The following is a 72,089-nucleotide window of genomic DNA, read 5'->3' as shown; positions in this document are numbered from 1 at the left end:
TAAGAGGGAGAGCGCTATAAAATATACAGGATACACCTTACATCTGACATCAGCGATCATGTGCACATACGAAACACAGCAGTAGTGTTGAGTCTCGGTGGGAAGCTGGCACACACAGTCGCCACAAAAGCACGTTGAAGCGAAAGTGTGCGCCACCTCGCACCCTATTTAATGTCCACACGCAGGTTGCTAATCGCAGATGGAGCTTTAAAGTGAATGTTGGCCTACTGCTGAATGATCTGCCACCATTAGAAGCACTTCTCTGTGCTGACAACCTTACAGTGAAAATGGCCTCCTATTAGCTGTATAGGGCTCCAATAAAATGGGTTGCACTAGTATAGCTATGGGGCCTGCAGCCCAATTTGGTTACGTTGTACATTCAGGCCCGATCTTTTTGTTTCTGGGCGGGTGTTGGGAAACAATTTCACGAGCACACGGTACAACACAACACCCGCGTCGGCAATGAAAAAGGCAAGCCGCTCTGTACCTGGTATGTTGTAAGCTGCGAAGTGTGCCTCGAGCTGAGCGATGTATTTTGGCCAGCGTTCCACGTCAGGATTGAAGGCACGAAGTGGCGGCGCCGTCGATAGAGGCGGCGGCGTCGGAGGCACCGAAGTAGCTGCATTTTGTAGCGAGATCAGTCCACTTACGGCAGCAAGCAGCTGCGTCGTTTGCTGAGCCTGAAAACGTACAAGATCGGACAGCGAAGCCCGTTCCTGTGGCGAAACCACGGTTTACACAAATGAAAGGCTTATCCTGAGGCTAGCACGAAAAGAAAGCAGTACCGAGCAAAGAAAGTAAATGTTAGGCGAAACCTCGTCGCCAGCTTTTGTATCCCGCCTGGAAGGCGGCGCGTGGGTAGGAGCAGTAAAAGGCAAAACACGTCGGTACTGCTTGTCAAATATAAATCACCTTTACTCTAGCAAGAAGAATACATAACTTTGCAATGTGGTGCGAAGTGTCCCGGCCGTCTGCTCTCCATCAAATGGGCAGAATGTGGAGCGGAGCTCGTAGGTCTGCACAGCTCCGACTAGAGGGCGCTGTCGTCGGTGTCAGTCGCCGTGCCGACCTAATAACTCTAATACGCGCTGGCATCGTTGCTATCGATACCACAAAAAGAGCGGGCCTGAATGTACAATGTAACCAAAGTGGACTGCAGGCCCCATAGCTATACTAGTGCAACCCATTTTATTGGATCCCTATACAGCTAATAGGAGGCCATTTTCACTGTAAGGTTGTCAGCACAGAGAAGTGCTTCTAATGGTGGCAGATCATTCAGCAGTAGGCCAACATTCACTTTAACACTCCATCTGCGATTAGCAACCTGTGTGTGGACATTAAATACGGTGCGAGGTGGGGTACACTTCCGCTTCAACGTGCTTTTATGGGGACTGGGTGTGTCAGCTTCCCAGCTAGACTCAATACTACTGCTGCGTTTCGTATGTGCAGAGGATCGCTGATGTCAGACGTAAAGTGTATCCTTTATATTTTATAGCGCTCTCCCTCTTAAAACAGTAAAGGAAAGTAGCTGTAATGCAGGGTTCAGTAGAAAGCATCCTCCGTCACACACCTCATTGTGACACGCAGTGTGCAGACGCAGACGGGACGCGTTCCGACGCCAGCGGCGGACCTGGAGTCTGTGAAGCGTCCAGCTCACCAGCTCTGGAGAGAACGCGCCGAGGCACATTGTTGAGGGGAGGAGCCGTTACTACGGAAACGGCTGCGGGGAGCGAAGCGTCCCAGTTCCGGCGACGTTCCGCACGAGGCGAGCTGTCTGGCGGGGTTTTCCGCGAATCGGTGAGTCAGTAAACTGTTTAATTAAACAGTGGGGGGTCCACTGAAGAACGGGACACAATTCGTCGACTTCGGCAACTGACATCATAGCCTGCTCATAGGTATTAATGTCTTTACTTTCGAGCCATGGATAATAAATCGGTTGTCTACTGTGTACAAGCGCCATCATTGTAAACTGAAGTGAATCAATGTGTTTTTAAAAGACAGCGCTAAATATTGGGTAAGAGTTTTTTTCCTTTGCATTTGTTTAAATAATTGGTTCTTTCCTACTCTTTCGGTATTCAATTTCGTTCTTAGTAAGTTTGAGACAATTTGGAAGAATAGCTTTTCATTTAGAAGAAGTAGGATGAGGTGACCGATGCTTTGAGCTCCCACTTCCGTGACAGTGTCAATGAGGTGGCTGCACGCTACAAATTCTTTCGCCTCCGGCGTGGCCCTACTCAGTCGAATAAATCTTGATTAGCCGACCTTCAGGGACTAACTTCTGATTGCGACTTTCATTGCTCATGTGGACGCTCATATGCGGATGTAATGATTACAGACGCTAATGCGCAGAATGTGGCGGATCACCGCATCCGCGAACAAATCCTCAGATTTTACCCTCTAACGGTAAGGTTGGGGTTGGATCTGACCCTAGTGAGTCTGTTTTGTTTGTAACTCCCCACTCCCTTTCCTGAGAGCGCTGTGGTTCCAGCTACCCTAGCAGCCAGTCGTCCCGAGAACGCCGAGGCGGCCACGTCAGTCTGGTGAGTGACGTGCAGCTACCCTCTCTGTCCGAAACCTACATTACCCGCGCTCGCGTTGGATCCGACCCCACCTTACTGTTTACGTCACGAAACTTCACCTTACCGTTAGAGGGTTAAAAACCCGTCTTTGCAGTAAGTAGAGGACTTGCTAGACAGACAAGATACTTTAGACATGGCTACTTCCGCGTTCGACGTGACCCCGGGTCTGTGTACTGTTAGCGTGCCACAACACGAGCCCTCCAAGCCAGCCACGCCGCGTAGCTCGCGCGCTCGTAAACACGTTTCAAACCAGGCACCCTCTAAGAAACTTAAATCATGTGCGAACTGCTTTCGTGCCCACCCACGGGACAATTGCCCATCCCGTCAAGCACAATGTAATTTTTGTAGTAAGAAAGGACATGTGCAAGCTGTGGGTAGTTAGAGAAATTCTTAGCCACAACTTGTCTCGCGTTCGCGGAACTCGCGTGGGTGTCACCGCAACGGCAACCGCCATGATCATGATTCACATCAGCATATGGACGTTAATGCCATTTATTCAAAGCCTTCTCCTTCATGTGCTTCGAAAGTTCGTCGTGTGAATCAAGTTTTGCTACACACTTCCTCTCGCATTCAGCGCGATGCGAGGAAACTTTTTGTTACTTTGACCATTTGTGGACGTTCTGTTCGCTTGCAGCTGGACACTGGTGCGTCTCTTTCCTAACTGAACAAATCTACGTATGACTTGCTTGGTTCGCCCCCGCTTCGTCGTTTGCATTCGACGCTGACTGCATTTACTGGACAGGAATTCTCAGTGCTCGGCGTGTGTAGTTTGCAAACCACGTATGGTACAACGACACGTACAGTGTCTTTCCATGTGCTCCGCTCTAGTGATGCTAAGAACATTTTTGGCATGCCGGCCGCGGTGGTCTCGCGGTTCTAGGCGCGCAGTCCGGAACCGTGCGACTGCTACGGTCGCAGGTTCGAATCCTGCCTCGGGCATGGATGTGTGTGATGTCCTTAGGTTAGTTAGGTTTAAGTAGTTCTAAGTTCTAGGGGACTGATGACCACAGCAGTTGAGTCCCATAGTACTCAGAGCCATTTGAACCATTTTTGGCATGGACGCATTTGAACTTTTTGGTCTCACAATTCAGGACAATGTACTATGCATCCACGCTAGTGACCATGCAGACAGTGTTGCCGCACTATACGATGATTTTTCTGAACTCTTTTCTGCTGGCCTTGGTTGTGCCACAGACATTGCAGCGCATGTTGAAGTTAAAGACAGTGCCACGCCTATTTTCCGGCGCGCACGCGCGGTTCCGCACGCGCTGCGCGACGCCGTAGCTGCTAAACTTACGCATTTGCAAGACAGCAGTGTCATTGAACCTGTTTCTGCTTCGCCATGGGCTTCTCCTATAGTGTGTGTGAAGAAACCAAACGGTCGTCTCCGTATTTGTGCTGACTTTAGGTCTACAGCAAATCCCCAGACAGTGGTAGTAGCTACATTTCCCTTACCGCGTCCTGAAGACATTTTTGATAAGCTTGGCGCGGGAAAATTCTTTTCCACGATTGACTTGCGGGACGCATACTTTCAGATTTCGCTCGACGAACAGTCGCAGCGCTATTTTGTGATCAACACCCACCTAGGACTGTTCAATTTTCGCCGCCTTCCGCTCGGTTGTGCTTCGGCTCCTGATATTGTTCAGTCTTACTTGCAGCAGTTGTGTGCCACCGTCTCTGGTTGTTGCAATTATCTGGACGATGTAGTTGTATCAGGTCGCACCCCTGACGAACATTTGCAGAATTTGCGTGACTTATTTACTGTACTTTTGCAGGCAGGACTCAAGTGTAACAGAGACAAGTACAAATTTTTTCATACTGAGATTCAGTATATAGGACATATGATTAACGGCCAGGGTATCCACCCCTCGCCGTCACATCTCAGCGCGATTAGAGACTTGCCAGCGCCCAAGAACTTGTTGGGCAAAATTACATATTATGTTCGGTTTATACCAAATGCAGCGCAGATTGTAGAGCCTTTGCATCGCCTTCAGCGTAAGAACGTTCCTTTTGTTTGGTCTTCGGATTGTGACGCTGTTATCCACAAGCTCAAATCTGCTTCGTTGAGTGATCGCTGTTTGATTCCTTTCGACCCCTCCAAACCACTTGTTTTGGCTGTCGATGCATCTTCTCACGGCATCGGCGCGGTTCTCTCGCACCGCATTGATTCTGTCGATCGCCCCATCGCTTTTGCGTCTAACTTGCTCAGTTCTGCTCAGCAAAACTATTCTCAAATCGAGACAGAGACTTTAGCTATTGTATATGGAGTAACAAAGTGTCATTATTTTTTGTACGGTCGCAAGTTCTATTTGGTCACCGAGCGCAAGACTTTGACGTCGTTGTTTCACCAGTCAAATCCAGTTCTAGCCCGTGCTGCACAAAACTTGCAACATTGGTCTTTGGTTTTGTCTAATTACAATTACGAAATTTTGTTTCTGCCTACGGCCCAGCATGGCAATGCTGATGCTTTGTCTCATCTACCTATCAGTCCTGACGAAGTGTTTGATTCTTCCAAATTGTCGTGCATGTTTATTAATTCGCAAGATAAGGTTAGCTGGTGGTTTTCCGGTGGATTATCCGTCACATTGCTTCCGCGACGGCCGCCGATGCTTGTTTGCAGATTGTTTTACGGTTCCTTCGTACTCAATGGCCTCCGTCTGCTATGCAGATTAGTGATCCCCTTGTTCGACGTTACTTTGTGCAACGGCACAACTTGTCTGCACACCACGGTGTTATTTTGTTACGAACTGACAGTGATCAGTCTCGTGTGGTTGTACCTCGCTCTTTGCAGTCGTAAATCCTCCTCTTACTGCATGCTGGTGATTGGGGGTATAGTGCGGACGAAGCAATTAGCGCGTCGTCACTGCACTTGGGTCGTTATTGATAAACAAATTGAGAATTTGCTTGCTAACTGTCGCTCTTGCACGGAGCATCAAATTGCTCCCCGCCAGCGCTTCTTTGCATGGCCGACTCCTACTTCGCCTTGGCAGCGCGTTCATATTCATTTTGCGGGACCTTTCTGGGACACCCGCTGGTTGATAGTTATTGATGCGTGCAGCAACTTCCCTTTTGTTGTCCCTATGTCTTGTACTACATCTACCACTACTATTCGGGCTTTAACGTCTAGTTTTTGCATTGAGGGCGTTCCGGAAGTTGTTGTCTCTGACAATGGCCACCAATTCGTGTCCTCAGAGTTTGAAGCGTTCTGTGTTGCTAGTGGCATTCGCCATCTGACCTCAGCCCCGTTTCACCCTCAGTTCAACGGTGAGGCTGAACACTCAGTGCGTACGTTTAAGTAGCAGATGATCAAGTTGCGCGCCAAACACTCTTGCGAGCACGCACTCTGGACGTTCCTTGCTTTCCATCACTCTCAGCCGCACGGCGCCCATTCCCCAGCAGAATTGCTACACAACCGCGCACATCGGTCGCTCCTGCAGCTACTGTACCCGCCGCTGCACGCTCCCGCTGCTTCGCCTCGTTCTGGCTTGGCACCGCATGATTTGGTGTCCTATCGAGTTTTCTCTGGCAGGCAGCGCCAGGAGCAGGGTCGCATTCTTCGCCGGCTCGGCCGCGCCTTATTTGTCATTTCTGGTCCCTCCAGCACTGTCAATCCACACCAGAACCAGATCCGTTTGTGCCGTCCTCGGTTTTCTGCCGCTGGTTGTTTTCCGGCAGAATTGGAGGAGGTATAGGAAGATGCAAGTATCATTTTTCCCGCACGATGTTAGAGAGTGGAACTGTACAGAAATAGGCTAGAGGTGGTTCGATGAACCCTCTGCCAGGCACTTTAAAGTCAGTTACGGAGTAGTCATGTGTTGTCTCCCTACACCCTTTATCGTGGTTAGCACCTGTTGGTGGTGCAAGGACTGGTCTGATGGAACTTTCCTCGCTGGTATGTCCTCTTCATCGCTGTACAGCCATTGCCACGATATGCATTGCAAACTTCCTACGGTAATCGAGCGTTGGTCCCCGTCTACAGTTCTATCTTCCAGTAATTTACTCATTAGAAAGTCTACGATTCCTTGATGTCACCTCTCAAAGCCGGCCTGAGTGGCCGTGCGGTTCTAGGCACTGCAGTCTGGAGCAGAGCGACCGCTACGGTCGCAGGTTCGAATCCTGCCTCGGGCATGGATGTGTGTGGTGTCCTTAGGTTAGTTAGGTTTAATTAGTTCTAAGTTCTAGGCGACTGATGACCTTAGAAGTTAAGTCGCATAGTGCTCAGAGCCATTAGCCACCTCTCAAACCAACCCTTCTGCTGGACAAGATACCGCGTAATTTTCTATTTTCCCATGTCGATGCAGTACCTCCACATTAGTCACTGGATCTACGGTTTAAGTGTTCAACAGTATTCTGTAGCGCCACTTCTTAAAAGCTTCTGTTCCCTTCTTGCCTGAACTGATGTTCATTCAACATAAGGCAAATAGCTTCAGAAAAAATTTCAAAATTTCTATTTACATTCAATGTTAGTGTATCTCTCTTTCTCAGAAACACTTCTTTTTCAGAATCTCATTTCTAGCTATTGCTTTTTAATTTTATAGCCCTTTGTTCCGTTCATCGTCAGTTATTCTCTTGCCCATAGAGCAAAACTCATCCCTGACATATCTGAAATGTTACCACTCTCATTATTACGTCAGATAGGCTCTGAGCACTATGGGACTTAACTTCTGAGGTCATCAGTCCCCTAAACATAGAACTACTTAAACCTAACTAACCTAAGGACATCACACACATCCATGCCCGAGGCATATGTAGGGTAACAGGACACTTATTCCACCTTTTATTTCAGCTTCTGTACGTCGATAAAATTGGTTCTGAACTAAGAATGCAACTCAGACCGCCCTTAACGCGTAATTTGAGCCCTTCGTGACAATACAGCTCGACTACAATTTGTTGTTTGTTCAAAACAGCAGATTCCTCAACATCTCCACATATTACGCGTGAATGGGTTTGAATCCTGGTCCGGTACTGAAGTTTTCGTTATGTATTATCAAGCTCTAGCATGAGAACACCCATCTGCGGGTGGATAATAATTCTGATTTTTAATGTATTTTCTTTCGTTGTTAATACTAACGATATTTGACGTTTTTGACGCCCAGTGAGACACAGAACTATTTGTGAGATCACTAAGTTCAAGGGTGTTATTCCGAGCTGCTGGTGGAGAAAAATTCGGTAGCTGACGTCTCTTTGTTGTAGTCAACAACGATATGTGTGGGGTTCGATTCCCAGTCAGCACTGAACTCTTCGTAATATTATTTCTAGTTCAAAGATGCTCCATGTCACTGCTGGTGTAACAAACCCATATTTAACGTTCGTTTTCTCTAGACTATAACAGCGATAGGTGCAGGTTGGAGTCCTGGGAAGGAAAAAAATTAATGTTTCGTCTCGTCATTTCAGTTAAAATATCTAGCTACTGTCGAGAAAATCCGATATGTCACAGTTTATTGTGCTTCGATAACAATCCAATTAGGTTCTGGGTTCGAATCCTTGTCCAACACAAAGCTTTACCTCACGGCATTTCAAGGAAGTTACTTGTGAAGAAGCAATATTTAACATATCTCGTAGTTTGTTAACAAGGACAATAGATACTGGGTAGGAATTTGCGTCCGTTAAAAATGTTTACGAAGTTGATATTTGCTAACTGATACTGTCTAAAATCGAGGTATATCACTCTCTGTACGCCTAGCCAGGAATGACTGTTAGTTTCTGTCAGTCACGAAGTCTTTGCTTAGTCTGCATCACCTGGGTTTGAATCCATATGCAGAACGAGACGGTTCGTCGTGTCATTTGAAGTTCATACATATTCTCAACTAGCTGCTCGTGAATAACTTAAATTTTTAATGTAATTTTGTGTTAAATAATACGGTATGTTACTTTGAAGAGGAAATCATGGATGCGACGAACTTAATACGTGCAATACCTATCTGACGTAATAATGAGAGTGGTAACATTTCAGGTAGGTCATTTACTGTAATAAATGTGAGCTTACAACCCTTAAGGACAGTCTTATCTGTGATAAGGTGTTCCGTGATATTTGCAGTACCTTGGTATTACTTTACATCTTGAGTTACTGCGATACAGAACAGTGCTTTCTAGTGGTGAATTGTTGGAACCATTTTCGATAGTCAAACGACTGTACCGAGGAGCGATTAGAGGACCTGCTAGACAGCTACGTTATGTGGGTTCCATGCGAATCAGGCGAAATGCAATTCAGGTCGTTCGAATACTTTTGAGCACGACTGTACCTATTAGCTTTTCTTTCCGGTGTGTAAAGGCTGAATGACTACTGACAACAAAACAAAAATTTGTATCGTAGTCATTCAGTCGCTCAGAAAAGAATTCTGTGTTTTCAAACCAATCATACAGCATAGAGCGACTACCAAACCACAACATGCTAATAACATTTCCTGAAATTCAGTCTGTCTACATCTTCTGTTGTGCTGCAAACACTATTCTCTGACGACATTCTTCAATCTGGTAGAAATCCTCTGAAATATTTCATATGGCGAAAGTTGAAGCGCCAACTTACAGCCCATACAGAATGATGCAGAAAATAAAATGGGTAAATCGAGTTCATAATGAAGACTTACAGATTCTAAATGATGAAAATTATGGAAGGAATCGACTGACAGCATACGTCCTCAAGTATCAAGGAACCATAATCAGGTAATGGAACGAAGTGTGTGGTAGTACAGAAAAAACTAAGAAGCTAAACACTGAATGGTTGCAGGTATCGGGTATTCTTTACGTCATTAGCCACAATTGAAAACATTATTTACAGATATTAGCATCCGGAAGGAGTATATAGAGGGTTTATACAAGGGCGATGTACTTGTGGACAATATTATGGAAATGGAAGAGGATGTAGATGAAGACGAAATGGGAGATAAGATACTGCGTGAAGAGTTTGACAGAGCACTGAAAGACCTGAGTCGAAACAAGGCCCCGGGAATAGACAACATTCCATTAGAACTACTGATGGCCTTGGGAGAGCCAGTCCTGACAAAACTCTGCCATCTGGTGAGCAAGATGTATGAGACAGGCGAAATACCCTCAGACTTCAAGAAGAATATAATAATTCCAATCCCAAAGAAAGCAGGTGTTGACAGATGTGAAAATTACCGAACTATCAGTTTAATAAGTCACAGCTGCAAAATACTAACGCGATTTCTTTACAGACGAATGGAAAAACTGGTAGAAGCAGACCTCGGGGAAGATCAGTTTGGATTCTGTAGAAATGTGGGAACACGTGAGGCGATACTAACCTTACGACTTATCTTAGAAGAAAGATTAAGAAAAGGCAAACCTACGTTTCTAGCATTTGTAGACTTAGAGAAAGCTTTTGACAATGTTAACTGGAATACTCTCTTTCAAATTCTGAAGGTGGCACGGGTAAAATACAGGGAGCGAAAGGCTATTTACAATTTGACAGAAACCAGATGGCAGTTATATGAGTCGAGGGGCATGAAAGGGAAGCAGTGGTTGGGAAAGGAGTGAGACAGGTTTGTAGCCTGTCTCCGATGTTATTCAATCTGTATATGGAGCAAGCAGTAAAGGAAACAAAAGAAAAATTCGGAATAGGTATTAAAATTCACGGAGAAGAAGTAAAAACTTTGAGGTTCGCCGATGACATTGTAATTCTGTCAGAGACAGCAAAGGACTTGGAAGAGCAGTTGAACGGAATGAACAGTGTCTTGAAAGGAGGATATAAGATGAACATCAACAAAAGCAAAACAAGGATAATGGAATGTAGTCAAATTAAATCGGGTGATGCTGAGGGAATTAGATTAGGAAATGAGACACTTAAAGTAGTAAAGGAGTTTTGCTATTTGGGGAGTAAAATAACTGATGATGGTCGAAGTAGAGAGGATATAAAATGTAGACTGGCAATGGCAAGGAAATCGTTTCTGAAGAAGAGAAATTTGTTAACATCGAGTATAGATTTAAGTGTCAGGAAGTCGTTTCTGAAAGTATTTGTATGGAGTGTAGCCATGTATGGAAGTGAAACATGGACGGTAACTAGTTTGGACAAGAAGAGAATAGAAGCTTTCGAAATGTGGTGCTACAGAAGAATGCTGAATATAAGGTGGGTAGATCACGTAACTAATGAGGAGGTATTGAATAGGATTGGGGAGAAGAGAAGTTTGTGGCACAACTTGACTAGAAGAAGGGATCGGTTGGTAGGACATGTTTTGAGGCATCAAGGGATCACAAATTTAGCATTGGAGGGCAGCGTGGAGGGTAAAAATCGTAGAGGGAGACCAAGAGATGAATACACTAAGCAGATTCAGAAGGATGTAGGTTGCAGTAGGTACTGGGAGATGAAGAAGCTTGCAGAGGATAGAGTAGCATGGAGAGCTGCATCAAACCAGTCTCAGGACTGAAGACCACAACCACAACAAGTTTAATCCTGATTCGCAGGGCAATTTGCAACACATTGTTCATTATTTCCGGTCCCGTAGATTACGAACGACTATACAAAGAGTGTGACTAAAATATTGGTCAAAGGTTTTGCTTCGGACGAGAGTTTTTCTTCGGTCAGTACCTTACTACTCTTGTAAAGTCCCCTTAGAAAAATTATGAATGACTGTGCTAGTAAACGTCTACGTTATTTGATACGAAGACAGCTGAGTAAAACTGAACGTACTCAGACACTTCTCTCTTTACTTATTCTGATCATCACTAAACTGACACACAATATTTTTTAGCGCAACGCAATCTGACTTTAAATAATCCCTACAAAAGAATGGCCCTGACTTACAATAACCTATACCTTCTATGAATCACTTACCTCACAAAAATCTTCGTTACTCGAACTACTGTAATACAGCGAGCGTCAATACTGCCCGCTAAATAAGAGTCTAACTACTGAAGGCACTAACTACGGATAGGCATAGTTAGCAAATGAAAGATTCTGATAGACAACAAACAATGTATTTACCTTAATAGTGTTATAAAGTCATCATATATATACACTCCTGGAAATGGAAAAAAGAACACATTGACACCGGTGTGTCAGACCCACCATACTTGCTCCGGACACTGCGAGAGGGCTGTACAAGCAATGATCACACGCACGGCACAGCGGACACACCAGGAACCGCGGTGTTGGCCGTCGAATGGCGCTAGCTGCGCAGCATTTGTGCACCGCCGCCGTCAGTGTCAGCCAGTTTGCCGTGGCATACGGAGCTCCATCGCAGTCTTTAACACTGGTAGCATGTCGCGACAGCGTGGACGTGAACCGTATGTGCAGTTGACGGACTTTGAGCGAGGGCGTATAGTGGGCATGCGGGAGGCCGGGTGGACGTACCGCCGAATTGCTCAACACGTGGGGCGTGAGGTCTCCACAGTACATCGATGTTGTCGCCAGTGGTCGGCGGAAGGTGCACGTGCCCGTCGACCTGGGACCGGACCGCAGCGACGCACGGATGCACGCCAAGACCGTAGGATCCTACGCAGTGCCGTAGGGGACCGCACCGCCACTTCCCAGCAAATTAGGGACACTGTTGCTCCTGGGGTATCGGCGAGGACCATTCGCAACCGTCTCCATGAAGCTGGGCTACGGTCCCGCACACCGTTAGGCCGTCTTCCGCTCACGCCCCAACATCGTGCAGCCCGCCTCCAGTGGTGTCGCGACAGGCGTGAATGGAGGGACGAATGGAGACGTGTCGTCTTCAGCGATGAGAGTCGCTTCTGCCTTGGTGCCAATGATGGTCGTATGCGTGTTTGGCGCCGTGCAGGTGAGCGCCACAATCAGGACTGCATACGACCGAGGCACACAGGGCCAACACCCGGCATCATGGTGTGGGGAGCGATCTCCTACACTGGCCGTACACCACTGGTGATCGTCGAGGGGACACTGAATAGTGCACGGTACATCCAAACCCTCATCGAACCCATCGTTCTACCATTCCTAGACCGGCAAGGGAACTTGCTGTTCCAACAGGACAATGCACGTCCGCATGTATCCCGTGCCACCCAACGTGCTCTAGAAGGTGTAAGTCAACTACCCTGGCCAGCAAGATCTCCGGATCTGTCCCCGATTGAGCATGTTTGGGACTGGATGAAGCGTCGTCTCACGCGGTCTGCACGTCCAGCACGAACGCTGGTCCAACTGAGGCACCAGGTGGAAATGGCATGGCAAGCCGTTCCACAGGACTACATCCAGCATCTCTACGATCGTCTCCATGGGAGAATAGCAGCCTGCATTGCTGCGAAAGGTGGATATACACTGTACTAGTGCCGACATTGTGCATGCTCTGTTGCCTGTGTCGATGTGCCTGTGGTTCTGTCAGTGTGATCATGTGATGTATCTGACCCCAGGAATGTGTCAATAAAGTTTCCCCTTCCTGGGACAATGAATTCACGGTGTTCTTATTTCAATTTCCAGGAGTGTATATATATATATATATATATATATATATATATATATATATATAAATTCATGACATCCATCTTTACAAATATCCTTTTTCTGGTGGACACACGTCCAGATCGTCCGCTTATAGCAACCTCTCAAAACTATGGCATCTCTCTCCCCACAGCCACCCCTGCTGGCGGCTCACCTCCAACTGCGCAACGGTACGCGCTTTTCACATCTAACTGCGCAACACTACACATGCGACTATTCCAACAATGAGTCCAACCCGCCACAGACTGCACACAGCATAGAGAGTGATTTTCATACAGAGCGCTACGTGGCGTTACCAATATAAAAACCTAAACAGCCTACTTACACTCTGTGTTCTTCACAAGTACAGTGCAATGTGCTTTCCGGACATGCATGGATATATGCACGCATGCATGTCCGCAGAAACACTGCTTCGTATTTCTGAACAACACAGAAACTGCAGTATCGCATTTATCTGTCGACACTGGGCAAGCGACTCTCAATTAACATGTCTCCCCTGTACGGGAATATACATACTGTATCTGTCTATTTTATGTGTTTGTGTTGTAAAGATTGTTATCGGGTCTGTCCTTATGGCCACCATTTGTGTTGTGTGTAAATGTGTGACTGGTGGTAACATTTATGGTTCAGGTTTCACCATTCAAATTTAACGTGTGTAATGTATCGCCAAGAAGTGTACGTAGAGCACAAGTGTGTAATAAAATTTGATTGCAAGCTTGCTGCAGCATAAACACAGTATGGTAGCAGTGGATGGATTATAATGTTTCGGATCAATCTTTGAGATAAATAATCTTGTAATGTAATTCAAGAATTCAGGGCTCCTCATTCGTCGCTCATCTGATTGCGCTCTCAGCCTAAAAATGTTGGCCGGGGAGTCTAGATACGCATGTCAATGTTGGTCTATTGAATTTCCAGTTAAAACGTGACTGTGAATTTTATAAAATGGTTCAAATGGCTCTGAGCACTATGGGACTTAACTGCTGTGGTCATCAGTCCCCTAGAACTTAGAACTACTTAAACCTAACTAACCTAAGGACATCACACACATCCATGCCCGAGGCAGGATTCGAACCTGCGACCGTAGCGGTCGTGCGGTTCCAGACTGTAGCGCCTTTAACCGCTCGGCCACTCCGGCCGGCTGTGAATTTTATATTTCTGTTAGTTATATGGGGGCTCATATTCTACAGAGGCAGCGTCCCACTGCCACACTTTTCCTAATGTGAAGAGGGGTGGCCTAGCGGTTCTAGGCGCTACAGTCTGGAATCGCGCTACCGCTATGGTCGCAGGTTCGAATCCTGCCTCGGGCATGGATGTGTGTGATGTCCTTAGGTTAATTAGTTTTAAGTAGTTCTAAGTTATAGGGGACTGATGACCTCAGAAGTTAAGTCCCATAGTGCTCAGAGCCATTTGAACCATACTGGAAGCGTGTGCGCCTGCACGGTATAGCGACTTATTTGCCAATATGTTGAGCCTTGTATTTTGTCGTCAAGGTATCGGTTGAGTTAGCCAGTCTTTGTTGTATTCTCGTCATCGCCCATCAGGTATATTAATTCACAGTTTATCAAATCTTTTGACATTGTTGGTCTCGTTTCAAATTAGAAAAAAGAAAACACCTGGAAATACTATTTTATTCTTTTTTGAATAGAAAATGTGTTATGGAATTTAAAAAAAAGAAGTAAAAGTGGTAGACCACTTAGCTACGAACCGTAGGCTCACAGGATCTAATCCTGTCTGGGTAATTCTTTTCCAAACTGTTAAAAAAAAAGTAAGCAGTAGGTGCTAAATCCCTTAGTTTATTAAGCACTTTCAAACCTCCCATAATAAGATTACAAAAAAGTGGGTTAGTGTCTTTTATTAGTAATAAAAACGTCCAGGGTCGCTGGTTCTAACCTCGGCTCTGCTTAATTTTTTAATAAAAATCAACAGCAATGGCAGCTGAAGACTTCCGGCATAAGAAATTAAGTCAGCCTTGTTTCGCCAATGGCCTTGTCAAAGACGGAAGACGGTGGACAGGCGATGGTGGTTCAGGACCCTCTCTTATCCTAGGGGTGGGAAACTGCCCTTCTAAGACGGAAGAATTAGTAGTTATCAACAGCATTAGGATGTAGAAGTTAATGAAAACCACTCCATTAAAGACACATAATGTGTATCCACAGGACATGTGGCATGTAACTGAAAAAGTGTCATGACTGTCGCTGCATTGTCAAAAGATTTCAAACTAATCCCACATTCGGATCTCGTGGAGGGGACTGCCGAGGGTGAAGAGACCATGAGAAAGAGACTGATTATATAGTGGAAGGGTAACATTTTACGAGTCGGTGCGTGGAACGTCAGAAGACTCAAAAATGAAATCCTAAGGCTCAGTCCAGATGTAGTGAGGGTCAGTGAAGTGACGTAGGGCCTGGACATCTGACACTCACCAATTATGTGGCCATTCGCCAGCACCGTTTCGCTTCAAGTCCAAAAAAAGTTTTGCAAGGGTCTATGTAAATAACAACAACACAAACCAAAGGCTGGAAACGTGGAGAAAGAGAGCAGAGACTGCTCCTCTAGGCTGGAGACAAACAAAAGAAGAACTACCTCCTGGTGATAATGAGAGCTGGTGTGCCTGGAAGTCCCTCAACAGATTACGAACTGGTGTTGGGCGGCGTAAAGAAACTCTTGAAAAATGGGGATACGCTAGAGGACCCTCAACTTGTGAGTGTGGAGAGGAGGAGACGATGTCTCACCTGCGCAGCTGCCGTCTGTGCCCGTCATCACGCACTGGAGAAGAGTTGATGCTGGCCAGTTCTAACGCCTTGGACGTTGCCCGTTTCTGGAAGAAGACAATTTAATTCAACGTCTGTTAGTCTATACTTAAGTGTCTTTATGAACTTTTATGTACAATTACTGCTAACTATTTACTAACTCTAATGCTTTGAACGTAGCTCACTTTTGGGCAAAAGCAAGTTAATTTTAGGTTTCTTTGTCCTCTTCATGTTTACATGTTAATGTCCATTGTCTGCTTACATGTTTTATTACTCTTAATTTCTGTTAATTCCCTTGTAATTGAACGAATAAAAAAAAGTGAAGCGAAACGGAAGGAAGACAAGGATTTATGGCCTGGCGAGTGTAGGGGAACCTCAACAGCAGCAGAGAAGTTATATAACAGGTGTGGGCGTCGTTATGAATAGGAAGACAGGCCACAGAGTGAGCTACTGTGAATAGTCGGTAATATGGTTTCCCTCGTCAGAATCAGCAGCAAACCAATACCTACGAGGATAGTTCAGGTATACTTGTCGATGTCGCAAGCAGAAGACGAAGATATGGAGAAAGTATATGAGGGTATTGAACGGGTAATTCAGAATGGAAGTGAAGTAAAAATCTCATAGTCATGAGGAATACGAATGCGGTTTTAGGGGAAGGAGTAGAAGAAAATGCTACGGGACAATATGGGCTTAACAGTAATAATGAGAGAGGAGAGAGACTAATTGAGTTCTTCAATAGCTTACAGGTAATAATAGCGAATGGTCTGTTCAGTATTTACGAGTGGTAGAGGTAGGCATGTATCTGGAAAAGACTAAGAGATGCGGGAAGAGTCCAATTAGATCACATCATGGTCATGCAGAGATTCCGAAATGAGAGGAGGGATCCAGTACTAGAATCAGGTACTCTCATTTCACAGTTTAGTAATGACGAAGACTAGACTGAAGTTTAACAAATTGGTCAGGAAGAAACAATGCGCTAAGAACTGGGATACAGAAATAGTGAGGAACAAAGATACACAGTTGAAGTTCTCCAAGTCTATAATTGCAGCGCTGATGAATGACTCATTAGGCAGTGCGGTTGAAGAGAAATGGACATTTATAAAAAGAGGAACTATAGAATTTGAAAAGAGAAACATAGCTAAAAGGAGGGTAACTGAGAGGAAACAGAGAGAAGGCAACAGAACAAATACTTCAGCTGATTGACGAAAGGAGGAAGTACAAAAACGTGCAGTAAAATTCAGGAATAAAGAAATACAAGTTATTTAGGAAACAATTAAACAGGAAATGCAAGAAAGCTAAAGCGGAATGGCTGCGTGAAATGTGACGAAATCTAAAAAGAGATATATGATTATTAGAAGGACTGACTCAGAGAAGTCAAAACAGCTTTCGGTGAAATTAAAAGGAACGGCATTGACATTACGAGTGCAATGGGGATTCCACTGTTAAATACAGAATACTTGAGCTTGTCTAGCAGAATTTCATGACTTACACAATCAAAAGCCTTTGAGAGATCACAAAAAATCCCAATGGGTGGTGTTCGGTTATTCAGATGATTCAAAATTTGACTGGTGAAAGTATATATGGCATTTTCTGTTGAAAAACCTTTCTGGAAACCAAACTGACATTTTGTTAGTACTTCATTTTTACAGATATGTGAAGCTACTCTTGAATACATTATCTTCAGTGTCCAAATGGATTTTTTTCCCATTCTGTTGAGTGTTACCCTATAATACACCATTTTATGTTGCTCAGGGTGACATGATTAGCTGCTGTTGTGGTATCCAATGTAGTGGGTTTTCTATGTATTTTAAACTTATATTTACCATTGTATTTAATAATTTTTTTATCCAAGAAATTTATTCCATTATCAGTTTCATGCTCAACAGTAAATTTTCGGTTTCGGTGGGATTTGTTAACCTCTTTTGAAAACTGATTAATTTCCTCTACCATTCTATCAAATAAGATAAGTGTGTCATCCACATAGTGTCTGTAATATATGACTTTTTTCTTTATTGTCATATTGGCATTGAAAAAGATGTTTCTAAATGATTTATGCTAATACTGGCTAGCAGACTAGCTAGGCACCTGCCTATTGCAAGGCCATCTTCTTGTTCATAGAAATTGTTATTAAAGCTGAACTAGTTTTGAGACACCACTAAGATTATAAGTTTGACTAGATCATAAATTTCTGGTATACCGATCTTTTTTATGTTTAATCATGTTATTTTTAATTACTGAGATCGTGTCTTTTGCCGGTACTTTTGTAAACAAGTTAACTATATCAAAGAATGTGAATGTTCTTTGTGAATCTATGATTGTGATCAAAGTCCTGAGGCTGGAGGGTACATTATTGTGCATTCAGATTTTTCAATAATTTTAGATTTTCTCAGTATTAATTTCTTTTCTGTTACGTTTCTGAAAAAAATCTAGTGTTTGTTTATGTAATCGTCTTCATACGTTATCATTGCAGAGCTTTGTTCTCACTGAGTTTTTTTATTTATTTTTCTGAGATCAGTTGAGTCTTGTGAAAATTTGCATTGCGTCTTGTTTGTGTCTGTGTGTTCCTGGATTAACTTGTTTATTTCATTACCTACTGCATTTTTACTGCAATTATTTACCTTAGCTATCTAACATGTAATTTTGGTTTCGACAATTGCTTCTTTAATGCTAATTTTTACTTGTTTTAGTTGTAATGTTATGTTTTGGGGCCTTGCTTAGCAGATTTATTTCAAAATTAATGAAACTAATAGTTCTGAAGTTGATAACTCTATCAAAGAAACAATCTTCATCAGATGATGGGTTTTTGTACGACTTCTTGCTTGAAATTGGGGCTTTTAATTTTCTCTTATGTCTTTTCGGTATGATATGATGTTTTGTCCCAACGAAAACATCAGTTTCATCTACAATGCATATGAAATGCACAGGAAACAGCAAGTTATTTCATTCTAAACGAAGCACATATATCTGTCTGTTCAGAAGCTCTTTCTGTTTGTACTGAGCTCTCATTTCACTATGTAGCCAACACAGTTCACACTTTACATTTGCTAGATACACAGTTTTACTGACGTTCTTGACGTTCACTTTGATATATTTTGGAATGACTCTTTCAGCAAGACACTTTTTGTTAAATGCTACAGTAAGTATTACTTTCATTAGCTGAAGCTTGCAGTTTTTACAAATCATGCTCAGTTCTGCTTACCTGATGGCATAGTAACAAAATTATTTTATCCACCTTGATGAGAGAACACCGCAGCTGTTTTCGTAAATTATACTGTGGGAGTAGCATTGACTTTTTTGGAAGTTTTACATTTGTGACCTGAAGTATAACAATGTTTCTGTGATTGCATACTTTACAAAAGGTTTTACATATGCATCTTAAAGATAACCAAGTTATTGCGATTATTGTGACTACACTCCTGGAAATGGAAAAAAGAACACATTGACACCGGTGTGTCAGACCCACCATACTTGCTCCGGACACTGCGAGAGGGCTGTACAAGCAATGATCACACGCACGGCACAGCGGACACACCAGGAACCGCGGTGTTGGCCGTCGAATGGCGCTAGCTGCGCAGCATTTGTGCACCGCCGCCGTCAGTGTCAGCCAGTTTGCCGTGGCATACGGAGCTCCATCGCAGTCTTTAACACTGGTAGCATGCCGCGACAGCGTGGACGTGAACCGTATGTGCAGTTGACGGACTTTGAGCGAGGGCGTGTAGTGGGCATGCGGGAGGCCGGGTGGACGTACCGCCGAATAGCTCAACACGTGGGGCGTGAGGTCTCCACAGTACATCGATGTTGTCGCCAGTGGTCGGCGGAAGGTGCACGTGCCCGTCGACCTGGGACCGGACCGCAGCGACGCACGGATGCACGCCAAGACCGTAGGATCCTACGCAGTGCCGTAGGGGACCGCACCGCCACTTCCCAGCAAATTAGGGACACTGTTGCTCCTGGGGTATCGGCGAGGACCATTCGCAACCGTCTCCATGAAGCTGGGCTACGGTCCCGCACACCGTTAGGCCGTCTTCCGCTCACGCCCCAACATCGTGCAGCCCGCCTCCAGTGGTGTCGCGACAGGCGTGAATGGAGGGACGAATGGAGACGTGTCGTCTTCAGCGATGAGAGTCGCTTCTGCCTTGGTGCCAATGATGGTCGTATGCGTGTTTGGCGCCGTGCAGGTGAGCGCCACAATCAGGACTGCATACGACCGAGGCACACAGGGCCAACACCCGGCATCATGGTGTGGGGAGCGATCTCCTACACTGGCCGTACACCACTGGTGATCGTCGAGGGGACACTGAATAGTGCACGGTACATCCAAACCGTCATCGAACCCATCGTTCTACCATTCCTAGACCGGCAAGGGAACTTGCTGTTCCAACAGGACAATGCACGTCCGCATGTATCCCGTGCCACCCAACGTGCTCTAGAAGGTGTAAGTCAACTACCCTGGCCAGCAAGATCTCCGGATCTGTCCCCCATTGAGCATGTTTGGGACTGGATGAAGCGTCGTCTCACGCGGTCTGCACGTCCAGCACGAACGCTGGTCCAACTGAGGCGCCAGGTGGAAATGGCATGGCAAGCCGTTCCACAGGACTACATCCAGCATCTCTACGATCGTCTCCATGGGAGAATAGCAGCCTGCATTGCTGCGAAAGGTGGATATACACTGTACTAGTGCCGACATTGTGCATGCTCTGTTGCCTGTGTCTATGTGCCTGTGGTTCTGTCAGTGTGATCATGTGATGTATCTGACCCCAGGAATGTGTCAATAAAGTTTCCCCTTCCTGGGACAATGAATTCACGGTGTTCTTATTTCAATTTCCAGGAGTGTACTTAGATATGTTCCATAAATTGTACTTTAGTATTTTAAACAAAGTGATTGTGGCTAATAATGGGTACAATCAGCATATGATCAATTACTTGTTCAGTAAGAAAACTTTCTAAAACTGTTCGACTTTGAGCAACAACCTTCCCACTGATAGCAAAGAAGCTAAAAAATTTACTTCCATTCTTTTCTTGGGTAATATATCGTATAGGATAAAACGTCTTCTAAGGAAAAAATATAACTGTAACGTCTCCTTCTCTACAGATAACAGTTTAAAAAGAAATCTTGTACATTCAGTAGAGATTGCCAGCGATTGGTTTTCCAATTCAGGTGTTTACAAACTAACCTGTAATAACTGTCCTTCATATTATATTGGTCAAACAGGCAGAACTGTGAAAACAAGATATAAAGAACACCTATTAGGTAAAAAAGGAGCGAATATACATAGCTCTACTTTTGCTGAACACCTCTTGATAGCCGGTCATATGCCTAAACAGTTAGAAGACACTGTTATCCTACACAGAGAAGTCAAAGGGCGTAGATTAGATCTGTGGGAAGAGTTACAAATTTTCAAACATCTAGAGCTCAAGGACGGTAATATACTGAACGACCGGTTGAACCTTGCTTGTAGACAATTTTTTGAAGGCTTTAAACCTGTACTGTTTATGGTATAACATTAATGCTGGTAACCTTAGTGGTCTATCTCCTCAGGAAGCTATGATGCACCTTCAATGCTTTAAGCTCACTACCCTTTATGTAATGTGGTTTTCTCACAATGTATGGTTGCAACTACATCGGCCCTTCTGTGATTTTGTCTGGCTTTAAAACGTTGGTTCCCTGCAAATGTGTATTAACTGTATTGCATACCAGGATTACTAATTCTGTCTTAAGAGCCATTATTGTCAATTTTAAAGTTCTGACACGTATACCTTTTGTGGGCTTCACTAATATAGTAATGTAATTTTTATATTTTGGCTGTATATGCCACTGTGCGTAATTCTCTTGGCGTGAGCACCACATGCCGTTTTGATGTATAACTACATTAATTGTACCAATGCTCCCATACTGTTATAACGGGAGTGTTAAACGCCTTCCTTCCTTTTATTGTTATTTTATCTAAGGACGTTATTAATACTGATAATTTACAAGTTGCATTTGTACGTCAATTGGCACATGGTTCGCGCCATGAGCGCCACCTGCCCTGGTCGCAGAGCAACTATGCTCCCCTATTACACTCAGTCGGTTGGGAGCTCTGCAAGATCCATGTACTAATTTATATTTACGTGAGAAACCCCAATTCTAGGGCCATATTTCAATTATGACAAATGAATCTATGCCGACATTTGTAAAAACGGCGTTGGTACATTAGTCCTTACTAATGTAAAATTATAAGTACCAGTTGTCATTCTCATATTTCTGTAATAATCTATTCTTAACTTAAGTTTCATACTTTTCTAATGTAAGCTATGATGTTCATTGTCCTTAGGCCACCTTCTGAAGAAGACAAATTTATATTAGTCGAAACCTAGGTAAAGAATTCTTCATCCATTGCAACTGGTCGGCTGTTTATAGTTTTATTAATTGTACTTTACATATTATAAGATGAAGGTCTGATCATTCTTGTACAATCCACATTGAACAATGCTGATGTAAACAAATGTATCCACCATCTTGTATTTAGTTCATTGACCAACATGAAATGTAAAAGAAAATCAAACCTCTGCCTTATAATATGTAACAGAGAGCTCTTCATGAAGTAAACACAATATATAGAACATATATACATGTAAATTTATGCAATAATAAAAACTTCGAAATATTTTAGAACACAAATGTAAAACCTTTCATAAATTAAGCAATCACAAAAACTATGTTCTATTTTAGGACACAAATGTAAAACTTCTAAAGAAGTCAATACTACACACCTGATGATGGGCTCAGGTCTGAAATTAGTGCTGGCACAATTTTAAAAAAATCTTGTGGCTGGTTGAAGTATTTCTCCCAAAGTGTAATTTATGAAACCAGATGTGGTGTTCTCTAGCCAAAAGTGGATAAAATACTATCTAATTGAAATACTTCCAATAATGTACTAGTGGCACAGGATTTTCTCAGGCACTGATTTTCTTTCTATTGTGGTTTTTGCTAACTCATCCCACAATCATTTGAATTCCATGTTGTGTTGAGTAGCCTCATTCCCCAGAAAGTTTGATATTATCCAAGTTCTTTGCCTTTTCTCAAAATTTCTGTTCTAGTAATTCTTCACCTTTTTCCTCCAAACTGGTAAGTGTATCTCGTGAACAAATTGGTTCACCATTTTCACACCACTGTTCTAATAATTCGATGTGGCCTTGTGCCTCTGAGATTGGATCCTTTACATATTTGCAAACCTTCTCAGTCAAATCACATAAATGCTCTCCAATGATGTGTAATTCTTTAATATGACCATGTATTTCACACCTCACCAAATCACACTGCCATAAAATTTCAGTGTGTATCTCCTCTTTTAATGCTGACAGTTTTTCATCTAATTTATTACCTAGCCTCATCTCAAGGTATGATTTCAGAACCTCACAAGTTTCCCGAATCTATTTCTTTAGCTCTTCTACTAATTTTGCATTACTATTTTTTGGCTTAGTTGTACTCTCTTGTTTTTGAAGCATTTCACTATTAAGGTGATTGCCTTGAGCCATAATATTATGTTTTACTATTACAACTTCACAAGAAAAACTGCTATCTTCATTCCCTGTCCATCAGGAGTTATTTTTCTAGTCATTCACTTTCTGTGGGTCTGTAAAGTCATGGTGCAGTTAAGAATGCTTGTTGTGGCTAACAGAAGCCAAATGAAAGACTGGAACTTCCACTATACTGGACAATATAGCAAAGAGTTTCTGTAGTATGATGTTCAATGATGTGTGTGTATGTAAGTCATGAAGCAACCCAACAAACTGGTTACCAGCAGCAGCTGATCAGGCCATGTCAGTCGAGATGTTGATGATACAAAGAAAAGTTTAGTGTACTTCGTAGCTTGCTTAATCCGAATCCGTGAACGATGTTCAACTTGAATATCATCACATGTACAACAAAGAGCCACCACTTATAAAAAACCATTAATTGGTGGGATACCCAGTTACAGGAGACTGGCAGTTTGTTGATGAACCATGTTCTGGTAGGCATTCACTACGCCCTGAGTCCGTAGAAGCTGTACAGGTTAGCTAACTAATGAGAACCAAAAAATCTGGTGTCTAGCATTGATAATTAGACCTAAAAAAAGGATCAGTTCATAAGGTCTGAAATAAAAAGATCATCTTTTTAGGGTTACAAATTGTGGTTGTTGCACAGTATCAAACTGACTAATAGGTCCAAACGATTGAAGTTAATTACAGAATGCTTGATGAGATCAGTTATGATGAACAATTTATGAAGGAGATTGTGTACAGCAATGAGGCACATTCCATGTCTGTCATATTCATCACTGTTCAGAATATGGGCTTCAGAAAATCCTTGTGCCTACGCTGAACACAAGGTCAACACACGGTGTGCCCTGATGCGTAAGTTTTAGGCCAATTTTTCTACGTGGAGCAGACTATGATGTCAACAACTACCTTGACATGTTGCATTGAATGCAGTGGCAGTGCCACAATTTCCAGAAGGTATCGTGTTTGAACATAATGGCACTCCTACACACTACGTCAACAATGTTCGCAAATTCTTGGATACAGAATTTTCCCCCACAATGAATAGGAAGGGGTGGTTTTAACTCATGACCACCATGATCCTGGAGCTAATATCATTAGAATTTTACTTTTGGGGTTATGTGAAGCAACGTGTGTACAGTGAATGTATCAACAACATTAATCACAGAATCACAGATGCTATTCACTCTGTTACACCAGATGCCCATACACGTGTGGTAAGAGCTAGAATATATCATTTAGATGTATGTGGTGCAACAAATGGAAGCCCACATAGAACTGCACCAAACATATATGCACACTTGAAAGTTCGTCTTTCACTTTCATCTCGTATCACATTTCTACCTCATTTCACTACATTTCTGTGACCAATTAAAACTGCACTATGACTTTACAGATACACTGTATCTTCTATATACCAAATTTAATATCACTTTTCCATTATAGTACTCCCTGGACAAAATCACTTCATTTAATGTGTAGCAAACATCAACAATTAATTTCTTTACCCTATTCACCAAAACAAACAAATTTACCTTAAAATATATCAACCACAGCCCACCCTAAGATAAGAACTGTGTGCTGGTGATGAGTTGCGTGCTGGTGTGCTGCAGACACATCACATCAAGCAGCTGTCACAGGCTGTTGTTGTAGCGTGGCTGGCAACCAAAAACTGTGTGGTGCCGTAGGCTGCATGCCGAGTCGAGAGGCGGACACAATGTTTGTAGACTGCCATCCTGTCACCATTCTTCTTCACGGAACTCACCACAACATCTTTCTTATCGTAACACCAACTATATAAGGATTGTAGACCTTTTTCTTTTGTCACACATTTACAATCCTTAGCAATGGACTTTTGTTACTATGATCAACTGTGCTCTTATGTTTAACCTTTATTAGCACCCTTCTTTTACTTCCCAAATTCTTGGCAATTTGTTCTCCCCTGTTTCTTTACCAATTCTTCTTATCTGTTTATACTACGTGTCTACAGCTAGATGTTCCATTGTCGATGTCAGTTGCCCTTGGCAACTGTACTTCTCCTTGAATAATCTTTCTTAAATTGATGTTCTTTTTTGATTTTCCACTCTCCTACTACCATATTTCCTTTCTCCTGGCCTATATTGTCAACATATGCAACTTGGTTTGGGTCTTAGTTTGTCCTCAGACTGGATGTGTGAGTATCATGTTCACACACAGGGAGGTTCACACACAAGGGCTATAGAAGTTTCTTTACTCCTTGAATTTCATATATGCTCACACAACAAAACTTCTCTGAATATACAGTCACCTATATTATTTATTACAGGATCCTCAGCTGGTCCTGCTATTCACTTCCAGCTTCTCTTCTTCTTTGTGCCTTGATGGGGACCCCTACTTCGACAATTTAAGAAATACACTGAAAGAGAGGTCAATTCTGATCTAGCACCTCAAACACCTCTTTCCACTCAAAACATATATTCTCTCATCTGATAAGAATACAACCTGGTCATAACAACAATAAGCTGTTTGAGTGTTCCAAGAAGAACCAAAAGTAACAGAAGTGGTTTGTTTGCAAAGCACTTTCACTTTGAAGAAAACGGTCACTTACTCCTTTGGTTACAGCGTAAATATTGTAACCTTTGCATTCTACAAACAATTAATGCTGAATATCACCACTGCAGAAAAAAACAAATTGCTACTTACCATAAAGAAAACACATTAGCTTGCATATTAATTATGCCTGTCTTCAACTTAACGTGTCTCCTTTACAGTGAGTAGCAATCTACCTTTTCCTAAATTGTTGATATTCTTACCTGGAGTTTCCATTCTTTAATTAGTTCCAAATGGAATACAAGAACTTATATGCCACAAGTCATCAAAGAAATCAGGAAAAACCACAGAATAATAGCCAGAAATATTTTAATAATTGTGGCATTTCAGCCATGAAATTGATAATTCAATACTTTTTACATCACCAAATGTCGTTAATATCAAATATGCAAGACCAAAGGGAATTAAAAATACCATCAAGTTGCTAAAAGCAGCAATATTTTTCTATGACAGTGTTTCTAGCAGATTAGTAAAATCTTGTGAAAGGTTGATGTTGTGACAGTGCCACGACATTTAACAGTGCCGCCACGTCAGTAAGCGCAAACAGCGATAGAGGCGCTTCGCAACTCGGCTGAGCGCGAGAGTACCACCTAGCTACGAACGGCGCCGGCCGAATGTCACGGCATAGCAGTCGAATGACCGATACGGAATTGGTAGCATGTAACCCGCTATTGTTTCTACGTTTGTATATCCACGCAATTTATTAGTGATTAAAGGTTATAACACTTTTTGGCAATGAGGATGGGATATTTTTGTTCCTGCGTTGTGGATTCGTGTGTTCGTGTCGGGGCAGACATGGAACAGCTTATGCAAGCGCTCATTGAACAACAAACACAGCTGACAGCTGCTATTCAGGCATTGTCGATGTCGCTTACTCATCATCTGTCTTCCTCTTCTCCACCTCCATTCCCTCCTTAAGACGAGGCCGCTGAAGATTATGAGAAGCGTTTGCGGCAACACTTCTTGGCTTTCGGCATTGTCGACGCTCCTATGTGTAAGTCGTTATTTCTATCTTGGATTTCCCCACGGATCTATCAGCAGCTATCTCAGTTAGCCCCACTGCGGGAACCTGCCTCTCTGTCCTTCCAAGAAATGTGTGACTTATTGTCTAACTATTACCGAAAAAACACCCACGTCGTTGCCGCCCGCGTGGCGTTCTACCGGTGTCGTAAACAGCCCCATCAATCTTACCGGGCTTGGGCGGCGGAACTACACGGTCTGAGTAGGAAATGTCAGTTTGTCACGGACACTCATCATGAGTCTTATGCTGATTCAATGGTTAGGGATGCTATTCTACAGCTTGCTCCTGATAAAGAAGTTCGGCAACATGCCTTACAACTGCCAAACCCGTCGTTGGCGGAAGTTCTAAGCATCGCTCAATCTTTTGAAGTGTCTCACACTGCTGGTGCGCAAATAGATGCGTGGTGTGATGTAGGCACTATACAGACCACTTTCGACACGGACAATTTACCCATTTCCCAGGGGACCGACGATGTGGCGGCGGTTCACTCGCATCAACAACGTCGCGTTGGGCTGCCACGCTCGCAGAAAAAACAGCAACCTAGACTTAGAACTACTTAAGCCTAACTAACCTAAGGATATCACACACATCCACGCCTGAGGCAGGATTCGAACCTGCGACCATAGCAGCTACGTGGTTCCGGACTGAAGCGCCTAGAACCGCTCGGCCACAGCGGGCGGCCTACATGTTCTAAGGTGAATTTTCGGCTTCAAAGGACCTGATGACAAGTCATATACTACTTAATCACAAAAAAGAGAGATATGAAATCAGTTAAATATCAATGTAATCTACATTTTGAACGTGAAAAAAGGCAGTCATTGTAAGCAACATGTTAGAAAAAAGTGAAATTTCAAACATGCTTACTTGTTCTCCACAGATCCCTGAATGCAGAGATCAAGTTCATGTGTTAAAACACACCACCATCTTTCAAAGGTCATCACATTCTGGAAATGGAGGAAAGATAAGTCTTAATTATTGCATAAAGTATATCATTGATCTAAGTTTTATTTATACAGTGATCATTTCTTACTCGTGCAGTTAGTTGCACAACCAAGTCTCTTTTCTTTGCTGCACTAAATGGATGGAATAATTGTACTGAGATAATCAGAGTTGGTTGACGGCAAAAGTGAGTCAAGTGGCCATTTGCAGCACTGTTGGTGCTGGTCATGCAAAATTTGTAAACAAGGTGTCTCATAATAAGTAGCAAAAATAATCAGTTTCTATGCTCAGTAGATTTAGGTTTATTTTTAAAGGTCTTACCAAGCTATGGTAAGTAATGTAAGAGGCAAGGAGTGAAAGGAAGAGGGATGACGGGTGATACAAGGTGAGGAGGGGGGGGGGGCTAAATGTTATGCCACTTTTGTGGGAAAATGTTTTTGAAATAGCACTGGAGATAACACATGTGAATAAACAATACTGGAGCATTATTTTACAATGTTTTCAGTGCAGTGCCTCCCCCCCCCCCACACACACACACACAAACACACACTTTTTCACTAGCACACAATATTTTGTATAAATGAATTTTCTTACCGGAATACAACAAATTGAAAAAAATGTGTGTTATGTCTTCTTCTTCTTAAAACATTCAAACAAAAAGTGGTCTATTTACTAACACACTCCTTTACTTTTATCTTGTACACTCAGGGTGGCTACATAAACATGCTATTTACAGAACTCTTTTTTTAACTATGACATCCCTCGGATATTGACTGTAACCTGCATAGGACTGAGAGCTTCATAAAAAACAGATGGTGTTCTTCCAAGTTCCAACCAGATACTAAACTGCTAAACAGGTGATATTATGAAGCATGAACGCTTTCTGCTACAACTGTGGGGAATGTGTAAAAAAAAAAAAATAAATAAATAAAAAACGCAACATAGCTACAATTAAATTGCAAAATAAGTAAGTCTCTTTTATAGCAAATTGTTTGCCTTTTAACCAAAATTAGTCGAAATCAATCACAATGGCACACCCATTGACGTATGAATAGCCACATAAAGCAACAAAATTACTATCCTAGCAGCTGTCCTGTTTTGGAAACCATTAATAATATCTCAATAAAAGCGATTTTCCTTGTGGCAATCAGCATAGGATGGTTTTTGAAAGTAGTGATAAAATAATCTGGTATTTGTGATCAAACAATTTGGTATATGGAACATCAGCTCCTACAGAAACTGTGTACCTCTTTTTACAGAAAACACCACAATTGCAACCACAAAAGCAATGGGGTAAATTTTGTCTTGGTGCCATCTTACAAGATTCGGGAGTGGGTCAAGAGGCAGGAAACTGCTTGATAAACAGGAAGAAAATAACATCTAAGGCCTAAGATGTAACTTCCAAATGCTTCAGGATAATGTGTCAGACTTAGTTACATTTTACATGAACAATGAATAACATGGGAAGGCTATATTGCTATTCATCATATAGAGGCAGCATTGAGTTACATTTTTTACAAACAATGAATAACATTAATATGGGAAGAATATATTGCTATTCATCACATAGAGGCTGCGTTGAGCCACAGAGAGGCAAAATGAGAAGCCTGCTAAAATATTAAAGCTTTCAGACAAAGTCCTTCTGCATTAAAACACACACACACATTCACCCTAGCATAGCTCGCACACACATGACCACTGCCTCAGAGCACTAGAGTTCAACTGTGACTGTGACTGCATCTGCGTCTGATGAAACAGCAATCTGCTCGGATGGGGCGGTGTATGAAGACGTAGGTTGTGGAAGGGAGAGGGTGGAGTATCAGGTTACAGGTGGGGGATGATGCTGGTGCTGCCTGTGAGACTATCCATGTGGGTTGCTAGGAGCAGCATCAAGAGACTGTGCTGGAAGAGTGTGGAAATGGGGAGGAGGAAAGGGAGGGTACAGAAGTACTGAAGAGGGAAAGAACTTATAGGTGCACTGGAAAGATAGGTATTGCAGTATGAGCTGGGAAGGGGGTAGGCAAGTGGAAGAATGGAAGGTGGAGGCGAGGGGGGATTCATGAACAATGGATATATTGTAGGAAGATTTCCCTGCTTGTTAGCCTGTTAGTAGTCATGCCCATGTAGAATGCGGCACAGTGGTTGTAACTAAGTTTGTAGATCTCACAGCTGCTTACACAGGTGGTCCTGCCTTGGATGGGGTAATAGAGGCCAGTGATATGATTGTAGTAGGTGGTAACAGAAGGATGTATCGGACAGGTCTTGCATCTGAGTCTATTGCATAGATATGAGGCATGTACCAAGGAGTTGGTAACTGGGGCAAACTAGGGATGGACAAGTATATTTCATATGTTGGGTGGGTGGTGGAATATCACTGTGGGAGGGATGGGGAGGATATCTGTCATTTCAGTTTTGACTGTCTCTCGACCTGTCCTGAAATATCCTCACTACTGTCTTCCCCAACCCTCCCATAATGATATCTTGTTGCCCACCAGTCCTAGACAATACTCTTATCCATCACTACTCCTCTCTTGCTCCTAGCCCCTTGCCTCAAGGCCTATATCTCTGCAAAAGACCCAGAAGCCATATCTACTCCAGTACTATCACTGGCATCTCCTATTTGATCAAAGACAGAGCCACCTGTGGAAACAGCCATACGATGTACCAAATAAGCGGTAACATCTGTGGCACATTCTATGTGGGCACGACCACTAACAAGCTATCTGTTTGCATGAAAAAGCTACTTTGTAAAAGGGGAGAAAGGGATAATGTGACCAATTTTAGACGTATTCCTATGCCAACAGTGTTTACTTAAGTTATTGAAAAGGCTGTGTATGTAAGGATAATTGATCATTTTATTTCACATAATTTGCTATCAAATGTCCAGATCAGTTTTAGAAGTGGTTTAACAACTGAAAATGCTATATTCTCTTTTCTCTGTGAGGTACTGGATGGATTAAACAAATGGTTTCGAGCACTAGCCATCTTTTTTTAATCAACTACGGTGTTCAGTTGTGTTGATCACAAAATATTGATACAGAAGTTAGACCATTACAGAATACAGGTAGTAGCTCACAGTTGGTTCACTTCTTCCCCAACCCCTACCCTACTATCCCTCCCACTCCTCAACCTGTGCCACCTCCTTTTACCTGTCACTCACTTCAGCAGTTGTTGCTCATGTCAAACACAGTCACAGTCAGGCCTTAATAGCCACAGACAGTAGCCGTGTGTGTGTGTGTGTGTGTGTGTGTGTGTGTGTGTGTGTGTGTGTGTGTGAGAGAGAGAGAGAGAGAGAGAGAGAGAGAGAGAGAGAGAGAGAGAGAGAGAGAGTTCTACTTCTGAGGAAGGACTTTGTCGGAGATTGTGCATACTTCCAGTGCCCTTTTCATTGTGCCGGCCTGCAACTCGATGACTCTTCTACGTTACGAGTAGAAATCTATCCTCTATATTATTGTTCTTACAACCTGAACCTTCCATTGATCAATCAATAATATTTGTAACTATACAAGTTCTCAGGTAATGTAGTTACCATTAACAAAAAGTTATATCAAATGAGTATGTGAAGCAACTACCAGACCACATTAAATGAAACAACTGAACACATACACTTGACAGCACAAAAAGTTCCCCACCCCTCAGAATTCTAAGCCTCGTCATATGCATTATTTGACAACACAGGATGCAGACACTGTAAGATGTAGACATTGTCTTTCGCTTGAGTTGTTAGAGTGTTGTACCACTTGTGGTCTAGTGGTAAATGTCATGCAATGTAGATGCAAAGTTGTATGCTCCAGTCTATTCATTCCTTTATTTTTTAACTGCAGTTTGACTGCCTGCTAAAAGTGTGAACCTGATGAAACCTCAAAGGTAATCTGCTTCACTTTCTAACCACACAGTAATAACAAAAGAGCCTTTGGCTGCATCAAGATCACAACAGTTTATGCTTAAACGTTTCCTCACCCTACATTACCACTGCAACCCAGCTGCTCACCACCGGGCATCTGACACTGGTTGTAGTCCGAACAGATGAATGTGGTGCATCTGCGTTTGGAGTACATTTATGCTCTCACACTGATAAGCATGAAATTATTTATTAGCATAGTTGGATTTTCTACAGTAAATAACTTTAGTAAACCAAGTGAACATGGAGCTACACAAAAGGTATGAGTGTATTTATCAACTGTCATTTTCTAATTTAAAATTCTAGTATTTTACTTGCAGTTATGAATTGGATTTTTCATAATTTGACCTTTTTAACATTGTTTATGCTTTATAAACTAAGTAGCATGAGGAAGATGTCTAATATATGTGACATACTGTTTGCTGTGGGTTTAATAGAGGGGTGAATGCACCTTGAAGCATTTATGTGAAGTGTGGAAAGAGTGATATTAGGAAAACCACATTAGAAAAGGATTTTCTTGTTTCTTTCATTCTGGCATGAATGAATTTCCACATTCATGAAGTTTCAATAATTGACATATGTGATGAATTGTTACCATTTAACTTTTGTGCAACATTTGTATTCAACTGCCAAAGTTAAGAAATCAATAGCAGAAGTACGACATGCCACAATTAACAGCAACAAAAATCAAACTGGTGTCTATTACAGCATTTTGGTTTCAGTGTCATCAGTTCACTCATAGAGCTTCCCTATGCCGTAGCTATCAACATTGAGAAGATGCTGTTATAAAAGACATGGCAAATATGGAGGCTCCTTCACCTGTCAGTTAACCCCAAAATGAAAAATATGTCTGAAGTGTTAGACCCTTTCCTCTTGCATCTATTTCATAACACTTAAACAATATTCATAAGATTCAACCACACACAATCCTGTTCATAACTACACATCAAACATTGGAAGTTCAAATAAGAGAATGGCAACTGATAAATATATTGACAATAACCTACACATGTGTAACTGCATGGTGTCCACCCCATTTATCAAAGTTATTTCATGCGGAGAATCAAACCACACAAAGAAACAATTGAAATGTGAGAGCAGCAAGGTGCCAAAAATACGTCGCAATGAGCTCAACTGGTCAGATGGTGGCTGGCATCAAGAGATGGCTGGTTGCTGCTCTATGGAAAGAAAACTCTCGACTATAATCTATTCCGATCTTGATGCAGCCATGAGCTCTTGCACAGAAGATAAGAAAGTGAAGCAAATTATCTCTGAGTTTCCATCAGACCGATACATTAAGTACACAGCCGAAATGTGGTTAAAAAATAAAAGAATGAGAGGACTTAAACTCTCAACTATGCATCTACATTGCACGACATTTACTACCAGATAAAACACTGTAACAGCTCGAGTGGAAGACAACATTTCCTCCACACACATACACATACTATAGTGTTGCCAGACTGTGCAGATGGCCAGACTTAGAATTCTTAGAGGACAACTTATTTTTGTGCAGTCAAATGTAAACAATAGGTTTATCTGGGCTTGCCCAACTTATACAATATAGTATTACAGAAAAAGTATTCAGTATTATATTTACAGACTGCAAGAATGAAAGACATAAGCAAGATGTAGACAACATTTTAAAAACCCAATATGTCTGATAATGTTAGTAATCTTCCAAGGTGTTGAGATGCCTTAGATCACCAGTTATTTTGGCAACAGAGAATGTTGCTGTCTTCAGCTGATTTCTGTGGGATTGACTGTTACCCAACTGAGTTCACTGGGTAAAAATTTAGCTATCTATTGTGTTGAAACTAAATGAAACAGAACGCATCTGCAGGATATGTGCAACAAAGAGTGGGAACCAACTGCTGACTGAAAACTACCTCAGTATGAAAGCCATCTTGAAATACAAACTGTGGTTGGTTAAGTAGCCCATAATGAAGGAAAGAAAACAAAGTTCTTCTCCTGGCAGAGAGTTGACAATGATATGAAGAAAAGTTTGTTTTAGTTATGCTGAATAAAATATGTGTGAATAGTTCTATGTTCTAGATTTGACCAATTTCTTTTTACATGGTGAGTTAATTGTGAGCAAGTTTTACCATGCATTCATACTATTGATTCACCTCAATAGGTAATTAATTCCCTACCTTCAGTGTGGATGTACGCTTACATCCAACCTCCAGTGTGAATATAAAATCAGCGAGAAAATACGACATGGACAGAGACTGCAGTTAAGTGCCACTGGGTGGCAGTGTGAGTCTGCTGGGGAGCACGATGAGATAGTCTGCGTTTTTGCAATAAACACTGTGTCCAGGTGGCATTGCGGTTAATGTGACTGCCTAGTAACCAGAAGATCACGGGTTTGAGTCCCTCTACAGCACGCATTTTCACTCATCGCTGCTGACTCTGTGTAAAGTCTCAATGCAGCTAATATCATTAGTCCCTTCCCTTTCTCTGCCTTCCTCTCCCTCCAACTACAATTGCTGTCATAGCTGCGGATTCAGTGTGGTGTGTGTTCTTCCAGAAATGTCCAAAACAATAGACACCATGCTCACATAATAACTGAAAGTACTTCCTCAGGCTTCACTACTTCGGAAAAACCAGAAGAAGAAGAAGAAAATGAACATTATATTTTTAGGTAATGCCTGCTGAAATGGTTATCAGGGGGATGACACACAATCCCCATGTGTGACATTTTCTTTATTTTACACTGACAGTACCATATTAAGTGGTGTTGGCCATTATGACATATTTTTTTGTTTTAGGAGATTTCCTTCTGGCAGCACACAGTCCACCTGGTTTCGCTTTGAATGATCCTCTGTTTATGTGGTTTGTTCTTCTTCAGTATTCTAGTGAGACAGTACTTAATCTTAACATCTACATTTGTCAAACCATTGGTCATACTTGCATAACCAGTCGATATTATCATTCACAGGCTCAGTAGTTGTAGCTGACAAGCTATGGAAGAAATACATTTGTGCAGATGCTTCAGCTGTTGATCTGCACCTCCCCCAACATGCTGTGGTTGTCCACAACAAAGTCTCCATAACTATTGTTGTCCTCCCCAACCACGCCATCTGCACAGCAGCTATGGTCTAGGTTATTTTGTGTGCACTGAGCAAGACTTCAGGAAGTATTGTAAGCTATTAGAACAAAGGTGACTTGTTTATCCAATGAACCTTCAGTACCTTCAAAGCCACCATAAGGGTGACTCTTCAAATTATGGACAAATTTCATACACTTTCCTGCTTAAGGAAGTACCAAGATCATTGTGAAATGTAGAAGAGACCAATCTCACCTAAGGGAAGAATGCAGTTTTCAACATGTGATTTGATCACATAGTGTAAATATTTGAACAAACTATCTACTGAGGATATAAATCATACATAAGCTTCAGCATATACACATGTAAGAAATAAGCAATTCAATCTAGGCTCAATGCTTCAATGAGGAGTATTCAAAGGAACATTAATTGCTGTGCAACAAATGAAAAGTATACAAACAGTTTTAAGGTATTACAAACAATGTCTGAAATTTATTTAATCATCCTGTGAGATGCAGTAGTCTTCTTACACTGTCAAAATGCAAGCTTATGACAAAGCAAGTTGGGATCTTCTTACTTCCTCTTGTTTTGTTATCTGGCTCCTTAAATTCATTTATTTTTTATTTTTGACTAATTACCATCAAAATATGTAAGTATAATCTGCAATTTCATAAAAGAGAAAGGTTGGTCCTCAGTTTTAAAGAATATAGCACCAGATCCAAATTTGTGTTCCGTTTTATGTCTGTAATTGGTTTTCTAATTTATTTTGACAATTTATTGTTAATATCTTTTGTTATCGGATGAAATCAGTAATTGTTTTGTGGCTTAGATTCTATTGCTGACTTACAAACAAGTATAAATTCTGTACTAATTATAAACATTTGGAAAAAGAAATCACTAGCATTCTTGAAGTATTTATTTGGCGCTATTTGAAAATATATTAACAAATCCAGCCCTTCATTAATTCCAAAGTAATTAACAGGTTTGTAAAAAGTATTGTTTCTATATCTATATCTGTTAATTTCATCATTTAAACAAATAATTCAGCTTAACCCCTGCGTAGAACAAACTGTTAAAAAGAACCAATTTTTCAATGTATTCACTTAATTTAATGATTTATGTTTTAATTGTAACTTCTGCAACTTAAACACTGAACAATGTGTAGTTTCAGTGCCTATTGCTGAGATGATGTATAAAGGCCCAATTTTTGGTCCCAAGACAATCAGTCCACGGGCGATTTTCAGACGAGAAACCTGTGCTGGTTAGGTCAACAACAATGCATCAACGTAACTGTGAAATACGTGTAATAGGTCATGTGTTAAAACAATGACAGTGTTTATTCAATATGTAGCATATTATTCTGCAATAACTGTGTGATCAGGTTTTTACTGCTCATAGGTGTTCAACAGTAAACTACGGTAGCAGTATGCTGATGTTTGCCTGAATACTATTAATGAGGTTCATCGAAAGTTAAACAATAGTGCACTGGCCATATTAACTGTGTTTATTGGCAGGTCGTGAACAGTGAAAGTAAAGAACTAGGAACGCAACTGTGCACCTGTTGGCTACATTATTTACAGTAGTCAGTGTTGAAATTCCACTCCCCATTTTTCAGTCAGTAACACAACGCAATATGTTGACACCAAGGACCATCAACAAACAAATAAAGCAGGTGAACATCATGTATGGTTCCCTTCTGGGTGATGATTATCGTAATTGGGGACAATAAACTAGGACTCATGAACTATGAACACTAACTCAAGAATAGTTTACAATACAGTGATTATAACGAAGGAAGGGCAACAGCATATCAGCGAATGTGTTTCATGGCCACGGTATGACAGCAGCCAATCAGCTAGTGGGTTCTATGGAAGCAGCCATTGAGTACAGGAGCAGCAAATCCGCACGCACATAGACGCAGCTGTGCAGACGATGAATCGAGATGATGATTACTGCTGCTGCAACTGCAGCAGCAGCAGCAGCAGCCGCAGAAGACGAGTGAATAAGAATAAGGTGATTTCATAAAAAAAGTCATTTTATATTAAATTATGCATAATGAGTGGCCTTAACGAACAAGACAGTGTGATGAGAGAGAAGGGACAACAGGGAACTGGTTCTGTAAAAAATGACATGCATGTAACTTTGAATGATGGGGATGAAAGCCCTATTGTAGATGAAACGATAAAAGCGTCATGTACACTGTATGGTGATGGAAGTGAAATGGATGAAAACAGTACTGAAGTGGATGAAATCATTAAGGCTAAGGGGGAGTAGTGAAAGTCAGAGAGGTCAACAGGTTAGGGCAGACGAAAAATTGGAATCAATGTTAAAAGATATTATGAGTAGTGTGTGTACGAAAGAAGACATTATTAAGGTGGAAAAGAGAACTCATAGCATTAGAACTGACATGGTTAGCTTCAAGGATGAATTGGAGAAATAAATTAAAAAGGAGATTAAGGTAGTCAGCTCTAATCTTTCAGAATTAAATAAGAAGGGATAAAGAAAGTAGCACATAACACTAATGAGAAATTAACATTAATGAGTAGTAAATGTGTAGAAGACAGAAAGAAGCTTTGTGATGACTATAGTAGGAGGGTGCAGGCTTCCGAATAACAGCGTAAATATGAAGTCAAAGCAGCCAGGAGATTTTGTGCTGAAAACAGGGTTAAACTTGATCCAAATCAATCAGATTAAAAATGATTTAGAAACAGAAGTGGAAACCAAGTGTGCAGTAGTGGTAGAGGAAAAACTGGTAAAAGTAAATAATAATGTAGATTCCAAATTGGCTGATATGGAAAAAAAGATGGAAGAAATACAAAATCTAAAGTATAGAATATGTAGTGTCCCAAACAGAACTTCATTTGTTAGTTGTAACAAATTTAATAGTTTTGAACCATATGTTCAAGTGCATCCATAGGATCTCATTAGAAAATTTAATAATTTGCTTGAAACATGCAATCACAAGGAGAAAATGTCATTTGTGAGAGATTTTTTTAAAGGAGTAGCTCACGGGTTGGCAGCTCAGGTAGCTGATAGTTGTACTTCAGGCATAGTCCATAACAATACAGGCAGGGTAGGAAAAAATGTTACCTTCATAGTCTCAGATGTTATTGAATTTAGTTTACATTTCTGCTCCAAGATACAGCCCTCCAAAAATGACACTGTGCATACCATTTTGAAGATGTGAATTTTTGATAAAATTTTAAAATGCTGTATCTCTGGAACATCTCTAGATATTTTATTGATTTTTTTATTTGAAAGCTAATTACTTTATGATTACAAAGAAATCCTCCATTTGGACTTATCTGACAAAGTTCTTTTACTATAGCATTCTGAACTTTTTTTATTTAATTTATGGTTTTTTTTTCAGAAATTCCAATCTGTGAAATTTTGATTTTTTTCTGTTGATTAGTATCATATTATTTTACATTTCCTGAAAAGGGGAGCCTCTACTTTTCAGTTGAACAGGTTTCACAAACAATTGAAATTTTTGCCATACATAAAGCATGTTTTATTATCACATGATCACATAACAGGCTCATAAAAATCAAAAGCTACCCTTATTTAACAAAATTTTAGTAGTTTGAAAGATGAGTAAGAGACACATTTTTCAAGCATTTTAAATGATTCCAAAACATATGTGAAAGGTCCAAAGACTTAAAAGTTTCAGTTTATTTAACCCATGTGTACTCTGTTTTGTACCGAAATTAGCCAGTTAATGCACTAAAAATGTGTTCCAGTGCTTCAGTATCTTCCTTTAATATAGAGTGATGCTTTCCTGTTGAACCAATAGGAACTGGAGCACTTGAGAACATTGTGAACAGAAGGTGAGCACTGATGGCATTGTTGCTGTCCTTCAGCTGGACACTTACATCCAGCAACTGGTCCATGTGGTAGCATAAATTTCACTACAATTTCGTTTAACTCATAACTAGTGTCTATAAATCTCTGCAATCCCAGCCACACACACATGCCACAAACATCCCCCTTCTCAGGTTGTGAACCTGAATATTATCCTACTGTTTCTGAGGTGTTGGCTGAATGAATGAAATGTCTTCTTTCTTGCTCTTTAAAGTGAGTCCAAAAATGTGTCTTCTGAATTTATTTCACAGGAGTATTTTTTTTGGACCATTCTTCTTTTTTCTGCTCATGAAATTCCTTGATTTCCTCTTTGGACAAAAGAATGAGGGCTGTGGATGTGTAAGATTTCACAACTCTCATAAAATCCTTAGCATTCTATATTGCAGCTATATTTGGAATGGAAAGATTATGTTTTGTAGCATGGTGCTTCGTCAGGCCTCCTACATCACAAGAGCCCTTCCCGAGACCAGTAGCACTGTGTACCCAATCAGTTGGCACAAGTGACTAACTCAATTGAAACAGCTGGTAATGATTTTTAAAATGATTAGGAGCACCATCAGAAATAATAACAATCTTCTCTGTTTGCAGTTGAAGAATTTTGTGCATTGCTAGCAAAGCATGTGCTGAGTCACATCCTGTGTCATCACTTATAACTGTAAAACTTGTGGTCTTGTTTTGAAAATGTCACTCCTGTAAAAATTTAAACCTGGTCATTACACCAATGGTATCCTTGTTTTATGTTACAGACTACTAATGAGTTCACACGCCTAACAGAGGCGTCATATGTCATGTGCTCCAGTAAGTTCTTCAAAGTTACCACACAAAGTTCAAAATTCATGCCGTACACACATAAAGAGATATCTCTAGGTGGGTTGGAACTACCCACTTAAGTCATAGTACATAAAATTTTGATCTTCCAATATGTGAAGTTGTATTGTTGATCTTATAAATTGCAAAAGTTTCTTTAATACTGTAAGTCATGTACCTCTACACTTTCACAACTTTTTGACCTTCACCTGTTAGTGTTATAGTGTCTTTTTTGTTGGCACTCTGACAAGAAGAGCCCCATTTATCTTCCAGATAAAATGACTGCACTATAAGAACCAGAGCTGCTTCTACAGGATGACAATAATAGGGATCTGGTCTTCCTAAGATTCCTTTTACAGACTTCACATTTGTAGATTTGTCTACCATGTACTTTGATACTGATGGAAAGTGGTTCAAATTTGTTTTCTTTAAAAATGTCTCTGGAATAATAGTTAAAACTTGTGCCTTTTCACTGTAGGATGTACAGTATACAACAGCTGAATTGATATTTGTGAAAAATTCCTGGCTAGAGGTGCAAGAGGGCTTTGATTCATTTTCTTCTGAATTTCTACTTTCGAGAGTATGGTCAGTTTTGCTGTAGTGTATTCGTCCATAGCTTTAGTAATTTTTCTGCACTTTCTTGATGCATAGAGCTGCTGATTCGACTTCACTGACCACGGTTTCTTAACAGGACAAACATCTACCTCTGTAGTTGACTGATTCAGGGTATTTAATTTCTCCATTAGTGATGCAAAATTTGCATCATCTGCACCATGGGAGGCTTCACATTTTTCTGATACTATCATTGTTGTTATTCTGTCAAAACATTTAGAACACAAAAAGTCATTGCTGGAAACATCTTTACTTTGAAACAGAGTCTTCAAATGAGAACACTTATTCCCAACCTGAACAAAGTCTGCCTTTTCTGTTTGTCTTATATTTCACTCTTTTATGAATATCCAAATAGTCAGCACACTTCACTCTCCTGTGGCCCCAGTCAGAAGACATTTCAAACAGTCAATTTCAAAAAACACGCTGCAACTGTGTCGACTGGCAAATTCCTCATGAAAACACAGAACGCACTAGATGGTCTCAGATTTCTTAGAAGCCTCTTCAGTAAATAAATTAGCGCTGAACAACTACAATACAGAAACCTGCAATGAACACCCACAACAAAGAAACTGACAAGAAACTACCACCAAGTGTAAGAAATATCTTCAACAATGAAAGTGAAAAGAAGTAAATGCAAAAAAGAAAAAGATAAAAAATAACTGCAACAAATACAATAGAAGTAAACATTGTAACAAAGAAATTAGTAAGAAACAACTTCAGTGGAGTCATATATTACCCATGAAAGTTGAAAAAAAATGATTTTTTTAAATAAAACCTGTCCAACTTAAAAGTGGAAGCTATCCTTTACAGAGTGTACTACATAGTACTAATCAACCAAAAAAATCTAACTTTTCTGGATTAGCATTTTTGAAAAAAAAATCTGAAAATTATTAAAAAAATAAAATTCAAAAGGCGACAGTAAAAGAACTTTGACAGATATGTCCAAATGGAGGATATCATTGTAATCATAAAGCAGTTATCTTTTAAATTTAAAAAAAAACTCTTAAAATATCTAGTATGGTTACAGAGTTAAAGCGTTTCAAAAATTTTTCCTATATTCGCATCTTCAAAATGGTGTTCACAGTCTCATCTTCGGAGGCCTGTATCTCGGGGCAGGAATTTTTTTTGGAGAAAACAAAAAAATATGGGTTTGTTACTTACTCCTGAATTTTAACAAATGCTAAATTCAATAACATCTGAGCCTATGAAACGATACAGATCATGCCTTCATGGCACAGCTTTGAAAAACCAATTCTAGATGAATATTGGTCCAAAGAGAAGCAGCAGAGATTTTTGAGCGAATTTTGTGGAGGAGAGAGATTTGCCTGTAGGAAGGGTACTATGAAAGGATTCTGTCAGCTTTGGATAAAAAAAATGAAATATTTGCACAAAGACCTAGCTAGTGGGTTTAGAAACTAAGTTGCCTCAGAAAGTTAGAGAATTGCTTGTACCTGCCCCTACAGGTAATATTAGTGATATCTCAGTCATATTGATAAAGTGGAGAGGGTGAAGCCCTCAGTGGAAGATCGTAGCAGGAATTTTGATGACAATAATCAATTAGGGAGAGAATTTCAGGTAAATAGAATGAACAGGACTAATTACAGTAGAAATTCAAGGAATGGTTGGGTGGAAGATAGCCAGAATGGACACGGAAATAGTAGGAGAAATTCAAGTAAAAGAAATGGAGCAGATTATTTTAATTCTGGATCAAACCATTTAAACTAGATAATGCTTCAGTTTTGGCTCGCACTAGAGCAGGTAGTGATGAAGAACCATGTGTATATAAATGTGCTGTAATCACAGGTAAGGGTAATGTAAATGATAGTAGTATGATGAGTGTAATTTCTAATTCTAGTGAGATGTTGAATGATGGTGTGGGTAGCAATATTTATCCCATAAAAGTAGAGGAGGAATGTACTATAAAAAAATCAAGTGATGAAACACAGTGTGTTGCTATTGCCCAGGATGTCCAAAGTGTCCAGACAGATGGTAAATTTTTAAGAGAACATAAGGAATTCAGGTGTATTGCTTTATGGTCTAATACTGGAAACAATAATCAACTAATAAGCCAATATTTGATGATAATCAAAGTGACAGTGGGTCTGATTCTGACAGTAGCTGTAATGATGATAGCAGTGACGATTTCAGTAGTGACGAGGATGAGGTATTAAAATTTATAATTGATAATGATGACAATGTGTTACGTAAAGAAACAATAAAGGAAGATAATGTTAGGTGCAATGAAGAGTTGGAGTTTGAGAGTGGTAATGAGGAAGAGAACCATGCTATTTTGTCATTTGACTGTGGCTGGTAATTAATTTGGTAATCTGGATTATAGTCTTTCCAGGCAAAGGATTAATGAGGATTTGTTGTATGAAGAAGATCAAATGGTAAGTAAAAAGGAAGTGTGGCACCCTGTAACAAAAGCAAGTGATGGTAAGTGTTTACTGGACAATGGTAGCGATTTGAAAGGCATCTCACAGGCATTTTTTGAAGCTATTAAGAACACAGAGGGTATAGTGGTGATGCATGTTTCTGGAATAAGAATTATTGGTGCTACTGGTAAGCTACCAAAGTGTGCTAAACAAGAGTGATTATTAACTGTGAAACACGTGTAACAGGTCATGTGTTAAAACAATGACAGTGTTTATTCAATATGTAGCATATTATTCTGCAATAACTGTGTGATCAGATTTCTACTGCTAATAGATGTTCGACAGTAAACTATGATAGCAGTATGCTGATATTTGCCTGAGAACTATTAACGAGGCTTATCGAAAGTTAAACAATAGCGCACTGGCCATATTAACTGTGTATATTGTTGGGTTGTGAACAGTGAAAGTAAAGAACTGGGAACGCAACTGTGCACCTGTCGGCTACATTATTTACAGAAGTCAGTGGTGAAATTCCACCACCCATTTTTCAGCCAGTATCACAACACAGTACGTCAACACTGAGGACCATCAGTGAAGAAATAAAGTAGGCAAACGTCACAAATCTGACACATTCATTTCCAGCTGGTACAAACCCATTCAAAAAAATATGCTTGTTCTTCACTTCACTAGATTAGATTGCCTTAGATACACTGTTCAATGTATAGATCAATAGTGAGGAGGTCCTAATGAATGTAAAGTATGTCAGAACACAAAGAAACAAGGAAAAACAATTTTCAAACCAGCCCATGATTGATTAGAAATTCAATTAGAATACCACTCCAAAAGTACCACCACACTTTGTAGCCTACTGGAACCCTTTAATAGAGCCTGCCCTTTATGTACCAGCTGATTGTTATTATCAGTACTAGTTAGGTATGTGTGTGTGAAATGTGTTCCAGAACAACTGGGATATACTAATAAAATCTTCTAGGTTCCCAGAGCAGGAGAAACAAGAGTTAAAACTCAAGTTTTCAAAGATAATCACCATCTTCTTCATCTGGGGATGTGCACATATGACATCTAAAGCATTCAGTGTGAGCGTAGGCCATGTTACACGGAGCAGACACAATGTCGTATTCAGCAGTACTGCCTGGAGCACATCAGCTCTGGGGCAGAGAGACAAATTGGCAGTCACTGAGCACAGTTTGGAAGAAAGCTGCATGTTGTATTCTGAATGAGCAAGAGTGCTTCGTAATGCAATGTAGTTTGGGACAGCATGATAAAGGAATCCATCAAATTTAGGGCTAATAACGGCCTCAGAAACAGAGATGGTGGCTATTAACAAAGTTCTGCTTTGGACCTGTTACTGGCCATAACACACTGTGAGCACTCAGAGCTGAGAGATATCTGTACAATGTGCTAGTTGGTATCTGACTGAACATGCTGGGATTCAAGTACACTCCCTCATCTGCTCCAGTCTGTGCTGCGTCAAGGGCAAGGACAACTCAACTCGCTGCAGTACCTGTATAAGATCAAGCAACATGACATTTCAACACTTTGCCATAAGACGATGGTAGCGACACTCATCGAACTGTTGCATCTGGAAACCCGAGAACTTTATATTAGTTCAACACACAAGAAAGATGACGATGTTTTACATATACATGTTGGCACCAATGACATTTCTTTGGTTTTACTATTTTGTCATGTATTTGGTATAATATGTGGTTCTTTAATACAGGATGTCACAATCCCTTCGGGTCAAAATAATACCAACAGTAAAGGACACTAAAATGAGTATTTTGAGAAAAGAAACAGATGGTTGGGAGTGTGTATTTCAGGTAGTATAAGGTCTTGAATGTACAACATTTTTGAAGTAAATGTGTGTAAACTGCTTATGCTTAGTAGTAAAGCAACTGCCTTCAAACTGACAACCGTAACACTATCTTGAAAAATAATGCACTATTGCCTACACTCTCTTCACAGAGGAGTTGACTGATTGTAAAAGGTATAACATTTCTCATTACAACAAACTAAAGACGTGCATTTAATGTATGATGTTGCAGCATGCAGTGCCCAGAAAGACATACAAATGTAGCGAGAAAAAAATTATCACCACAGACAGAAAATTACAAGAAATTGGATTATTCATGCCACAGACAGTCGGCAAATGTTCTCAACAAGGATTTGTTTACAGAGTAGAATTTGAAGAGATGGTGTTGGATCCTGTGACAGAACATTAATCAAGCACTAGGGTCATTCCATTTCAAATGTATCAGATTTAAAGATGGTCCTCACTTGACCATTTCTGAATCCAATGGCTTTCTTGGAGTAGGTTCAACGATGTCTTGGATGAACATGTACAGAGTTTCAGCTTGATATTTCTTTTCGTTCCAGTTCTTCAGCTTCTCATAGACAGGGGTCTCAGTTTCCACAACCAACATGCATGCCAGAACGTTAACTGGATAACATTCATGAAAGGTGCTCTTAGCTTATAAGATCCTGCTTTTCTATACTAAACAATATTTTGTGCTGAATAAGAATACATTACTAATTACATGGAGAGCTGCATCAAACCAGTCTCAGGACTGAAGACCACAACAATAACTAATTGCATCTTTAAATACAGAGCTGGCCAGAAAAATGTATACACACTTTAAGGAACCATGGTTACTGTACATGTTCAATATGTTCACCGTTGGCGGCTATGCACATAACAGAATGACGAGCAGTCGCCACAACTACATCAGTCAATGTTGCAGTGGAGATCGCTGCACATGTAGCTGTAATCTCCTGGCAAAGTACCTCCAGCATGTGTGGCTTCCTTTGATAGACGTTATCTTTCACAGTTCCCCACAAGTAAAAGTCCATAGGTGTTAGATCTGACGACCGTGGAGGGAACTTAATGGGCCTCTTCATCCAATACAATGACCTGGAAAATTGTCATCCAGGAAAGCTCATGCAGCTAGGTGGTGCACCATCCTGTTGGTAGAAGACCTCTTCATCAGCTCTATAAAGTGCACGTATATCTGACAAAATTGATGTGCATAACATTTCAAGGTACACTTCACCAGTGACAGTAGCATCAAAGAAAAAGTGTCCTACAAAGATCCTATATGATAGTCCACACCGCACATGAACCCCTAGTAGATTGACTGCCTTATCCACTTAAACAGGCAGATTTTCTGGTGCCCAGTACACACTGTTATGCCGATTAATGGTTCCCTTAAGTTTAAATTGTGCCACATCACTCCATACTACCTTCATCACAAATTGTTTATCATCAGTTACCAATTGCTGATAGGTTTCAAAAAATTGCATTCAATGATCAGGATCATCATCATTAATCATGTGCAGTAATTGTGGAGTGTCAACTTTCCATTTTGCAACTTTCAGAATTCAATGTACACTTGTACTGCTAAACCCCACTTCACGTGCACATTGCGTAGCTGACTTCTGTGGAGAATTAACAAACGCCAATGAAGTAGGACTTGTAGCTGTATGCTGTCTTCCTGATTTTCCTTTGTGAATATCACAATTTGTTCCAAGCAATTAAAACTTGACAATGATGCTTTTAATTGCTAGGTGGGTTGGTGGTTCAGTTTCCAACTACCGCCTCCACTGATGTTGCACTTCAAAGTTGAAAAACAATTTCATAATAAATCTTCATTGCTCGAATGTCATGTGTGTTCCAGCAATCTCGTTTTATCAATACTGAGATGAATGTGCTAACATCTGTTGAGCCAAAGAACATACTACAACACACTCATAACTCAAATGGAACAACAATATTGATGTCGTGATAGAGCCTGACAAAAGAGTGTATAGATTTTTCTGGCAGACTCTGTACATGTGTTGACAGCTGTATAACTTCAAAAATAGTAGAAAATTCACTTTGTGTCTATGAGAGTCCCTCTTTAATCAGCCATAATTCAAAATTTAATGGGCGGATTCGGCCAAGAATTGGTAATATGATACACAACCATGCTGTCTTCTTGTGCCTTTCTGCAATAGAGTCAGTTCCTCACAAAGAAAATATATGCACTTGCCAGTTTAATGAAAATATTTTGGGCGCCAAATTTTGGATAATTATGGAGGTCTATATCTCAGCTGTATGCTCTTTGATCTTTTTTGTCTTGCTGTCCCTGCAAAGTGCAGAACAATTCCAACATTTCAGGTTTGACATTTGTCCTAGTTTGTACTAGTATTTTTGTGTTTTACATTTAGGAATCTTAAGTTTTCGAAGTCATGTTACCGTTTTAAGCAATAAAATAACTCTTTTAATTCTAACAAATACAGTTTTCAGATATACATACTACACTCCTGGAAATGGAAAAAAGAACACATTGACACCGGTGTGTCAGACCCACCATACTTGCTCCGGACACTGCGAGAGGGCTGTACAAGCAATGATCACACGCACGGCACAGCGGACACACCAGGAACCGCGGTGTTGGCCGTCGAATGGCGCTAGCTGCGCAGCATTTGTGCACCGCCGCCGTCAGTGTCAGCCAGTTTGCCGTGGCATACGGAGCTCCATCGCAGTCTTTAACACTGGTAGCATGCCACGACAGCGTGGACGTGAACCGTATGTGCAGTTGACGGACTTTGAGCGAGGGCGTATAGTGGGCATGCGGGATGCCGGGTGGACGTACCGCCAAATTGCTCAACACGTGGGGCGTGAGGTCTCCACAGTACATCGATGTTGTCGCCAGTGGTCGGCGGAAGGTGCACGTGCCCGTCGACCTGGGACCGGACCGCAGCGACGCACGGATGCACGCCAAGACCGTAGGATCCTACGCAGTGCTGTAGGGGACCGCACCGCCACTTCCCAGCAAATTAGGGACACTGTTGCTCCTGGGGTATCGGCGAGGACCATTCGCAACTGTCTCCATGAAGCTGGGCTACGGTCCCGCACACCGTTAGGCTGTCTTCCGCTCACGCCCCAACATCGTGCAGCCCGCCTCCAGTGGTGTCGCGAGAGGCGTGAATGGAGGGACGAATGGAGATGTGTCGTCTTCAGCGATGAGAGTCGCTTCTGCCTTGGTGCCAATGATGGTCGTATGCGTGTTTGGCGCCGTGCAGGTGAGCGCCACAATCAGGACTGCATACGACCGAGGCACAAAGGGCCAACACCCGGCATCATGGTGTGGGGAGCGATCTCCTACACTGGCCGTACACCACTGGTGATCGTCGAGGGGACACTGAATAGTGCACGGTACACCCAAACCGTCATCGAACCCATCGTTCTACCATTCCTAGACCGGCAAGGGAACTTGCTGTTCCAACAGGACAATGCACGTCCGCATGTATCCCGTGCCACCCAACGTGCTCTAGAAGGTGTAAGTCAACTACCCTGGCCAGCAAGATCTCCGGATCTGTCCCCCATTGAGCATGTTTGGGACTGGATGAAGTGTCGTCTCACGCGGTCTGCACGTCCAGCACGAACGCTGGTCCAACTGAGGCGCCAGGTGGAAATGGCATGGCAAGCCGTTCCACAGGACTACATCCAGCATCTCTACGATCGTCTCCATGGGAGAATAGCAGCCTGCATTGCTGCGAAAGGTGGATATACACTGTACTAGTGCCGACATTGTGCATGCTCTGTTGCCTGTGTCTATGTGCCTGTGGTTCTGTCAGTGTGATCATGTGATGTATCTGACCCCAGGAATGTGTCAATAAAGTTTCCCCTTCCTGGGACAATGAATTCACGGTGTTCTTATTTCAATTTCCAGGAGTGTATATTGTCTGCAAAATATTAAATAAAACTAATGCATTTCAACATTTTCTCCAATTCTTTCCTTGGGAACATAAATCATTCCAGTTGACTTCATGCAGTGTCTGGCATAATAAGCAAGGTTCCCTGTAGTTTGTACACTGAAACTCTTCCTGCAGCACATCTCGTACGCTACCACTTTCACTAACAACCGAAACACACACCTCTCGTTCTTTCTATTGCTTCCAACACACTTCCTCATACATGTCACTGTCATCTATAAGATTAATTAGCCTGGGATCAGTGGCTTTAACTTCCAATTAATTGAATTTTGTGCCACTCTCTTTTCTTTGCCTGTACTACAAACCAATGCTTTGATAGTATTTGCGAAATTTGGAGATTCATCACTTAAACATTTAATAAGAAACTACATATTTGCATGGTACCTTCAGGTACAGATATTATGTGGCATTTTAGATGCCAGTAAAACATTAGTGGGTATAGGATCAAAAAATTATGTTTTTTCACCACAGCTGTAAAATGTGGAAATTCAGATTTAAAAAGTTCATATGCTTCCATTACTGTTGTCAACATTATTCACTGCTGCACCTTATACTTCTTTTGGTACTTATATCTCTATGAACCAAACAATCTCTCTTTCCTGAAAGATTTCTTGAGAAAAAATTTTGGACTTTTGAAATAAGTCCTTTAGTATAAATTTTATGCCCATGCAGTGGTATTTCCGTTCTGGAAGAAGAAGAAGCACTTTCAGTTTCTGGTTACTGTGATAGCAGCTTCTTCACCACAGCACTTCTTTTATTGGGGCTCTTAGGCAATGCTTCTTTGTCCACTGACTGCCTTTCCTAGTGAACTTGCTGGCTTGTACGGTTGAACTAATGAGTTACCGGACTGTTCTTTCTTCCTCATTCTGAAGCATTGTTTTTGTTCTCTCTTTTGTTTTCTTTAATTTATGAAGTGCTAGATTGTCATTCACTGTTTTTCTTATCATTTCATTTCTTTTCTTATGATGCTTCTTTTTGTTTGCTAAATGTAGCTGACATGCGTCCTCATTGTTCTTCAACTTTTCTCTGAACTTTTGGACTCCAGTCTTTGATGCCATTACTGCTATGTATTGTAATTTGAAATTTAGTTAAAAATATCTATTATTATGGTATTTGGCAAAATAAGTGCCCAAAACATGTACCTTCATTCTAAAACAATATTCTTCTTAACCCATTTTCTGACAAAGCTTCAAACATTGGAGAGATTACAGTGCGTAAAGTCCCACCCATAAAATGCAAATGTTATTCTTAACATACTTTAATTTTATCAGCTGAATCCTACACGCAAACTAGCTTGCTTACACAGTGTTCTCATGTACAACTTAATGATGTTCTGTGTTACAGGTGGGACAATTCATATTGAAATTAAAATTAATTAATTTTGAAACAATAATCATATCAAATGAACTTCTAATGCACAAATATACTTCTTTTTGACTTGGTTTTTAAGAATCTGTCTTGTGCTCTCAAGAATGGCCCACTGGACTACAAATGGGTTGCAATAATACACTGTTCTAGTGTTTTGTACAGCAGAGAAAAGGAAATAACAGATGGTCAAATTTGTGTGTTCTACAATGAATGTTTTGTAAAGGGCTAATTACAATATAAAATAAGTACTTTCAGCATTAATTCGTCCAGTTATGAAACTTATATTTCAATAAATATATTTTCAATGAAGTGTCCCTGTTTTTCTGGACCTGTTCAGCACTCATTCAGCTTCAGCAGCTGACCCTTGTCTGCTTACAACTGTAAAACCTTGTTCAAGTTGTAGGTTTTCATAAAGAGTGTATATGCTCAAATGCAGCATTAATGAGTAAATAGAAAGTAAAATGAGAGAAAACAGCTTTTAAGCCACAAAAATACAAGTTTAGTTATGTACAATCAACTTCAAGCAATAAGCAGCAATAAAACAAATGAAAATCCAGAGAGACAGAACTTTAAACACACTGTATGACTGGAATAATGTCTTTGCACTTCAGACTAAATAAATTGCAAATGCCGTCTTATTTAGATTCTGAACAAGTATATTGCCTTCCGGATGCTATTGATGGTGCTTTTGATTTTAAATATGTGATGATCCGGAATCCATTAAGTACCTTAGGTAGATGGACAATGGAAGGAACGGACGTGGCCACTGGGATGCAAAAAGCTGATAAGTGCTGGAATTTCTTCACCGACTTTAAACGCTTTGACTTTGAATACTACAAAATCATTCTAACCTCTGTTTCCCCTAATATTGTTTACAACAATGGGCTTGAACTGTTGATTTTCTCTTATCCTAGCAACTCTGTGGACTTCAGCAAACCTTTCTTGATCAAATTCAATTTCTTTAATTTCTTTCTCTGTAACGTAAGACAATATGATGCTTGAAATATTGTCCTTGAATTTAAATAGATCAAGACTACAGTGTAACCTATCACTTTGTTAAAGTAATGTATTGCACAGGGTATTTAGGACTGATGAATGATGACCATCAACTACTGGAGCACATTTATTTAAAATAGTTTGGATAGTGGGACATTCATGTTGACCACTGAGTTTTTCTGCATGTGTATATTGACTGAATGGTGAGGTAGACTATGTTGCTACTGGACAGAGCAACACTGGAAGTGGCTTCTGTTTGGCCACACTTGCTGTTCTTAATGTTTTCTCTGTGCAGCAGATCCCTGCTTCAGATATGTGCCAGGCTCCTAGGATGAAGACACATGTGACAATGCATCAGACATACACAGAACCAAGAAATGCTATGGACTGTAACTTGGTTTGTTGCAAATGATGTTGAAATATACTAGCCAAGCAAACAGAACAGCTTGATATCTTTCCTGTGTGTAAAAAGCTAAAATAATATATGTGGTTTACAGAAGAAGAAAATTCTCTCATGTAGTAGTGTGCACAGTAGTAGTCTGTTGTTGAGTCTTCAGCACTCAGCAGCATGCCAAAAAGGAGACACAGTCAGTAATACAAGGCATACAGGGTACAGCTGTACACTGATTTGGAGATGGGGCAGTGAGATGGGGGGAGATGAGGGGGGGGGGGGGGGGCAGTTTATGCAGGTAATGAGCAAAAGGTGTTTTGACAATAGTAGCTAATGTACAGCCCTCATCAGAGAAAATTGTCATGTAGGTACCCAGGAAAAATTTCGTTTGTGGTGAATGCCTCACAGAATGGCGAATCTGCAAAAATTTGTTAAGATACTTGAAAGAAATTAGTATTTTTGTCATAATGAGTTCCAGTAGAAAAGGACACTGTCCATGAAAATATGGTCAACTGTGAAGGTTACTCAATGCAGCAATCATTAATAATAGTTTATTCAAGAAAAGTTTATGAAGAATTGAGCTGTTTATGAGAGAACTTTATAGACTTCTCAGTGACACAGAAAGAACAGAAGGAATTTAGTTGTCAATACAAGAATATTAAGTTACTCAACAATAATTACAACACAGAATAAAATACATGTCTACAATCCAGAAGATTGAGATTTCAAGCCGGTGGCTGTTTTCTAGTCTTCAGTTCCTTGTCATCACACGCCAGTTAACTGCAGTTACATTGGCGGCCTATCAAACACCAGAGTTGGCCACTGCTGCAGCAATTTCTATTGTAGCCTTCCCACCATGACAGTCCCACTTTGCACTGACAGTTCGCCATGCCTAGACCCACTGAAAGTCGTAGGTGAGCTGTATTTGAATCAAAATAACGTGCCTTCAAGTGGTACTATGTGTTGTGAGAAATTTGAAGTCAGTGGCTGGCCAGAGTTGAGTGTTATTGGGCTTAGAATACTGAGTCAACAGACAACTCATTAGCGTTTTTACATTAATAAATTTTAGGCAACAAATGGTGGAAGACAGACTGAGGATTTAAGTGCAAAAGTAGATATCACAAATATCACAAATGGTAGCCTCCAACAGCATATTCAGGAATCTCACGAAGAGAAAAAAAAAGGAGATAAATACAAAAATAACTAACTTGTTAACATTTTACTCACTTTACAAGAGTAGTTAAGTATTAAGATAAACGAACTATGTGATCTTGTAAGAAATGCTGGTTTTGAACAATTAAAGGAGGTAGGTCAGAATATATGAAAGAATTAACTAAACAAATGTTTACAAAAGTAAATGAACAATTCTTAAGATACGCAAATGTGGTTACATGTGTTAGAGCAGGGTAAAAATTTGGACATAACAGCTTTACCAGGCTCCACTTTCAGAACTTTGGAGGCATGAGTAAGTGAATTAATTACTCAAAAGGTATAAGAAACAACAGATTTATCAGTCAGTACACTATGGTTCACAGTTGATTTAGGAAAAACAGAAGAGGAACTAGGAAAGCTCTGGGATGGACTTAATAAAACCAGAGATAAATTAAGTAAATGGAAATTTTATGAAAGCAATCGCCTTTCACCAGAACTATCGGAAGAATTAAATTTAGATGGAGAAGATTTAAGATTTATTTACACTCTCAACCTAGGAGGTGGTGCTAGTATTTCATCTGGAGGGCATCATAAAACACTACTGACACAATGTCTCTCACATGGCCTGGTGTATTATTATTTAGTTAATAAGAGTATACAAGGATTTTATTTACACTGGTATTAATTATAGTCACACTACTTATTTATTTATCTGTTCTTTAAAAATACCAGGTGACAAGAAAAGTGGAACTCAGAATATTGGGGACAGATTAACAAACTATGCAAGGAAGAGATTGCACCAATAATAATCAAGACCCTCTTGAATGGAAAAGGAGGCCTCTACAATATCGACACTGTAAAGAAGAATATTACATAAAAACGAAGTACTAGGCTAGACGAACAACTGCTTGTCACATTCTGGGATTCTTATATACCCTACAGATATTGCAAGTATCTTCAGATTTCGTACAAACAGTAACTCGAGTAGCATTTACTGGTCTCAAATAGATTACTAATTGGTATGAAGATCATTAGGCCACTTGCTGTAATTTATGTTTTCCCTGTGCAGCAGATTACCACCTCAGAGTTGTGACGGGCTCCTTGGAAGAAGACATTCTTGACAGTGCTTAAAAAAGTCATGGAACAAAAGAAACATGATAGTAGGGTGTGTTCTAATCTGTAACTCTGTTGATTGCAAATGTTGTCAAAATGTGCTTATCAAGCAGACAGAATTATTTGAAGTCTTTCTTGTGTGTAAAAAGCATTACAATGTTTGTCATTTACAAAAGAAGAAATTTCTCTCATTTAGTAGGGTGCACAGAAGCAGCCTGCTGTAGAGTTTCCAGCACTCAGCAAAAATGAAAAGGCAGTGATATGAAGCATACACGGTATACCCAGATGTCAATTTTGGAGAGGGGTGGGGGGGGGGGGAGGGGGACAGCAGGGGGAGCGGTAGAGGGAGAGAGAGAGAGAGGGGGGAGGGGGGGAGAGAGGGAGGGGACAGCAGGGGGAGTGGTAGAGAGAGAGAGAGAGAGAGAGAGAGAGAGAGAGAGAGAGAATGGTAGCTTGTCAGACCACGACTTTTTTTATTAATTTCTTTTTTAAAGAACCAGTTTCTCTATGAACTCTTCTACAGTTGATTGATGCATCTCTACAACATTCTTATTAGTATAAACCCGTGTTTGTACTGTATAATTTCTTCTGGGTCATATGCTTTTAAAAACATGTACTGAATAAGATTCTAGGTCAGGTTATCCAGGACATGGTTCACAATATTGCAGCATGCATTCTTTGATTCCAAATGGCACACAGTTTTCTTGATTAATTCCTCATAGTTATCATCCTTGATAGCTGCTGCAGCCAACACCAGTTGGCCATTTTGATGTATTACACATACATGAACTGAGTGTACCAGCCAGGATTAGGGAGAAAATAAAAATGGGTTTAAAAAATGAAAGAAAAGTAGATGAAATTGGATTTTATTGCTTTCTTTTCAGATTGATGATTAAACAATTCAATATAAATTCCTATTATTACTCTATTGAAAACAATAACCCATTCTTACAACTATTTTATTAGTGCCTCTTTTCATGCCCTGCCAGCAATGCACCTGAAAGAATCTTGTCCATCTGCCAGTTCATTTGGGCAAAATTAATAAAAAATTTTGGAGACAAAAGAACTGAGAAATTAGTGAAGATCTACAAATTTCTGCATGCTTCCAAAAAGTAGTTAATTGTACTTTACTCTCATGACAATTCTACATCAAGTTAGTTTCTTTTTGCTGGGAGTGTAAATGTTATTTTAGTTGCATTTCTTATATTGCAAGAAAAGTTAAAACACAATATTAATAAAATAAATTCTTGTGACACTACATATTTGCCGTCAGTAAATATGATGGCTCTCTTTAGTTCATGTAAGGCTAACTATGTAACATTTTGTATGTTAATTGAATTTTCATATTAGATATAGTTGGGTTTTATTGATTTTTTTACAATGGGTTTAAAAATGCAATCTTTTTGGGTAAGGTTAAATTACAACAACTCTGGTACCAGCAGCACTACTTTGGCCTGAGTTCACAAGATTTTGAGAGGGCCAATTCCAGAACAATACATGTCTAAAAGTCATAAAAATACCAAAACCTCAGGAATCCAATATATTTACTCAGAATATGAACAAGACAGTAATAGCAATTTATTCATTCTGATGTGAAAAAGAATTATTCCAGCTGTGTTTAGAGTTCTAACATTCTGAATTTTCATTTGTTTTATTGCTGCTTATTGCTTGAAGTTGATTCGTACATAACTACACTTGCATTTTTATGGACAGAAAAAAGGTTTCACTGATTTTTCTTTCTGTTTATTCATTAATATCACGTTTGAGCATAAAAATGTGTATAAAAAGTAATAACTGTGAGCAATTTTTTTTTCAGTCATAAGCAGGCAAGAGTCAAAAATTAAACTACACTGCCTCTGAAGTTGAAAGGCTTCTCTTTTTAGATACAGAAAGATTATAAAGATTAAAGAACATACAGTTGAGATACAAACTCCAAAGCTACACAAATTTGGCACCCAAAACATTTACACCAAATTGGTAGGAGCATATAATTTGACAGAAAAGGCCCAAGGCTATCAAACAAAAAGCACATGAAGACAGCACAGTTGTCGGCCAAATCTGTTGATTAAATTGTGAATTGTGACTGGTTAAAGATGGGCTCTCAAAGTCACACAATGAATTTTCTGTCATTTTTGTAGTCTTACGGCTCTGACAGTTTGCATTTAAAAATGTCAACGATAATATCTTCTAATTCAGCACAAAAAGTTGTTGAAGTGTACAAAAGCAAGGGCTTGTAAACTGAAAGTACCTTTCACAAAAGTTATCCAAAGTTCACACTTTGGCATGTGTGTAGGTGGTGCAAACTCGGGAACCCTATTCACGAGAGGCTGCAGAAATGAACCAAAGGAGATATGGAGCTGAATATTAGTACATATCCATTCAAGACATTGTGGAACCTTCTGATAAAATTTCATTACATTCACAAATGGTCCAGCAGAGACTCCTGTTACACTTGAAATGGAATGAGCCAATTTTCAAACTGTTCATGTACTCCTCTCCCTAACAAGGACTGTACAGGTGGAGCAGAAAGTGCACTGCAGTCACAAACAATATTCTTTATTTATTCAGAAATATATTCCGTTAGAAGTGATTTTAAGGTGGAAATCAGTTTTTAAGCACCAGACTGTGCTTCTCTCTGCGTATGTGAGTTCGGAGGAATGATGGTGAGACAAGAATGGAGGTTACAGGATGATCCAGGAAGTGGGGTGGGGGGAGTGAAGGTGGAGGGGAGGGATGTATTGTAGGATCACAGTTAGATGGAAGAGTATACCAAGTAAGGCTGGGTTCAGTACTAGTTTTGAGTTGGTAGCAAAAAAGTGTTTCCACTTTAGGGAGGAGGTCTTTAACAAGCTCAGAATGACCGAATTTGTGAATGTGGCAAAAGATAAGCCCCTTTGAAATGAGGCTTTTGGAGGAGAGGTTCACTACTATGTTACAGGACTGTTTAGGTGCTGGGTTCAGTAGGATGGTGGGCGGGAGCTTGTGAGATTGTAGCATATGTAGATCTTCAAGATGGGGTTAGGCATCTATTAACTGATGTAAAGGAGGTTTGACAGAGGTTTTTGTAGTGGTGCTGGATTGTGGTAGTCCAATATAAGTGTACAAAGTGAATAGACTTTACAGTTTTTAAGGTGGCACTGTGCATGCTGCTCTTGTTCCTGCAGTACGTGGGTTTCAGATTTGGCAATGTGATGTGGTAATTGGTACAGCAGAGTGGAAATATTTTGCAGGCAGTGATGAGGTAGTGACAAAATGTTTAGGACTCAGTTATATATTGTGTAGGGCTGAGTTGGTGAGGGCTGTGGAATGACAGAATTATAACATAGAATCACTGTGGAAAGCTGTTTGGGAGCAATTCCACAAACTAAGCAGCAACACAGAAACAGGTACATGGGAGTGGGTTCGGTATAGGGGTAGAGAAACTTTTCTGTATTTACACAGATGGAAGGAACAAAAATCGATTGTGGAGAAAAAAAATAGTAACAGAGCATTAAAACATATGGGAATATTCTGAAAACTGGAAAAAGACAAAACCAGATTAAGTATAGCTAAGGAAGGATAAAGCTACATGAAGCACAGTAGTAATACATCAAGATGTAAATAAGACTAATAAGAAAACTGGATGAGATTAACATGAAGACAGGAATAGAAATAAATAATAATACAATAACAGTGTGAGATGCATGTTGGTATGTAGGTATGAGTGAAGCAGGCAGCAGTTGTAAATGGGTTGGGCATCGTCAGTATCTTGCCTTTACGTTATGATGCACTGTAAAGCCTGTCACACAGCATAGAAGGTAAGAAGACACAGTGCTGCCAATCTACTACCAATTCACACGGGTCCATAGTGTACCCTATAGCAAACAGAAAGTGAGATACCAACTGACCTGAATTAGGAGTTAACATAAGACTAATTTCAATTAAAATCAGTGGCTTAACAGAAAGGTTAATTTTCTTCTACCATAAAACAAAGAATAAAAATAGTCATCTACAAGCATCACGGCAGTAAAAATTTTCCTCAGGATGGATGTATTTATGTGTGACATAATGTGGAATTCACAAACTGATTTAGTAACTGATTTGAAATTTTATTTTTCCCAGAGCATTTTAATGCACTGGAGGCCACTGACGCCAATCATTTTTGGACTGGTTGCATACCAGTCTCTTCACACCAGGTCTGTTGGGTGCTATGAAGGTCACAACTGTTGCTGTGGCAGAACACTGACATTTCCTTGAAAGTGAAGGTTTCATTCTTATTTTTGCCCTCGCTAGTTTCAACACTATCTGATTTTTAACAATTAAAATCTTAATTTCAACATAAGATGAATAAAAGCCAGTTGTCATGTCATTTCCTTTTTTCATTTATTATTAATACAACAACATACCAGTCATCGTACAGAGCAATAAGTTAAGTCTTCATGAATTTCCTTCTTTTCCTTGTAGTACATTTACTAAATTTAGCATATGCTGCTCTATTTAAAAGGTTTAATTTCACATTTTTGTAAGAAAAAATATCCTTCAGCCTGTAGTGCAGAATTGCTCACTGAACAGCTAGCTAATTAATGCATCAATACCCATTTGTGACACATCAGGAGGGTAACAAGTTGGGTACCTGGAATTCTATCTGCTTTTATAGTTTGCTTCTCAGTTGGTCTTACTAGGATGATTAGGATGTGTGCATCCTGTATGTGGATGCACGAGGAGTTGGCTGTGGTCCGCGAACAGCTTGAGGCACTTCTGGCTACAATCGGTCACCTTCAGACTGCTGCCTCAGGGTACAGTGGTAGTGGAGAATCTGGCGTGTTGTATGGGACACCTAGGTGTCACTTGTTCTGCCCATGGGCTCTGCTAACCAGGCACCTCCTAGTGTACATGATGCGGTGGATTCAGCCTCACCGCAGGGTGAGTATAGGGAGGTAATGCATTTGCATCAGTCAAGGTGGAGAGCCAATGAGGAGACTGGTCGCTTGGCCTCACCCATTCGCCCTTTAAGTAAATATGTGGCTGCTGCTTCAGTAGGATATGGGCAGGCACACAGGAGTAGGGGTTTACTACTTATTGGGAACTCCAAAATTAGGTGTGTTGTGGAGCCCCTTAGACAGACACTGTTCAGGGCTGGAAAGAAAGACAATGTGCATTCGGTAGTGTCTCGATGAGCCTCATCCAAGATGTGGAGGCAGCTCTGCCTGCAGGTATCGAGCATGCAGGGTGCGGTAGTCTGCAAGTTGTGGCTCACATCGGCACCAATGATTTCTGTCGCCATCCTCAGTTCATACAGGTGGCAGGGGAGGGGAGGAGGAGGAGGAGGAGGAGGAGGAGGAGGAGGAGGAGGAGGAAGAAGTGGTGGTGGTGAAGACTGCTAGCCTCGGTGTGGGGTGCAGGCAGAGCTCGCAATTTGCAGCATTGTTCCCAGGGGTGATTGGGTCCTTTGGTTTGGAGCTGAGTGGAGGGTCTCAACCAAAGGCTTCGTTGATTCTGTGATTGTCTTGACTGCAGATTTCTAGACTTGCATTATCTGGTGGGGATTTGTAAGACTCCCTTTGTCAGGTCAGGGGGTGGACTACATGAAGGTTAGGTTAGTGTTGTTTAACGTCCCGTCAACAACGAGGTCATTAGAGACGGAGCGCAAGCTCGGGTTAGGGAAGGATGGGGAAGGAAATCGGCCATGCCCTTTCAAAGGAACCATCCCGGCATTTGCCTGAAACGATTTAGGGAAATCATGGAAAACCTAAATCAGGATGGCTGGAGACGGGACTGAACCGTCGTCCTCCCGAATGCGAGTCCAGTGTGCTAACCACTGCGCCACCTCGCTCGGTGGACTACATGAAGGAAGCAGCTACTCAGGTAGCAGAGTGCTTATGAAGTGCTTATGAAGTGCACATGAGGGTTTTTTAGACTAGACAGTAGTTTGAAGTACTCTGAAGAACACTCCCCAGTCAATACGCAGCAAAGGATGTCAGACCACTTTAGGTCTAAAGAAACTTCGACTGTCACAATTTTATCAGTAAACTGTCAAAGAATTCATAACAAAATTTCTTGAATTTCCTGCCCTACAGGAAAGCTCTCATGCTCAAAGTATTCTTGAGACCAACAGCTCACTGAAACCTAAATTGGAAAGATCTGAGAGATTTAGAAAGTCAGGGAACATATGTCGTAAAGACAGATTAGACTCCAAGGCAGGGGGAGTGTTCACTGCAGCTGACAAAAATATTACCTCTATTGAGGTTGAAGTGGAATGTGACAGTGAAGTTATCTGGTCCCGTATAACAGATGGATGTTTTTAGTGGTGACCCGATTCCACTGTGACAGTTCTTAAACCTTCAAAGAAAGACCACAGTCAGTTGCGCATAAATTCCCAGACCATGCAATACTAGTTGGAGATGACTTTCACCTATTGAGTATAGACTGGTATATCTACGGATCATTGCAGAGGATACTGACAGACAGAGGGCCAAAATAATTTTGAAAACATTTTCTGAAAACTCTTTTGAGCAGTTAGCTTGGCAGCCCATACACAATGGAAATATCTTAGATCTTGTAGCTACGAACATGCCAGATGTTACTGACAATATCAGTATAGAAATGGGGATTATCAATCATAACTAGCAATTAACCATGGTTATGAAAGATATTACATCAAGTAAGAAGGCTAGGAGAGTGTTTCTCGTAGATAAGAGTAGATAAGCAGTTGTTAGCATCTCACTTGGCCAGTGAATTAACGTCACTTAGTTCCAGTAAGATGCAAGTAGAGGAGTTACAGGTAAAGTTTAAACAGATTGTAAATCACGGTCTGGAGAGTTATGCATCTTGTAAGTGGATAAAGGATGGAAAAGCCTCTCCATGGTTTAATAATGAAATTTGGAAGATGCTGAGGAAGCAGAGGTTATAGCACCCTCAGTTCGAAAGAGACCGAAAAAATGACAACAACAAAAGGTTGATAGAGATTTGTATGTTTGCGAAAAGATCTATGCGCAAAGCATACAATGACTACCACCGTGTTACCTTAGCAAAAGATCTTGCAGAGAACCTGAGAAAATTCTGGTCCTATGTAAAATCCCTAAGTGCGTCTTATGCTTCTGCTCAGTCCTTTGTTGAACAGTCAGGTGTGACAGTTGAAGACAGAAAACGAAAGCCAAAGATTTAAATTTCATATCCAAGAAATCATTCACGCAGCAAAATCATACAAATATACAGTCATATGACCATCAGACAGGCTCCTGGCACAGAGAAACAACTGAAAGATTTAAAAGCAAATAAGGAACTAGGTCCGGATGAACTCCCAATTTGGTTTTACAAAGAATACTCCACAGCATTATCCCTTATTTAGCTTGCATTTATTGTGAATCTCTCGTCCAGCACAAAGTCCCAAGTAGCAGAAGGGTAAAGGAACACGCCTGCAAAATTACAGACAAATATCAGTAACTTCAGTTTGTTGCAGAATCCTTGAACATATTCCCAGTATGAATATAATAAATTTTCTTGAGACTGAGAAGATTATGTCCACAAATCAGCTTGGGAGAGCATTGCTCGTGTGAAACTCAGATCAACCTTTTCTCACATGATATACTGTGAACTACATGTGAAGGGCAACAGGCAGAGTCCATAGATTTCTGGAACACATTTGACACGGTGCCCAACTGCAGGCTCTGAACGAAGATACAAGCATATGGAATAAGTTCACACATATGTGAATAGCTCGAAGACTTCTTACGTAATAGAACCCAGTATCAGGGGCAATGGTATCATCAGGAGTGCTCCAGGTATGTGTGATAAGATCACTGTTGTTCTCTATATACAGATAAATGATTTAGAGGACAGGATGGGCAGCAATCTGGGGTTGTTTGCTGATGATGCTGTAGTGCATGGTGCTGTACTAATTGAAAGTTGTCAACTGAAAACTTCACTATTATACGAGATAGGAAATTTAGAATGAGCTGAGTGGAATAATCTGAAGCAGTGACACCACTCACCGGAAAGCACTCATTCCATTCTCTGTGAGAAGATATTTTGATTCACTGGAAAATAATTCAATTAAAATATATACGTACTTAAAGTTTGAAACCAGGCACACTATTATCTTTTGTGTCATAATATCTGTTTACTTCTGAAGTTCACCTGTGTAATAGACATTACTTTTGTGGACTGAATGGCATCCTTTATTAATATGTAAAGTAATTAATTAAAAACTTAATAAAATTAACATAAGGCATTATACAATTAAATATGACTGCCAAACTTCTAGCTGGGGTGTTCCTAACATGGATGAATAAAGTGGTTGCATGAATTTTTCTAATGTAATAATCCACAACATATTTCATAAACCCAATTTTGGTATGAGTATACAGCCCATCCAAAGTAGTAAAACTGAACCTAGTCATTTTCAAATAATTACAGGATTCCGAAAGCAGCAAAAATCTTTACACCACCCTTTATAAGACCAATCCTACCCAAAGTAGTCAGTCAGTGGCAATCTCTCACATGATTAACCTATCTGCATTCATATTATCAAAAGTCAGTCCACCTAACATCTTCATTAACATCTTTCTTTTCTTTTTCTACAGTCTTTGCAGTGACATGCATTACCTTTAACTTTTTGGAAACATTCAGTAGGCAGCATATTGGTTGTGTAGTTGTGTCAACATTATGAAAGACAGTGTACATGGGTTACATTCCTGGAAACTGGATGTATCAAACTGTAAGCACCAGGAATACTGTGGTTATGTTAATACGTCACTCTTCATCTGATGAAATGCTCTGTGTTTACATCAACACTGTCACACTACTGTTTCGGATTGTGGTTTTTTTTACCGGTAATAAACATTTATCAAAGATCTGAGAGTGGTCATCAATTTGACTTCAAGGAATATATACTCAAAATCAATTATAGTATTTATTTTGGCATACATTACAGTACAACTTTCCACAGAACTGGTGTTCACTAATAGTGCGATCTTCTGTCAATGAGAGAGCAAATGCAGAATACAAAATTGCAGCTAAGCAATGTCCCGAGATGGTTGTCACAGCAACTGGAAACTGTGTCACAAACAAAATTTAGTTTCTGTGTCATTATCAAAAAATAGGAAATGCAAGTTATTATCCATTTCTGAGCAGATGGCTTCAAGCATTTCTTTTTGTGCTATACAGTTCTGTTTCTTTTATTTCTAATCACATTTTTTCAAGATTCTAAACAATACATGATCACAATAATATCTTTGTAGTATTTGCTTTCAATTCAGCACATTACGGTCATAAATGCATTTTTCTTTGTAGTAGCATACACACAGTGAGCAATATGTGGAAATGTAACATAAGAATGATAAGGACAGGACATGAACAACTGACTTTTGCTTTTGTTGATATATATTGTTAACTGTTCACAAACTGTGCTCTGAGTTGTTGCTTCAGATCATCATACGTGTTTGTATTACATCTGAACAATCTATCATATAATTATCATTAATTTTTTGATAAAAACTTTAATTTTTTTATCACTTACCTACAGCAGTAAAGGTTCACTATTCACTGTCAACATTTTTAGTTGTTGGTATTAATGTACGGGGACTATAAACAGAAAGCAGGAATGACGTGACAGCTAGCTTAAATTCATCTTACATTTAAAATAATATTTTAATTGTTATGTCTACCACAGTTTTGAAACTAGTAGAGGTGACAAAAAGAATGAAATCTTCACCTCTCAAGAAAACGATCAGTGTTACGCCCACCAAACAGTAGTCACTTTCCTGGCACCTGACAGGGCCGATGGGTGAACACTGTCACACAGCCGGTACGAGAATGGTTGGCCTCAGTGGCATCTAGTACTTCGTAATAAAGGGTGTAAAACAGGATCACACTAGTCCAGCCCATCAACACAGAAATGCTGTTATTACTAGACCAAATGGTTAGTGGTTTTTGTTTTACTTAAATGTTTGACAGTTGGAAACAATAGGAAAAATTATATGGATCTTAGTGCAGCTAGAAAGACTACCTTAATCACAACACATTTCTCATATAGACATAAAATCATGTTAATACTGATAAACAAATATGCTTTCAGTTTTTGTCTTATCCTTGTCTGGAGATGCAATTTTCAGCTCCTTAGTGACTCACTGATGGAGAATATCCGGGAAGATGCAGCTAGGATGGGCATCAACTCTGATTGGACAACAATTTCCCTGGATAGAAATAATTGGAAGAGGCTCGTAGAGCAGGTGTATGGTCGATAAGGCCTTAGCCACGTGTAAAGTAAAAGTAAAAAGTAAAGTGACTCACTGAACATCCCTCAGAAAAGTCTAATACATTCGAACTGTGGCATCTCAACTCTTGTTTGTATTATCTCCATTCACTAATACTACTTTGACCGAGCGAGGTGGCGCAGTGGTTAGCACACTGGACTCGCATTCGGGAGGACGACGGTTCAATCCCGTCTCCAACCATCCTGATTTAGGTTTTCCGTGATCTCCCTAAATCGTTTCAGGCAAATGCCGGGATGGTTCCTTTGAAAGGGCACGGCCGATTTACTTCCCAATCCTTCCCTAACCCGAGCTTGGGCTCCGTCTCTAATGACCTCGTTGTCGACGAGACGTTAAACACTAACCACCTACTACTTTGACATGCATGTAGAAATGCAAGTGTCAGTTGTGAAAAGCTTAAAACGCTGTAGGAGGGAAAAATAACATTGCAGATCAGTTACTAGATCCATTTACAACTCCGCATCATGCCATACAAAAATGTGCACATCAGGAGCAATGTTTTTACTGGCTGTGATTCTTGTGAATTGCTCTTTTCCTTCCTTGTTTTACGGTGTAGACATATAGTTGTAAACATATAGTACGTTGACAGCACTGTCTCTCCTTTCCTGTTATGCTGTGTGACACTTTACAGTTCAGCATATCAAAAGGCAAGGGATCTTGCAACTTATGCCACTGAATATGTGAGAATATACACTCCTGGAAATGGAAAAAAGAACACATTGACACCGGTGTGTCAGACCCACCATACTTGCTCCGGACACTGCGAGAGGGCTGTACAAGCAATGATCACACGCACGGCACAGCGGACACACCAGGACCCGCGGTGTTGGCCGTCGAATGCATTTGTGCACCGCCGCCGTCAGTGTCAGCCAGTTTGCCGTGGCATACGGAGCTCCATCGCAGTCTTTAACACTGGTAGCATGCCGCGACAGCGTGGATGTGAACCGTATGTGCAGTTGACGGACTTTGAGCGAGGGCGTATAGTGGGCATGAGGGAGGCCGGGTGGACGTACCGCCGAATTGCTCAACACGTGGGGCGTGAGGTCTCCACAGTACATCGATGTTGTCGCCAGTGGTCGGCGGAAGGTGCACGTGCCCGTCGACCTGGGACCGGACCGCAGCGACGCACGGATGCACGCCAAGACCGTAGGATCCTACGCAGTGCTGTAGGGGACCGCACCGCCACTTCCCAGCAAATTAGGGACACTGTTGCTCCTGGGGTATCGGCGAGGACCATTCGCAACCGTCTCCATGAAGCTGGGCTACGGTCCCGCACACCGTTAGGCCGTCTTCCGCTCACGCCCCAACATCGTGCAGCCCGCCTCCAGTGGTGTCGCGACAGGCGTGAATGGAGGGACGAATGGAGACGTGTCGTCTTCAGCGATGAGAGTCGCTTCTACCTTGGTGCCAATGATGGTCGTATGCGTGTTTGGCGCCGTGCAGGTGAGCGCCACAATCAGGACTGCATACGACCGAGGCACACAGGGCCAACACCCGGCATCATGGTGTGGGGAGCGATCTCCTACACTGGCCGTACACCACTGGTGATCGTCGAGGGGACACTGAATAGTGCACGGTACATCCAAACCGTCATCGAACCCATCGTTCTACCATTCCTAGACCAGCAAGGGAACTTGCTGTTCCAACAGGACAATGCACGTCCGCATGTATCCCGTGCCACCCAACGTGCTCTAGAAGGTGTAAGTCAACTACCCTGGCCAGCAAGATCTCCGGATCTGCCCCCCATTGAGCATGTTTGGGACTGGATGAAGCGTCGTCTCACGCGGTCTGAACGTCCAGCACGAACGCTGGTCCAACTGAGGCGCCAGGTGGAAATGGCATGGCAAGCCGTTCCACAGGACTACATCCAGCATCTCTACGATCGTCTCCATGGGAGAATAGCAGCCTGCATTGCTGCGAAAGGTGGATATACACTGTACTAGTGCCGACATTGTGCATGCTCTGTTGCCTGTGTTTATGTGCCTGTGGTTCTGTCAGTGTGATCATGTGATGTATCTGACCCCAGGAATGTGTCAATAAAGTTTCCCCTTCCTGGGACAACGAATTCACGGTGTTCTTATTTCAATTTCCAGGAGTGTATGTGTGGTGCAGGCAGGAGCAGGAAAATACAATGATGGTGAAGAGAAGTGGTGAGATTAGTTTGAAGATCCAGACTTAGCTTGCGGAGATGATAGTTGCATTTGTGGTGTGTGTGTGTGTGTGTGTGTGTGTGTGTGTGTGTGTGTGTGTGTGTGTGTGTGTGTGTGTGTGTGTGTGTGTGCGCGCGCGCACGCGCCATCACATATCTCTTTTGTGTATCCGGAGGTGGACTCCCTAAAAAAATTTAATTTAGTATTAGATACACGTCAATCGAAAATAAATATGAAATTAGACTTTATTACAATTCATATAACACTGTTTCCTGATTACATAAACACTGCATTGGATTTCTCAAATTTAAAGAACTTTTTTATGAATTATATAACATAGAATGCATTATTAATCATGTACAAACAAAATCAGAAAGACATAACTTGAACAAATCATACTACATTCCAAATTTTTCTGCCTTAAAAATTAAGTAGGACAATAACACGATAATTACACAAAATTTTTTTCTTCTTACTTTCAAATAACATGTTATTATCTCTTAGGAATCTTTATTACTTCCAAGCAAGTTAAAAGATTTCAGTGCTAGTTCTATTTCACACATTTCTGTACTACAGAAAAATTCATCAGATCATAATGTGGGTCACATTTTCTTCTTATATTATGGTTGTGGTACATTTGATTGTGAGAAAGTTACGATTGAAGAGAGAGAATGTATGGTTGTGGTCAATGTCCCCACTTTCTTAAAAAGGCTAAGACAGGAGATTTCTCGGGTGACGAGACACATGTAACTCTTTAATAATCTCATTTTGGGTGTAGACATTTTTCATTGCCCATTAACAGCCTTAGAAAACATTCACAAATCCACAAGTAAATGAAAATATTTCATTCATATTAGGAATTATTCTGATGGCAAGTGTTGCAGAGCACATACTTTTAATTTTCTAAATTAGGAGCATGTGCAACTCCCAATTTTGCTACAATCAACACAACACATCACTATTATCCACCTATACTATACAGCTTGATAATGGCATCCCCTTGGGGATAATATTCTGGAGGAGAAATGCTTTCCCTTTTGGATATCCCAGTTGGTGAATACTAAGGAGGAGGTCACCAGAAAAACATTTCAATTTTGTAATGGAGGGAAGTTGGAGGGGAGGGGGCAGGGGTAACATTATAAAGGCAGAACAATTTTTGACAACAGCATGCAGAGCCAAATGGATGTAGATTGCAGCAGTTATACGAAAACAAAAAGATCTGTACAGAAAAGAAAAACAAGAAGAGCTGCACCAAATAAGTCTTGGCCTACAAAGTAACCACTGTTAGCTACAACACACTTCTGACATCAGTTGTAAAGCTGTTGGAAACTGGCAACAAATTTTCTTGTGCAATCGCTCAAAGCACTGTGGTCACACACCATTGCATATCTGTGGTATAGCAGGTGATGAGACCTGGTGCTACCAATAAGATCCTGAGACCGAGTGACAGTCCGTGGCACATTGTTTGTTGTCTTCCCCACCTCCCAAAAAGAGTCTTCTGTCAAAATCCAAGATTAAAGGATGTCGATTGCTTTTTTCAAAAGCAAAGTCTTGATCTATCATGAATTTCTATCTGAGGGAGGAGAGGGAAATGTCTGTCGCTCAGTCTCCGGATCGTACTGGTAGCACCCGGTCTCACCTCCTGTAATGATGTGATAAATCCAACAACGCATGACCACGTTACTTAAAACTATTCCACAATAAGTGTTTATGAACAGTTTTCAATAGCTTTACAATTAGTGTCACAAATGTGTTGTAGCTAATGGTGATTACTTTGTAACTCACATTTTCTTTATTTTCTGAGACCATTCATCGAACTTTTTGGATGTACCTTGCATATTTCGGAGTATAATAGCACACTGTAATGCATAATGGTGATTGGTCTTCATTATCATGTTCTTGTGTTTATAAAGATGGTTTATGCCACCTTACCTTATGTAAATTGCCTTTCAAAAGAGCTGCCCTGTCTTTCATTTTCTTGTACTTCTCAACAAATCGTTCAATCTGCCATTAGAACAAAACAAGAAAGAAAATTGTTGTGAACAAAACCACAGGAATTTGCCTAAGTATTCTATCTATAGTAAAATTAACTTGAGGAAGCTGCTTGGTCCAAAACTACTTGTAACCACCTGTCAAAAGCCCGAATAGCCATCTTTCACAGTGAGGACATGCATGGAGAGTGTCAGTGAGGTTCCAGAAGGTACCAACAGGGATGTGGACCCACTCCAGTTCCACTATCGTGGCCAAGTGTGCTATGTTTCACAACCGAGGGCCAAAGATTCGTGGCAAAAACAGTATCAAAGTAGTCACCGCATATTCTCAACCGGGTTTTGAATTCAGCCTTAGGGTAGAGGAGGGGGCAGGGAGGGGGTAGGGGGAGGCAGGGGAGCATGAGCACAGTGAACTTCCTCTGGTGCTCGTGGTACCACACACTTACACTATGAAGTGTGTGACATACTCCATTGTTCTGCTGGTAGACGCTATCTTGCCAAGGGAAAATAAATTGCACGTATGAGTGGATGTGGTCCCCAAGGATTGATGCTTACTTGTGTTGAACCACTGTGCTTTCCAGAATGATGAAATCACCCAGGGAAGACCACAAAAATATTCACAACACCATAAACCCCCTCCACCGGCCTGAACCCTTCAACAATTGTTGCAGTGCCATACATACCAAAAGCCGTCTGTCTGATGGAGCATAAAACACGATTCATTTGAAAAGGCCATCTTTTGCCACTCAGTGGCATGCAAATTCCTGCCTTTCTCAATGATGGACAGCAACCAGAATATGTGCATGAACCAAACCATTGCTGCAGAGGCCCATATGCATCAACATTTGTTGAACGGTCATTGAGGAGACACGGTTGGTAGCCCCTTGGTTCATCTGGCCGGTCAGTTGCTCAACAGTTGGTTATTGGTATACTTTCACCACGGTGGCATGTGAACAGTTTACAATCTTAGCCTTTTTGGAAATGCTTCTACACTTGGCCCAAAAACCAATGATGTCTGATAAATAGCTCTGTTTCAGCATTACGACAACATCTGCACTCTTTTCTGCATCACCCCTCGACCCACTTTATATATACTCCAATGCTAATGCTGGCACCTGCCGTCTGTGAGCGGTTACTGCATGTTGATATGAAACATAGGCAGTGCTCACATTAATGTGACTGAACTGTGTATAAAATTACAAAGAGACAGATGGGGTGGGCAGTACTTACCTTTATAAGGTGGAATTTCAAGTACTGCTAATGGACACTTGTAAGTGCATGGGGTGAAAAAAAAATCGAATTCATCAGTTTCCTGATGTCTGAGGGACCTCTTCCAATCATCCCCAAGCTATCAATCTTTCCTCCTTGGGGAACAAACAAAGTTATGAGATATCTCCCTTCCTCATTCCCCCTCATTTTGTGTGTGACAATCAGCAGCACTGGCAATTTCACCTCCTAAATATAAGTAGTGGTCGGCCATAGTGTATCACTGGAATTATATATTTTTCTGCTAGCAAAAGTTACACCCCATACAGAATTGCAGTCAAATAGCATTAGATATAACTTTTCTTTACCAAGCAGCTGTAGATACTGGCATACACAGTGAGGTATAACAACGCCATTTTTCAGGTTCTTTCCAATGAAGAAAGTGCAGAAGCAGGAATAGTAACTGAAATTAAATGGAAAGAATGAAAGGAAAAACAAGTGCTCTTACTGAGTTGTTCACCTCCTCCTTGCTCCAGGAACGCTTGAGAACTTTTTCTATTTAATTTCAGTATGCATTGTTTCATCCAACCTGTCTTCTCTTTTCAAATAAGGAAAATCCAGGATGGAATATAACAATATTATGGAAATAAAAGTCACCACTCACTGTATGGTAGAGATGCTGAGTCACAGATAGGCACAACAGAAAGACTGTCACAAATAAGAAGCTTCCGGCCAGTAAGGCCTTACTGACCAAACCTTCTTTTTTGTGACAGGCTTTTAGTTGTGCCTATCTATGACTTAGCATCTCTGCTTTATAGTGAGTGGTAACTTTCCTTTTCATAATATTGTTACTTTCTTCTCTTTTGGCAGATTAATATAACTCCAGTTTCAAAATAAAATTATGTTTTCCATGACTAGGTTTTCCTCGTCTGTGTTAATGTCTTCCTTGATGCTTGGTAAGCAGTTTCTATCAATATTTGATATAACACTTATATGTTTGCCAACACAGGAGATTTCAAAATACAGGGTGTACATAAAGTCTAGGAACAGATTCAATTATTTATTGCACAGAAACCAAACACTGTACAGATATCACACATATGTCATTTCGAAGAGAAACACTGAAAGTTTTTTTTCCCCCTATGTTTAGAACCAAGTACGGTAAGAAGCCAACAACAAGAAAGGCCATGTACCACTGCCACAATAAATTCATTATGACAGGTAGCTTGTGCCTGGCGAAGAGAAGCGGACATCCTAGTGTGAGTGCAGTGAATGTGGAGCACTTACGAGAGATATTCATAAGGAGTCCAAGGAAATCGGCGCATCGTGCATCCTGTGAACTGGAAATGACTCCAATGACAGCGTGGAAAGTCCTGCTACAGAAGCTGTCTATGAAACCATTAAAATTGGGGCTAGTGCAGAAGCTCAATGGCAACGACAAAGACAATCATTCTGAGATTTGTTCACAGTTGTAACCAGTGAATTGGGTGGGTATGGCATTGTTGAACACTTCATTTTTAGCGACCAAGTAACTTTTCACAGTACTGTGAAAGTGAACAGGCACAACTGTCGAATCTACGGTATGAAGCATCCACACAAATGCACTGAATTTGAGCGTATTCCCCAAACACAGGTGTCAATGCTAAGGAAAAGGTAATGTGGGTTAGAGGGCAGAAGGAAGAAGTAGTAAACCAGTTCATTCAGAAACTCGGAGATATTAAGTGGGACTGTATATATAACTGTCAAGTGGGAATAAATAAAACTGAAACTGCTTTTAAGAACTTCATTAAAAATTATTTAGATTTGTGGTATTCTTGTTCTCCTCTTATAAAAATCAATCTTAAAAGCCAACCTATAAAGAAAAACATTAAGTGGTACACAGATAAACTTACCAATATGAGGGAAAATATGTTATCGTTGTACCACATGTATAAAAATTCTCATAAAGATGGAACAGAGCAGAAAGATGATTTGTACAAAGCATATCTTGAATGTAAGAGAACCTACAGAACTAAGCTTAGAATGGCAAAAAGAACAGCATACGAAAGATACATTGAAGGGGCTGCTAATAAGTGCAAAGCTGCATGGAATGCTGTTGCACAAGAGCATTGCAGGAATGATGAACATCGCACGGCTCTTGACCCGGATAAAGTTAATCATTTTTTCATGGACTCTGTAAGTTATATTAGGAACAAAATTGAAACAACAATCACTAATGCAAGTGATCTACTTAAGCAACAACAACCTGCAAACAATACATTTAAATGGAGGACAATCGCACCCACTGAGATTACAAAGGTAGTGGCAAAGTTCTCAAACTCCAAGAGCATGGACTGCTCTTGGTTGTCCAATTACAAAATTAAAAAAACAGTGCATATAATTAGTGAACCATTGGCCTTTCTGTTTAATAGGTGTCAAAAGTTTGGAGTCTATCTTACAACTCTAAAAATATCGAAAGTTATCCCAGTGTATAAAAAAGGGGACAAACATGATCTCAAAAATTACCGACCAGTTTCAATAGTTCCCATTTTCTTGAAAATACTTGAATCTCTTATTTATAACCAACTGAACCACTACTTTGAGTCGCATAACTTACTCTCTAATAGTCAATTTGGTTTCCGCAAGGGAAAAAATATCACCACTGCTGTTCTTTCAATTGTGAATGAAGTAATAACAACCTTTGAGAATAAAAATAAAGCCTCACTTCTTTTATGTGATTTAAGTAAGGCATTAGACTGGATTTCTCATGATATCTTAATTGCTAAACTCAAATTCTATGGCATACAAGATTCTGCATTGGCAGTAATTGAATCGTACCTAAAAATTGGAAGCAGTTTGCCTATGTCAGAAACACAGACTCACAATTGCTAGAAGTTAAGACAGGTTCTGTCCTTAGGCCCTTCCTTTTTATAACTTCAGTCAATGATTTACCTCATTGTCTCCCCACTTTTGTTATTTGGTTATGCTGATGCAGCAACCTTGCTTGCTCAGCACGAGAACATATCAGTTCTGCAAGATATGATGCAAGATGGCATGGAAGCAGGACTAAATTTGTTCTCACCAAATACACTGCTTTGCAATCCTTATAAAAACCAACAGATTATACTGGGATTGTCAAAAGAGGTATAGGAGAAAGCAGTTAAAATTCTAGGAATTCATGTAGACTTTAAGTTAATGTGGGAAACACACATCAACCGTACCTGCACACAATCGTCTCGAGTTACGTATTTAATGTGGAAACTGAGGAGCCCGGTGACAAAAGAATATTTAAGAGTTTATTTTTTT

General features: G+C 40.7%; 1 long non-coding RNA gene across 1 annotated transcript; it reads right to left on the bottom strand.

Moving 5' to 3' along the window:
• Positions 1-27,476: 27,476 nt before the first annotated feature.
• LOC126213097 (uncharacterized) lies at positions 27,477-62,766 on the bottom strand. Its single transcript, XR_007541068.1, has 3 exons — positions 62,704-62,766; positions 27,730-27,809; positions 27,477-27,583 (listed from the first exon to the last, which is right to left on the bottom strand). It is a non-coding gene; the product is annotated as an uncharacterized LOC126213097 (long non-coding RNA).
• Positions 62,767-72,089: the final 9,323 nt, after the last annotated feature.

The sequence above is a fragment of the Schistocerca nitens genome, chromosome 11 (genome assembly GCF_023898315.1).
Source record: "Schistocerca nitens isolate TAMUIC-IGC-003100 chromosome 11, iqSchNite1.1, whole genome shotgun sequence".
In the NCBI taxonomy this organism is placed as follows: Eukaryota; Metazoa; Arthropoda; class Insecta; order Orthoptera; family Acrididae; genus Schistocerca; species Schistocerca nitens.
The sequence above is the reverse complement of the archived record's forward strand: the minus strand, read 5'-3'. Positions and strand labels throughout refer to the sequence as shown.